The sequence below is a fragment of the Magnolia sinica genome, chromosome 1 (assembly GCF_029962835.1).
Source record: "Magnolia sinica isolate HGM2019 chromosome 1, MsV1, whole genome shotgun sequence".
Classification (NCBI taxonomy): domain Eukaryota; kingdom Viridiplantae; phylum Streptophyta; class Magnoliopsida; order Magnoliales; family Magnoliaceae; genus Magnolia; species Magnolia sinica.
In genome coordinates this window covers 102,273,825-102,345,609 of record NC_080573.1, presented here as the reverse complement: position 1 = coordinate 102,345,609, position 71,785 = coordinate 102,273,825, and the positions used below count along the sequence as shown (strand labels likewise).

Genomic DNA, 71,785 nt, shown 5'->3' with positions numbered 1-71,785 from the left:
CTTTTGCTCAACATAGTTCGTACATGTATATTATACCAAAATTGGCGTATCTAAGACAATACGGCAGTAATTAAGTCAGACATAAATTATTGGCTGACATTGAAAGCATTGATAACCATAACCTAGGCATTTATAGTCCGCACCTTTCGTCGGGATACTCGATTTGGACTCGGTTCAAACTCTACGTTGTCGAGAATAAAATGTCAGGTACCTAAATGACGAAATAAGTTAGCTAGTTTGATGAATAATCAACCTGGATCTCTACAATGAGATTAGGGTTAGGATTTCTTACCCAAAATCATAACCGAAAGATTTGGTAGCGCGACGAGGAGCCGATTTGATGCGTGGAATCGTGGGATAGAATTCTTGCAATGATCTCCCAAGATCTCCCTTTTCTCTTTCCTCTTTTCTCTTTTTTTTTCTCTCTTCTCTCCCTTAGGGTTTGGTAGAATTCGTATATGAGAGAGGTGGGGTGAAATAAGGGCTATTTATAAGCCTAAAAGTGATGCAAATGGCCCCAGGGCCACTATGTACATAGGTTATACCCTTTGGGTGACTGTTTTTGATAAACGGGGTTGATAGGGAGGTCCACTACCTATCTACGTCATAGGGTATGCTCTCTGATAATGGATCTATGCCAAGACATGATTTCGGTGCGATCAAATAAGCCAATCGACCATGAAAAACCCGTGTCAGATCAACGGTCACACTTACTCAATCGGGGCCACAGTTATACGGATATGTGTAAGAAAATTTTCTTTCCCCATAGGTGAAGTTTGGTAAAAAACTGACGCTCCGAAATCCTTAATTTCGCGTGTGAGTGAACAGCCCAATTCACTTAAGTTTCATTTCAGTTTATAAAGATATTCGTGTTTCTCACACACTTCACTCAGGGCTCAAGTTGTGCGTTTCTGGACATTATCTGGGCTTGATTCCCGTGTACTTGTCAAGCTCAGTAGGATGGACATAGTCCTATATTTTTGTGGTCATTGGACCCTCGACGTGCGGTCTAAGTCCGATACGGGGTTTCAATGTATTCCCGAGAGCGACAGGCTCTTGGAATTTCTCCTAGGTCTTTAAGTGATGTTAAGTCAGCGGTATTAATAGTTTTAGGCCTTCTCATTTGTGAAAAATGGGGGCCTGAGTTTAATTCACCGATTATTTAGTTTAGTACTTAACTAAATTTCGCCTAAATTACGACAGGATACGGTCCTTAGGTGGTTCTGCCTGAGGTGGTACTCGGGTCTTTGTACAAATTTTTTCGAGACGTTACAAAGGCATTTATAATCTCCCCATTTGTCAATTATGTGACAAAAACCTATACAACCCAACAACTTATAACTTTACATTACTTGTCATAAGATTTACAAATGTAAGACAACTTAATACATTTACAATGTACTACTTTGTATGCACTCTTCATTCCTCCCCCTAAATCTTTGCACCACAAATGTTACAAAAAAGAAACAACATAACATATGGTGGAAGTATTTTTCTTCTATTTTTTTCTTATTGATTGGTAAAGGATTCATATAAGCATGTATGATAAAGTTAAGCTCAAAAACATGTGAAGCCATACATCATACAGAGGAAATAGACAATGATCAATTTAACACATAAGGATCGCAAGCATGAAGATGAAGTATAATATAATCAAAATAACCATTCATACAGTAAAATCCAAAATGACATATGATATCATCTTTGGTCAAACAAAAAGAAGTACAAAACCGAGATGGTCAGACACAAAGAAAACTCTGTTAGACCCCTATGACTCAACTCCCCCTAACTAGAGGGTCCGATTCCTGAACCGAAGATATCGTCGCGGTGACATGTTAATACGGCCAAGATCTGATGTGTCGTCTGCCGTAAGGAATACATCATTTGCTCCAAGCGAGTCAGATGCTCCCCGTGTCGAGTCTGCTTCACCTTAACCTTTGCTCGCTCTACCCGAATAGTTGTCTATGCCGTAAGTGTCTCCTCGAAGCAATCCTGCTACTAGGTGGAGTGCCTAAAAGTGGCAGCATCTGGAGTGGTCTCCTGTGAGGGCTCCTGTGTTGGTGTAGCTCATGCGCTCGTCTACTCCTGACCCCCTTCCGCGGGTATATCCATGTCGTCGTCATGCTGTGCCGCCACCGGGGCAAGGAGGTGTATCTTCTTTATATTGTTAGTGGCGATCTTTGATGCCGGAACCGGTACGTCCAAAGTTGGTGAGAACCCACATTCCCAAGCCAGGAGATAGATGAGGTGCCCAAAAGGAAGATGTGTGGGCCGACTCCCCCACACAAGGTTTGTAAGTTGATGTAGGATGATAGTCGGGAGACAGCGGACTCCCATCCCTACACTATAGATAATGTCTACCATGAATGGGGTAAAATCCACTCAATTTGTCCCCCTTGGATAGACATTTGTGGAGAAAATGGAATGAAGAATGTGATATTGGCTAGACATGGTAGACGACCTCAAGGCATTATCGTGGATCCACTACTCATCCCTCCCGCTACTTAAGAATTTGGTCATCATGGCCCAAATTGCAAGGAAAGCGAGGTCATAATTAAGTTGTCGCTATCTAGACAAGGGAACATCGATTAATGTTACAATACGTGTCAATGAGATTTTGACTAGTGACTACCAACAGCTACCTCAATAGATGGGAGATGGATATTTAGGATCAACAAATCTCTTTGGTTGTTCTACATATACTTCTTCTTCAAGTAAACCATTTAAGAAAACACTTTTCACATCCATCTAAGAAAGCTAAAATTGTGGAGCATATGCAACGAACATAAGGATTCGAATAGACTCAAGTCACGCTACAAGGGGAAATGTTTCATCAAAATTAATTTCCTTAATCTAAGAGTAGCCTTGCGCAACTAGCCTTGCTTTGTTTCTAACAACATTGCCAGATTTATCGAATTTATTCTTGTATATCCATTTGGTTCCAATGATATTTGTGTGTCGTAACCTGGGAACTAGTTGTCACACGTTGTTTCTTTCAAATTGTTGAAGCTCTTTTTGTATAGCTTGTATCCAATATTCATCTTATAGAGCTTCAACAACATTCTTTAATCCGAGCTTTGAATGCTCAATGAATGCCTTTAACATAAGGATTGAATGATGAACTCCATAAGGAAAGAGAGCTTGGTAAAATGAATTTGAACTAGGGTTACACACACACACAAGTCTTTCTCTATTTCTCATGTTTTTGCAAAGAAACTCCTCTTTTGCATAAGTAGAGAAGATTTGTAACAGTAAAAAATGGGCAAAAAATTATCATATTCAATGTCATCGATTAGTCTTTGATGTCATCAAAGTGTCCCTTCGATGACATCGAAGGACCTTTGATGCCATCGAGAAAATCAAGAATTTTTCTATTAAGCTGTTGGATAGTTTAAAAGCATCCTGTCAATGTCATCAAGTGGTTTTCAATGCTATCAAAGTGTCCCTTCAATACCATCGAGAAAATTTAGATTTTTGAACTTGAAGTTGCTAGACATTTAGAGTTGTTTTCTCAATGTCATCGAATGGGCTTTGATGCCCTCGAAGAGGCCCTTCCATGCCATCAGAAAAATTCAGATTAATGACTTAAGATTATTGGACATTGTTGTTTGCCTGATTGATGCCATCGAACTATCTTCAATGCCATCGAAGACACTTTGATGGGTGGTCGATGAGATCGAAATTTTATTATTTTTGTGAAGTTATTTTAAATAGTTTTCCTCCCTGGACATCTTACTAGCACATATTGAATAGATTTTTCCTATGGGGTTTTGGCTAGATGGAAGGTCAAGTGTTATAGGATGGGTATAGGTCTTTGAAGAGGTCCTGGTACTTTACATTTTTTGTACTTTAGATGCCTTCGATCATCGAGTCTTCAATCTTAAGTATTCTTTAAGGCTCTCCAAACTCTATGACTCATCACTCACATTAATTGACAAAATATGGCACTTACACAAAGCATTTCTCAAAAGAATGAAGATGCACATATAAATTAAAGAAGGCAAAATGTTGTTGATTTTATTAATATTTGAAAATGATGTATGTTATAATTGACTAATTATGAGACAACTAAATGAATAAATGAAAAAGAAAAGATGAATACTCGATGTGCTTATCGGAACAGATGATTGAGGCGGGTGTAATCGACTAAATCGGAACTTAAATGATCACGGCCCCATAACTTAAGGTTGTAAAAAATTTACCTATACTCCTAAAGTACTATAGCGAGAACCGTTAAGAGTAGTTATGTAAAACTATGCTAAATTATGAAATTACACGTGGTGGTAGGCCCACGAGCTATGCGTGGAAGCTTGGTGGAGTTATAGAATGAAGCCTGTATCCCAATGAGTGATTATGACCAACTAAAATTTATGCATATTAAACACACAATTATTTACTTAAACTAATATGACAATTAAAACTAAGGCAATTAACTCTAAGGCTTCTAAGCCAATAAAGTGTCCAATCATATAGACTATAAATGATGTAACATGCTTAGCAACTAGTCTATAAAAAATAGTGTATATGTGTGTGTGGGATGTGCTAACTATCAAATCCTAACATACAAATAATAATGTATATATATAATTCATCAATCAATTACATAAGCATAATAAAATAAGTGTTCAGATGACAACTCAAACACAAGCATGTATAGTGGTTTAGTTTCCCCACTTCACTCTCGGCGGATGCACTCAACCCATAAGTGTACCGGACTTCACTATCGAAACTTTTAAATTAGGTTCACCTCTAACCTTTATAGCCCTACACAAAGACCTACCTATAGTATACTCCCTTCGCAGGCTCATACAAGAGACTTTAGTTGATTTTTAATCAGCTAACCAACAACCTTGGTCTTTGCCCAATGACTTATGTTTGCTCCTACCGTAGGCTCCCATGGAGACTAACATATATACACCCATGCCAAGTGAATTCAGCCCAACACAAGGGCCCAGGTCCTACACAAGAACCTATTTAAGTTTGGGTCAGAAACTCTTACCCTCAATCATACACAAAAAAATAGATTATAGACTCACTAAAAGATAACTCACTTATTGGATCGAGCGCCATTGATGCGCCAATCCTGAGTCGCTTCTTCAAAGATCTCCCTTGCTTGAATCCACTCCTCAAATGCTCCCCCGATCATTGATGCTGATGCATTGCAAAGACTTTAGTTTCAAGATCAAACACCTTGCAGGCGATGCTCCATTACGGTGACCAAGGTGATGTGAGGTTAAGTGAATCTCCTACATCTGATGGAAGGTTGTAATCCTAGAATATTTACTTTGAAGGGTCTTTTAGAGAGTTTAGACAGATATTTGACTATAGGCATATTGTTTAATCTCCAAAGAGGTGAGAGTTCATCCACATCTTAGAATAGGAGCACAAAATGCTTATTAGAGTGAAAGATCACAAGAATATTGGCATGAAACTCTTTGGATGGAGGTATAGGATGTGTGGTATAAGAGGAAAAACACATAGCCTCTATTTCCACCGAAAACCCCTCTCTTTACCCAAAGATCCGAATATAATATTTATAACAAAAGGCTCCAATGGATCTTTAACAGATAGGCTTGAGCAATCGAGCCTAGCCCTCGATCGATTGAGCTACGCCAAAAATAGTCCAGTGAACTCACTAGACTGTATTGGTCATGTTCGATCGATCGATCTCGATCGTTAGAGAGGAATTGAAGATCCCTTGATTGATTGAACTTGTGCCTAAGTGCTCGAACTAAGTTGATTTTTAAGCTAAATGCTCGCTTGGTATTTTTTGCCATGTTCAGTCAATCAACTCAATTGATCAAGCTTTGCCAGAGTACACCGCTTAGTCTGTTGATTTGGGCAATTTGATTATAGCAACTCGAGACCTCTTATAGTCTATCTTATCATATTCCAATTAAGCCTCTAAAGCTAAGAGATGATTACACAAGGTTTATCTATTAAGGTTAGGATTATCAAAAGTTTTAGTATTGTTTTGGGTCAAGGGTTATGGTCACCAAGGCACCTCATTTATCCGTTATTTGTTCCTTGATGCTCCACGTCCTCTTATGTCTTCGGTCTTTAACTTTCAATGGCTCAATTGACTACATGACACACAGACTCACGTGATTAACAAACAAGGTGCACAAATCAATGCACTAACCATATACTAGGGAATGATAAAATAAAAGATAAGTTGTTGTGTTTAGCATAGGGCCTCGAGCTTTTCTTTAATTGCTCCTTTTACGAGCTTGTTGAAGTGATGGACTTGCTGTCTTGAACATCATAAAGGATCTGGATGATTGGTTGTGAAAATGTCCTTGATTCTTCCAGGTCAGAGTAGCTATCACCTGCAGCCACATATACAAAAGATATACCCCTGCGTGTGTTGGCTGAAGTCCTCGTATTATGAACTCCCGTAATGGAAAGTTGCTGGTGTCCTTAAGTCACCTAGCTTTGACATCCGTAAAAAGTTGCTTTTGGTATGACTCTAGCATTTAATGCTAGATAGAGATCTCATTTGATGGGATTCTGACATTTAATGTTGGAAGAAAGAGATTTTCTTACTTTAATGAGACTCTTTCATGTGCGCATCTTTAACTCCTCTTAAAGTCGATATGCACCACACATGACACGACTGCCATGTGGCATCTTTTCGATCGTTTGATCTGGCCATGGCATGTAAACAATGATAGAGGGCGTGAGTAAAATTTTGTCCATCACTTAGTGCGTAGTGTCGATATGTGTCGTCATCTCATTGGTTAGAGCAGAGTGCTAGATATAGGTGTAAACAAGAATGTAAGCAAAAATGAAGGAAATTCAAAACTTAAGTGGGTCACACCATATAAACAATGAAAATAGAAATTTGCAGCATAAAAACTTTCTTGAGCCTATTGTGGTGTCTATATGTCATCCAACCCATTTATAAGGTGACTCATATAACTAGGACGAAGGGAAAATACAGGAGCATCTTGATCTAAAGCTTTCATGAGTGCCTCAAAAGCTCCCTTGAGTTACAGATCTCTTTCATTTTTTGGGACGCGGATTGTGTAGTGAAGAACTCCCCACATTGCATGGTATGGATACTCCTAGGGGTGACTGTGATGTATGTGTTTCATCCATGCGTTTATTTGTTTTTCCAACTCATCTTAGAGCATTAGCCCAAAATTGAAGCATATTGAAGGACCAAAGCTAAGTAGACCACATCACAAAATAGTGGGAATAATGACATCGACCATTGTTACCTTCCATGAGCCCACAGTGATGCTTATTTGTCATCCAACCTATGCATAAGATCACATAGGAGACCTAGATGAAGGAAAAACACAAGTTGATCCCATACTTCACTTATGTGGCCCCCGATAAGTTTTGGATGGTATCCATTCAATTTTCACTGCCGCACCAATTCCCTCAGCCATTACTAGAGTCAAATGACTTGTTTATTCACAAGTTGAGACGTTGGCTCCTCCCTCGTCTCTTGTGGGATAATTCCTTCCTAATTAGTTTTTATGGCATGTTTGGTTCACTTGGTTTGGCTTTTGGACTTTTCTTTTTCTATGGAGAAGGAAACTATCAATATATGAAAAGTAAATAACTAACCATTAGATTACCTTTCCTACCAATATATTTTATACAATTATATTGTATATAAAAATATTTACGTTGGAATATATATTGACCCGTGTGACCTTTGGACTTCCATGGATGTCATTTCACATGTCGATGATATCTTTTCATATTCCAATGAATGTCCTTTTTGTAGTCAAAAGAATGACTTTTCACATACCAAGACTCTTCATATTTTGAGGATGTATGTTCGTATTCTGAGGAGTGTCTCTTCACATTCTAAGACTGTCTTCTCACATTCTAAATACATAACTTTTCTTATTTCTAGAAGATTCTATTTTAAGTATGAAATTTTTTTAATTTCATAATGCTTTTTATTTAATCGGATGAGAAAGAGTGGTGTAATTAATTGATTACTTTGATGGGTTAGAATTAAATCATATATAACTTTATGGATATTGGTCCTTCTCTCCAACTCGACATTGCAGTTGATCTCCCATCTCCATTTACACATTATAGGGAGTCGAGGAAAGAATATTAGAGTTAGTTGATCTTAGTTGTTGTGCAATGTTGAGGTGTCATGTAGAGAAAATCTAGATGACTTAAAGCATACAAGCTATGGCTCATCACCATCAAGTTTCTTCATCCAATTCAATGGTGTAAGGTACAACATTTAATTTGTACACCATTTTTATTTTTATTGAATGCATCAAGTCAAAATCTTATTGATTTATATTATTGTAAAATCATTTAATAGCTAATATATAGTATCGGAGCATGGGTTTTGACTAATGTGTTTGATAAACCATTTATACAATATCTCCATGTGATGATTTGATCATCATCCCAACATATAATTAACTATACACATCAAGTTTATTCCTAGATTAAGTGCATATACTCATGGACTCTAATAATAATTAGCCCATTTTCAAGTTCAATGCAATTGTGTGATTTATTGGTAGAATCATATTGTTAAGTTTACTAAGTAATAACATAATACATTTGATGGGCTAAAATATGATGGTTCATCAGTCAATTAGAATCGATGGGCTCACATTTGATGACGTAATTCTACACTCTTGATATGCATATACATGTTCATGATAATTATCATATTTGTTTATACCTGTTTATTGCATACTTACATGGACCAAATGAGATGTTGCCATGTATCGGCACTACGCGCTAAATAATGGGCAAAATCCTGCTTGCGCCCTCATCATTGCTTACACTCAATCTAGAATGCCCAGATCAAACGATCTAAGAGATGCCACATTGTAGCCGTGCCATATGTGGTATAAATAACTTCAAGGGCATGTTTGGCCGGGCGCTGGATACGGTATTAAGTGGTAATAGGAGGGTTATCATGGGCCATCCCATCCCGTCTGCTATTTGGGATGGCGGGATGTATTTCATCCACCGTGTCCTCGTAAACACTGCCCGTCTCTGAGACGGATTCGGCCAATCCCGGAATGCGAGTTTTCACTGCTATGTGGGGCCCACCAAGATATCAATGAGATATCTGCTCCCTCCATCATTTTCACCAGCCCACGTTCAGCCATGAACCTATTTTGAGGCAGATATAAAACAGTGAGTGGGGCACACCACAAGAAGCAATGGAGATGCAAACCCATGGGACTTGCCATTTGTGACAGTCCAAACACGTTGCTGTATATCCCATGGGCTATTACAAACTGATGGGATCAACGGACAAACACTGACATCACCATCATTACCTTAAAATTAATTCCATCCCTCCTGATCCCATGGGTTTCGCCTGGCCAAACACGCCCCAAGAGTAGGAAGTAGAGATGTGCATATGAGGGAGAGCTTTAAATGCTTAATTCCATAAAAAAGTAGTCTCCGCAAAAAAAGTAAGAGTCTCATTAAAGAAAGACTCTCTCTTTCTCTCTTAGCATTAAATGTCAGAATCCCATCAAATGAGATCTCTATACAGCATTGAATGCTAGAGCCTTGCCAAAAGCAACTTTCTGCGGATGCTAAAGCCAAGTAATGGAAGGACTCTAACAACTTTCCAATGCAGAAGTCTAAAGACGTGAGAAATTCGGCAGACGTATGCAAGAGTCTCTCTCTTATACACATGGTGGCACACGACTGTTTACACTTACATGGGAGAATCAAGAAGATTTGCATATCAAAACATCTAGATCCTTCATGATGCTGAAGATTATGTAAGGCCATTGCCTCCCTAAAAATGTATATAAACAGTACTCCATGGAGAGCTCCAGGCCTCATAATAATACAATCAAGCCTACCTTTGTTTATCCATCTACTATAAACATTTATCTTTTAATTAATTTATTTTAAGTTTCAATCCCATTGATGCTTATAGCATGGGGCCCGTGGTTTTATTCTTAATTTATCTCACGACCCTTTATCCATGGCGTCCGCTGGAATCCCAAGGAAGATAGCTCGGTTCTGAACGGAAGGTTGCAGGGCTTTGTTGCTACGTACTAGGTGATTCCACTAGTCATCTCGCCACGAAGTCTGATCCACACCAAACGATGAAAATATAGTCGAATCACAGTCGTCTCACTATGTGCTTAGTTTTGATCTTGATCATGAATAAGCTATCACCTCACCAACCATCTCGCCATGAAGCCCGGTTTCAATTGAGCAACAAACATATTGTTAAAAATTTGCCCTCTAATGGTCGTCTTGCCACGATGCTTGATTCCAATCAAGTGATGAATAGACATCCATCTCGCACATCACGACTATCTGGCTATGAAGTAGCTCAGTTCCGATTGGGCAATGAACAAATTGCAATCCCCCAAGCCAATTGTGAGTGCCATTATTGTAAAAATCATTAATAAAAGAACACTTTCAACTAATATATTCTTTCTCCATTATTTTACTGTTGAACTATGGTAATAAATCACATTGAAAGAAAAAATTCTTAAAGTCATATCACATATTCCATAACTCTTCACCACCTAAAATCTGAGAGAAAAAGAGAGGGAGAGTTGGTCTAGACCACCCATCCACCAAGTAGGAAAGAGTGAAAGGAGAGGAAGCCCTGTCATCTTTAGATCAATCCAACCAAGCCCAAATCTCAACCACCTGAGCCATGGAAAGGTCAATCTAGTCCACTCCTACGATCCTTATGACAATTCGTTCATCCACTCACCTAACTCGTACCAAATTCCTTCATATTTGCATCGGTATTATACATCGTCACTTCATCTCCAACCCCCTGTTCCCCTAATCTACCCGAGTGTATGTTCCATGACTTGTCAATTTTCTAAATCCTGCCCACCAAAAGCTCAGATTGATTAAGATCGGGACGTTGTATTCACATCACCCTTGCATTCCATGCATTTGCATATCTTACATCCACCATACTGGATGATCTAAGTATGTGCTATGTGACTTGCCAGTTTCCTAGATCCTGCCTATAACAAACTCACCCCCTATAGCAAAGAGAAAAATACACATAGATTTACGTGCTTCAGCTGCCAACGTAGCAATCTTACGTACACGGGAGAAGAGGATGGGAGATATTATTACTCATGGTCACAATGGAGATTACAACAACAATATATAATTACAATGAATATAGGATGCTAATAATGGAGCAACTTATTTTAGCCCCCACTAGTTAGGAAGGTCTCAAAGAAGGAAGAACTATAAATGCAGAGAATTAAATCAATCCATAAATAAAAACAAATCCACCATAAATCTCTCTTCTCCACCAACACTCCTCCTCAAGTTGGTGTGAAAATATCAATATAGCCTAACTTGGACAATATCTCTTGAAAACTGGTAGCAGGTAGTCCCTTAGTGAAAATATCCGCTAACTGTTGGTCGTTGCGAACAAAAAGAGTACAAATAACATTGTCTTGTATGTTTTCTTGAATGAAGTGACAATCCACCTCAATATGTTTAGTCCGCTCGTCATAAACTGGATTTGAAGCAATGTGCATTGCAGCCTGATTGTCACAGAACATTTTTGTTGGTTGAGATGAACCAAAATCCAAATCCTGCAATAAGGCCCAGAGCCAAATAACTTCATTAGTGGTTGAAGCCATTGCTCGATATTATGCTCCTACAATTGATCGTGTAACAACATTTCATTTCTTACTTTTCCATGTTACCAAGTTACCTCCAACAAATAGGGGTGTGCATGGAGTCGAATCGAGTCGAGCGGGCCTCAACTTGACTCAGCTCGGCCACTAGCTGACCCCAGCTCGAAGTTGGCTAGGCTCAGTCCTCGAGCCTGACTAGCCAGCTCAGGCCAGTTCGAGCCGAGTTCGCCTGTGCAACATTTTCACAAACACATGGACTGCACCTTCAAAATCTCATTATATGTAAAAAATAGCAGTGGGTTTACAAGTATTTTATCAAACATCTTCTAAGCAGCATAAAAATCAAGAAAAAAAAAGGTATTTACTTCATATACATACCTTCCTTGTCACCAGCCACACTTCGTTGAGTCATTTCATCAAACACTTGGTGAGCAACATCAATATCAAAGTAACCGAGTCACCGAACTGGTTCGATTCGAGTTTGATTCAAGTTGGGTTCGATCCGAGTCGAGCTGGGGCCAACTCAAACTCGGCTCAAACTTATTTTTAAGCTCAAAAAATCAGCTTGACTCGGCTCGAACTCAGCTTCAAACCGAGTCGAATCGAGCTTTTTCAAGTCGAGTCGAACGAGCTAACCAAGCTAGCTCGGTTCGTGTACACCCCTACCAACAAATGTACAATACTCTATTGTAGATCTTCGATCAACTGGACACCCAGCCTAGTCAGCATTAGTATAAGTAGTAATGGAACTGTGTCCATTTTTATGCATCCATATACCTCTTCCTGGAGAACCCTTCAAATACTGCAAAATTCTATTGACAACATTCATGTGATTAACTCTTGGTGTATGCATAAATCTACTGAACAAACTAACTGCACATGAGATATCTGACCGAGTAATAGTTAAATAAAGTAGTCTACCAACTAGTCTTTGAAATTTACCAATATAAAAAAATAACAATTCACCATCATCACCAAGCTTACGCCACTATTAGTAGGAGGGTCTGACGGTATTACTCTCAATTTTCCAGTTTCCCGTAACAGGTCCAACACATATTTTCATTGATTAAGAAATATGCCCTTTTTTGAGTGGGCAATTTCTAATCCAAGAAAATACTTAAAAACTCCTAAGTCTTTGATAGAAAATTGCTTGTGTAAAAGAGTTATAAGCTTTGATATTTCATCTTGATTATCGCCCATGGTCACTATATCATCAACTTACACCAAAACAATAATGGTACTTAAAATATCTTTGTTAAGAAATATAGAAGGATCTGCAACACTACTCCTTTGTAGGCCAATCATGAGGACAGAAATGAGCTTAGCATACTAAGCTCGTGGTGACTGTTTAAGCCCATATATAACCTTCTTCAGTTTGCACACTAAACCAAGTTTGGATTCTTGTACATGACCAGGTGGTACACTATATAAACTTATTCTTTTATGTCACCATGCAGGAACACATTTTTTTACATCCATTTAGAATCATTTCTAATCTTGATTTACTGTCAAGGATATAAGAACTTAAAACGTGTTGTAACGCCTTAAGTTTTCGAAACCCAAGTATATGACTCAATTTCCAAAAACCCGAGTGTTAACCTTTAAAGATAACAAAATTCCACATATATTTATTTTTTTCTTATTTTCTTTTTTTAGAGTGAGCATTTAGGCAGAATCGGAACAAATCAAACATAAAGGAAATTGCATATACATTCAAATTATACGAGTGGCTGCCCATAGAGCTTATACAAACCAATGTCTCATACTAATAAATACAGGAATGAACAATTTAATACGTAAAACCAAATAAAATGCAACTAGTCTTGAGCTGCAAGATCACGTTGGTTCTCTTGAAAGATACGACCATGCATCCTCGACCATCGTACCCTGTACTTCATCAATCTAATCATGAATATCATTTAAGTCACCTGTACTACCTGTATGGTTATATATTCGATGAATGAGTAGCCAACTCAGTGTGAATTCCCCTCAAGATTACACAACACCGCATTAGTTAAGCATAGTTGTAAACAAAAAGGCATTTAAAATAATGCACGATGTAGTCTTATTAAATGCATGGATGCGTGAGTGCACATCAACTGGGGATGCTCATCCAGTTGGCTTTTGGGTGAAACCCATGTATGTGACCGATCACCAGTGAAAGTACATCCCATACATGCATAGTGCCAAACTCACCAAAAGTAGGTCGATAGTCGATGGTCTAGGAGCTAGCGAAATGGTACCACGACTAAGGGCATGTGCTACAATATCAAGAATTAGCCACCCGTCATCGCCTGTATACTATGAATGCATAATTAGCCTAACCATTATTATTCCATTTACAACCAGTTAGTTTAAGAAAGTTCAAAGGTTACTACAGAGGGCTCATTACCCAACGTAGGCCGACAGCTCGCGCATAGTGTCCCATTCTACCATCCCCGCTCATGAGACTCCCACATTATGATGTTTAATGGAAGCCCATCGACTAATGGCCATTCATAATTCAATATGTGGGATTTACTACCGTATTGTTATATGGGAATGAACCATCGAAGTCACACAGAAAATATCAAATCGTAGGACAAATACCAAATCGAAGCGATAAAAAGGTCACACGAGGTAAATGCTAAATTGAATCGGCAAAGAGGTCATGTAGGGTAATATTAAATCAGGGCGGTAAAGAAGTTATCCCCAAAGCCACATAGGCACAAAAACTTATAAATGGTAAATCCATGATAACATTCCACCACCAAAGGTAACCTCCAAGTCTAAGGTCCATTTCCAACACATTCCATCCCATTGCATCCTAAGTGTGGGTTCACATACATGAGTGGAGTTTTCCACTAGCAGATGTAGTGAATTGAATTCCATAATCAACTTACAAGCAATTCATGAGAAAGTGTATGGATACAACATGCAAGATATAGATATTGATAATGAAATTCATAACTGCCACAAGAGATCATGAATTAAAGGCATAAACTATCGATTGTAATTTAAATAGAAACTAACATGTAAGATTTAATAACTATTGCATGGTTTGCGAGCTATCAATTTTGGTTCAAATGTAAGATTTTCCTTAAGATATGATAACTAATGTAAGTGACCATAAGTTGTAAGATAACAATTGTAATTCAAATGAAAACTATTCCTTAGGTTAATTTGGAAATGGAAAACTTAAGGGGAAGAAGTTATCACCTTACGAGTCGAATCACCTACTAGTGTTGCTAGGAGGTACGCATGCCCTTAGGGTCAGATCCTATCATGAATAGTAAATTATACTTTAATATCCATGTTCTGTGCACTGTTTAAGGATAAGCTCATAACTTATGGTCTGAATTTCTTAGATTTAGGGTTTCATCCTAGAGCTTAGATTTAGGTTTAGATTTTTGAATTCAATTTTTAATTGATGTAATAACAATATTAATAATGTTACTAATTAAAAAGAGTAATCCAGTAATAGCTAATGATGTTATAATAACAACAAATATGATTGAATGAAATGACTTACCTAAATCGAGCCCGAGTTGAGCGAGTCGACTCAACCGATGTCTCTCTCTCTCTCTCTCTCATCCTTCCTCTCTTTTTCTTTCTTACCATTCCTTCTCTTCTCTTTCTGCTAGAAGATGTCCAGCAATGGACTCATCAAAACACGGCCTGACTCGACCTAGTGACTCGGTCGAGTCGACCAGGTGCAACATGGAAGCAAGGCATTCTAGGCTCTCTCTCTTTCTCTCTTTCTTTATTTCTTCTTCTTACTATTTTTCCTCCTAGACCTAATGTCCAGTGAGGTTGTTGAGCTAAACCAGACCCACCCGACTCGCACAACTCAACCCAACGAGTTTCAGCCGAGTCGAGTTAACTCGAGATGGTTCTCTCTCTATCTCTCATTTCTCTTTCCCCCCTTCTTTCTCTTCTTCTCACCTTCATGCTAGACCAAATAGGGTCGGGACTCGGCCTAGACTCAGATCCCACGTCCCATGAGTAGGGCAGTCGCACTAGCAGCTCGGTTCGAGCTGCTTGTGCGGCACGATGGTAATTGCTCGCTCCCCTCTCGAACTCTCCCTTCTCCTTTCATTTACTTCTTCTTCCTCTTTTCTTCCCGCTGAAACGTCCAGCAATGGTGTCGAGTCCGCAAGCTCAGTTGAGCTGAGTCGACGTGGTAACTACACCTACACTGCCTCCTCTCTCTTTCTTACTCTCATCCTCCCTCTAAGGCGACAAGCAGGGCCCTCAACCAAGTCTCCAAGCTTCGAAAAGATGCCCCAGACCCACTCGAATTTACCTTGACTTGATCTGCTGCAGCTTGAACGAGGAAGAAGAAGACCTGACTCTAATGGTGGATCACGAATTGGTGGGTATTTCTTCAAGCTGATTGTTTTGGATGGTGCATATAGGCTCAGAGGAGCTCGGAGAATGATCAGAGTGGAGCTCCGATGAGGCTTTTTTGGTGGGTTCCAAAGATGAAAGATTCTGATGGTTTTCGGGCACGACTGCCATAAACAGATGAGGAGCCCCTGTTGCTCAATCTTCTCGTGCTTATAACGAACCCTAGATCCCTCCTGATCTATTGGATTGAAACTAAGCGGTCCAGATTTGTTTTGGCTTAAACCGCCTCCAAATACGGCTGGTAAGGAAAAACTGTCCATTGTTTTTCCATTGTCGTGGTGAGAGAAACCCTAGCTGGGAGGGTTGCAATGTAACCAAGTGGACGGCTAAGATCGCAAGAATCTCCCTCACGGGGATAGCCAGCTTGGCAGTGCAACAGAATGCCATTTCTGGAAAAAGTTGTGTGTCGGACCTAATTTCAGTGGAGATCGTGTTCACACACGTGCATCCCAACATGCGAGATGGGTTAGGTCTGGTAGGGCCCAAGCCCTAAAAATGATGGACGGTTTAGATCTCTTATTTTAGCGATCATAGTGGGCCACGTATGTCGCAAACAGACGTTGTCTGTTCGAACCGGGTTCGGACAGTAAAGAGAAAGAGGAAGTTTTCTCTTCGGGACAGCTGGGTCAAATGATGTTTGATCGGCATGGTGCATTGCAGGTGCACACCCACTGTGGTGCATGCACATCAAATGTGGCGTCCACAGTGGTGCATGCACATCAAATGTGGGGTCCACAGTGGTGCCCTATGCAATCGACACCATCCATTCACCTTGGAGGTCCCAAGAAGGGCCTTTGAAAAAAATCAGGCAGATCTAAAGTTTAAGTGGGCCCCACAGCTTGGTTTGGGTCCTATTTATGGACTCACGTCAATCCAACAATCAGGTCATCCTGAATTCAAACGTCAATGGTTAAAAGGGTCCTAAGGATTCTAAGAATGTTCAAGTGTGATATAGGGGTTGATCTGAAACTCAGGTGGGCCATACTACCTGATTTTAGTGGCTTTACTACTGTTTACCAACGATTTAACGGTCAAATTGGTGTTAGGTGTTAATCTACATGACCCCACATGATTCTTAAGTCACTCAGTTCACAAATATCTCCATCCACCCATTTGATTAGGTTATTTTAATCAAATGCACATCTTTGTAGTTAACTGCAATGTCTGCTCTATGATAAAATGGGCAGATTGATTCAAAATCACTCATCCACAGTCCCAGTAGTCATAAGAGCCATCTAAGTGGGATTTGATGCTTGATTCAGTTCTTAGATTGTCTATTTAGTAAGATAAAGTGGCGGATCACGTTATGGGATGTTATGGGCATGATGGATGGTAGATCGAATGATATGAGTCATAGTATTACAATGAACAATTTGATTGGTCTATCCGAGTGATTAAAGTCCTAGAGTAGGTGTCTCTGAAGTTGTGATGGACCATTTTGAGAATCAATTAAATGGATAGTTTGATATGTGGGTGGGGATTTTTTTTTCGGTTAGATTTAGACTAGAATGAGGGTGAATGTTCAAGTAAGTTAGGTTAGCGTTCATACATGGTAACACCCGAGCACCGAAATGTATGAGGTGTTACACGTGTTCATCTTTGCAATGGGTGCAAATGTCTCTTTATAATCTTCTATATAATTTTAAGTAAATCCTCTAGCAACTAGTCTCACCTTATGTCGTTTTATGGTTCCATCGCTCTTATATTTTATTTTATATACCCAACAACACCCAACTATTTTCTTTCTTGGAGGCAATCTAACAATGTCCCACATTTTATTCTCATCAAGTGCCTGCAATTCTTCTTTCATAGCATCTTTCCAAATTAGATTGGAATTAACTTTTCGAAAAGTCTTTGGTTCTTAATCATTAGATACTGCACTCAAGAAAGCAGAATGAGACTAAGTAACATTATCATATGTCAAATAAGCCTGGATAGGATAAGAGATGGCATAGTAAGTAAAAAAAAAAATCTTTCTAGAGGATGAGTCTCTCTATTTGATATTCGTTGAGTTGGAGATGCTGCTATTTGAGGTACTGTTGTTTCAACTGTATGAGTTGCTTCATTTTCTGGAGGTATAGCTCGGGCAATGACATTAGCAATTACTGTTGGAAGCGGTACCAAATCATACACGTAATCCCCCTAGGACTGATTCCCGTAATCACTTTGTGCTTGGAAATAAGATTCAGATTCAACAAAGCGTACATCACGAGAAATAACAATATTTTGCGATGCCAAGTCGTAACATATGTACCATTTCTTTGTGGAAAAATACCCAAAAAATACACACTGATTCGATCGAGCATCCAACTTATCATGATGGATTGCTTGCTAGTGCACACAACAAACACAACCAAACACCCATAAATGAGATATGTTAGACCTTCAATTCTTCAAGACTTTCAATGGTGACTTAAATTTGATTACTCGACTAGGAAGTCGATTAATCAAATATGTTGCAGTGAAAACTCCATGGCACCAATCTCTTTTTAGAACATTCATTTGAAACATGAAAGCTCTTGCGGTTTCTAAAATGTGTTGGTTTTTTCTCTCTGCCACCCCATTTTGTTGTGGTGTTCCCACATAACTAGTTTGGTGAGTAATACCTTGGCTGTGAATATAAGGTCCTTTGGTATATTTTATACCATTGTCAGACCTGAAAACCTTAACTTTGGCACTAAATTGAGTAGTCACCATATTATAAAAATCTTTAAAATTAGATAACACCTCGGTTTTTTTAAAAAAAAATCTTAGCAAGTATAACCATATAGCATGAGATCGATCATCAATAAATAACACAAATTATTTATATCCATCATATGAATCAATTGGAGTAGGACCTCATAAATTAGAATGAATCAGTTCCTAAGACTCAACAGACGTATACAAAGAACTAACAAATGGTAAATGAGTTTGTTTAGAAATTTAACAGACATCATATACACTAGATTCAACCGAAATAGAAGGGAAAAGTCTCGCCAAAATATGATTAGAAGGATGTCCAAGCCGTTTATGTAAGACGTGACTTTCCACCAGGCCACTGGTATAATATGCCTTATTAGTGAGATTTAGCAAGTACAATCCATGTGAATAAGTTCCTTCACTAATCGTCTTCTTCGACTCTAGATCCTAAAAGATGACAGAAGTAGGAGAGAAAGTAGCGTCACAGTTCAAAGAATTAGTAAATTTTCCAACATAAAGGAGTTGGACTAGAAAAAATGGAACAACAAGGGCATCGGAAGTAAGACTGTTTGGAAAGAAGTTAATTTTGCCACCCCCTAATACAAGAACTGTAATCCCATTAGCAACGGAAACATCATGCTTATCAGACTTAAGAATAAAATTATGCACAGAAGGACTATTGGCCATATGATCAACGGCTCCAGAATCAATAATCTAATAATTAATTTTAGAAGATGAAGTGAGGTAAGCTTGCAAATTACCTGAAGCATGGGTAGAGGCAAAATGACCTTATTTAGAAGATATGGACTTACTGATTTGTTGAAGAAAATAACTTAACTGATTAATTGAGATTGATGTATTGGCTTTTGCAACATGATCTTTCTTCTTCTTGTCAAGGTTTGATCTGAGGTGATGATATAATTCCCAACGTCGATCCTTGGTATGCCCATTTTTACCATAATGATCACAGTGGTAAGGATCTTTTCAGCCCTTATTTCGATAAGTATTTTTTTCCCTTTTCAGTACCAGTTTTCTTCTATCATCTTTTTCAGCTAAAAGAGCATTCGATTCAACTTTCTTAGATGAAGATTTTTGCTCAGAATTCATAGCTTTCTTCTGAGTTTATTCACATTGAATAATAACACAAAAACTGGAAAAAGAATGAAGCGTAGTATCCAGAAGAATATTACTCATGCTATTTTCATATTCAGGCTTCAGGCTACTGAGCAATGAGAAAATTTTGTCTTCTTCATCTTTTTTCAGAAGATTTTTCACATTAGTAGTATGTGGGCGATACGTGTTCAATTTGTCCCGCGTCATTTTCAGATTCCCAAGATGTTTATTGAACATTTTTTCACCTTGCTGTGTTGCAACAATCTCAAGTTTAAGTTTAAAAAATGCAAGCGACATTATTTTGACTGCCATATAAATCTGCTATTAAATCCCACAACTCCTTTACAGATTCGAAGAAAGTAAAAATTCTAGCAATATGGAGTTCCATAGAATTAAGAATCTAAGATCTAACAAATTGATTGTAAGACCCGTGTCCTAATCCGTACCGTTCTGTTGGCTTCCGCGGTCCTTCCGGTCAAATTCCGGCAACCTTCGCACCGTATCCGGCGTTTGCGCACGATCCTAAGCCAGGCCCCGCGCACCGACATCGGCTCGATCCGAAAGTTGTATCATAGCGACCGCGTCGTCGCCGCGGTTCCAACGCCGTGACTTGCGCACCGAACCGATACCCAGGCTAGAAGATGTCGATCTGCGTTTATTCCGAAGAAACGCCGCGCGTTGCGAATATCGAAGGAATCTCTACGATATGTCCAATCATTCAATCAATCAATTAAGGTCAGGTACAAGTCAAGTCACACCTTACTCAAGTACAACAACCCATCCCTCTTTCTCCACAAAGTCAACTCTCTCTCTCTCTTTACCCATCCCTCTTTTACCCATTTTTCAAACCAACCCATGCTTCATTAATTACACCCATCACTCCATCACCTCATATCACTCCCATCCTCTCATTTTCTCTCTCATTTTCTCAAAATCTCCCAAGCAACTCAAGCATCCCACGTCCAAGCTTCCTCTCTCCCAAACCACAAGTGTGGCCCACCCTCTCATCTCTCATCCACACCATCAATCTTCCATCAACCTTCATCAAAAGGCAAGGCAAGGAGCATAGAAGGCTAAGGGAGCAAGGAGGAGGCTTAGAGGTGGGTGATCCACTGTTGAAATCTTGCTCTTTAGGGCCCACTTGTTGCGGGACCCATTTTGATGCATGTGTTGTATCAATGGAGGGCCCATAGTGGCGGGGTCCCTCCTCTCTATCTCACCGTATATTTCTCTCTCTCTCTGTCTTTCTTTGTGATGGTGTGGATCCCACCAATACGTGTTATATCTACCCCGTCCATCTACATTAGATGGTGTGGCCCACTCTATTGCAGGTGATGATCCACACCATCCACTGTTTGGATGGGCCCAATATATTTCTTTTCTCTATATGTTATATTTTATATAATATATATAATATTATACGTATTATATATATGATATAAAATATATATATTATTTGTATATATGTTGGTGGGCCACAACCACGTGGGACCCACCGCATTAATGTGTTTATGTATGCCGTCCAGACGTTGGCGAACAGTGAAGTGTGAACAGTGAAGTGTAAACTGACATGGAGTGTACTAACGAGCTAGCCAAGAGAAGGGAGTGGCAGGCGACTCATGCAGGCCCCACCTTGATGTATATACAAAATCCAAGCCGTCCATATCATTCCCCATCTCGTTTTAGGCGTTGAGCCGAAAAATGAAGCTGATCCCTTTTTTTGGCGGGCCATACCATAGGAAATAGTGTTCCTACCTTCGATTTACTCCCTGATGCTCTTGTATATCAAAAATAGCCCAATAGTGGACTCTATGGGTTTGTATCAAGCCACAGGAACCCATGGAAAAATAATTTTTTTTTTTTTAAATATCAAGCAGCAGGCGCTGACGCTGCTGCTGCTACAGACCCAGGCAGCTCCTGCGCCTGACGGACGAGCGGGCGAGCTGGCCATCACGGCCCCCGCTGTGGGCCCCACCTTGATGCGTTTCAAAAATCTACACCGTGCATTTGATGGGTCCCCACGGACCAGCCGTCCACCCCAAAAATCAGCCATAAACGGAACTCGGGCGGGCCATACCATCTAAAATCATGTGAAGACATACCTAAACATATAAAAACACTTGGTGGGGCCCACCTGAAATTTGGATGAAGTTGAAACTTGGTCTGAACGGTCAGTCAAGTGGGACGCACCCAATGAGTGGGCTGGATCTGTGGACCACATCGCGGTGGGCCCCTGACTGTGACCATATGGTCAGTTGGATGTCAAATAAACATTACAGCGGGCTCATTTGGACGGAAAATAAATATTACAGTGGGCGCTATCCAAGCCCATGTGACCTCGACCCATTTGCAAGAAAAATAAATATTACAGTGGGCCCTATCCAGGCCCACGTGACCTCCTCAACAGTTGGATGGCATATAAATGTCACTGTGGGCCCTACTCAAGGTCCACATGACCTTATGAATAAATTAGATGGCAAATAAATATCACTGAGGGCCCTACTCAAGGTCCACATGACCATATGAATAGATTGGATTGCAAACAAGTATCACAGTGGGTCCTACCTTGGTCCACATGACCTTATGAACAGTTGGTTGGAAAATAAACATTATGTTGGGCCCTAGGTTGCTTGGAAAATAAACATTACTGTGGGCCCCGGTCTGAATGACCTTATTAATGGGTTGGATGGGAAATAAACATTATGGTAGGCCCCACATGGGACCCACTTATGTATGTATTGTAAACCATACCCTCCACTAGAGTGGGCTCCATCATGATGCATGTGTTTCATCCAACTGTCCAACCGTTTTGGAGATAATTTAAGGCCCATTGTGGGGGCCCATCTTCATGTATTGGTGGTCCTTGTTGAGGCCCACCTTGAATTGTATTAGGCCCATATTATGAGGCCCATTTGATGTACTGGAGGCCCATGGGTCAAGGCCCAATAGGACGTACATAAGGCCCATTGTAGTGTGATTCCTCCATGATATATATATTGATTTTATAATGGGTTATACCTTGGGAGCAATGATGGTTTGATGTCCACATTGTGAGGATGATGTTGGTTAAATGTCTGCATTGTCACTCTCTCCCTAGGGCCCATTAATAGGCCCATACCTGTAGCATATAGTCCGTCTAGGCCCATATTCGTTTTGATCAGAACCCATCACCACGTAACATGCTTAGTATAGATTCATGATTCATGATCATACGCATCATATGTATGCCTGATGTGAGAAGTGATTGATCATAGCATATGCCTTCGGGCAGATCGTTTATGGGCTCCCGGATAGGCGGAGTCGCCCCACATGAGCGCTCGTTTCGCGCAGGATTGTTGTATGTTTGGTAGGGTGATTCATGCACTTGCATTTGTGTGATCATGATCATTATATGCCCTAGCAACATCAGGGCCATAGCCTCCACAGACATATCGTGGGTGGCTGGATTGGATACTGAAAATATTTGGTTCTAGTATACGGGCGCCATAGATGTCCCTGGGTGAAAGTTCCTAAACCCGATGGTACCAGAGGATGACTCCAACGTCGAGACCGAGTGGATATATGAGCGCATGAGGGCTGAATACTAGGAGGCCGTATCTCCCACTGTGTTGTAGTCGGTTGGAAAGGAGTGTGGCCTTACTCGCCCGAGGGTAGGGGGCAATACTAGGCTGAGTTTGACCAGCTCGTGAATGGGTCCGCTATCGACGTGCCGAATAGGTATTGGCAGACTATTGGCCAGGCGGATAGTGAGGTTTCTTACGCTCATTTGGACTGTGCGGCTTGGAGAGTGGCAGTGCCTCTTGGAGTGTACTAAACCCCGGTGATTATCCAGAATGAGAACTGTATTGATACATGATGAGGATTGACATGCTTGAGTTGCATCTCGCATCGCATGGCCGTGTTATAGCCGATAGCATTCATATCTTGTACCGCATAGCCTTGGTACGGCTGATTGCATTCATGTGCTCATTATCATGATTCCGCATTACTCTGACCTTGCATTTTGAGCACGCTTATATTGCGCACATACTTACATCACCCTCTAAGCTTTCTATAAGCTTATGCACGATTGATGCGTGCAGGTGACGCCAGGACGCAGTCGCAGCCATAGTCTCGCCGTAGTTGGAGCGTGCAGCCGAGCTTCTGGAGTTTTGTTTCTTTTACTATATTGTATTTTTCCTTTCAGACGCATTGTACTCAAAAGTTTTTGATCATAGTGAATTTTATGGTGGTGTTCTTGTAGTTATTGTTCGTGGGTTATGCTCGTTATGAATCAGACTGATGATTATAAATCCTCCTTGTAGTATCCCAGGATCGGAACCTGGTGAATGGGTGCCAGGATCCGAGAATGGGGTTCTACGGAGGCTGTCGGCGCTGGATTCGGCGATCGAGAATTTTGCGAGCCCGGTTTCCGAGTTCGGGGCGTGACATTGATCACTAGAGATCCAATCTTCATATCCTGTATCAATAGATGCAGGACAAACTTTCGTTCCATTGATGAAACCCAACTTTTTTTTGCCACCAAGAGATAGGGTTACAACCCTTGACCAGGGTATATAGTTAATACCATTCAAGAGGACTGACGAAAGCTTCCAACTAGAATTTGCATCTGATTCACCCATTGATAAAGGATAAATGATCAGAACAGAAAAAACAGAGAGACAAAGTATGCAATAAAATATATTTTGTAGAAAATGAAAAAAGGAAGCAACACGTTTCCTTATTTCTTAATGATGAATTAGATCACAACAAGATCTTCCGTTTTGATACCATATTGCAAATAAGAAAAAATATAGCAAAGAAGAAAATACACACATATTTACGTACTTCGACTGCTAGTGTAGCAATCCTACGTGCATGAGAGAAGATGATGGGAGATATTATTATTCATGGTCACAATGTAGATTACAACAACAATATATAATTACAATGAATATAAGATGCTAATAATAGAATAACTTATTTTAGCACCCATTGGTTAGAAAGGTCTCGAAGAAGCAAACACTATAACCGCAATTAATCAAATTAATTCTTAAATAGAAACAAATCTACCATAAATCTCTCTTCTCCACCATTACATTCATATAGGAAAACATGACCCAATTTAAATTTATTTGTCATAAAAATTCATCATTTAAATATGAATAAATTAAAAATACAATTTTATGTACTTTGTTTCAATGGAAATATCTTAGTCATAAAGAGCACAAATTACATGAGTAGTAGAAACAACATTACATAAAAACAAGTTCTTTACAATTCAAGGTCCTTAAAAGTAAATGGGAAACAAATTAATTTTTTTTAGATGTAGAAACTGTCTAAATAATATGAAATTTATATTATGTTGCTTTTCTTAAAAAAAGTTTTCAAAAAGCCACCAAATTAATTGACATGATTATCAATCCATTGCCTTTTGTTACATTTCTTTCAATGGTTGGTTGCATGGGTCTCATTGTGATGTTTATGTAAAATCCAGCCAACCACCAAGTTCATCACCCTATGCTAGGCCAAGAACATAAAAATCACCGCTGATTTAAGTGGACTAAGTAACTGGCAACAATGTATAGGGTGATGATCTCCTTGTAAATTGTTTCCGTTGGTATGGTCCAATTGAATCACATACGAGTCTAAATTTTAGACCGTAGGATTAACTTTGGGCATACCATTGGAGTGGATTTCATATAATAGTCACTGTGAGCCTTGTAAAAATCAAGGGTGGATATTTGTCTTCCAACCGTTTTCTTTGGTGTGGACCGCTTGAATCACAAGTCAACTATATTTTTTGGCCTTGGTTCCAAAGTGGGATTTTTCATCCAATGGTTGGAGTGAATTTTGCATACATGTCAAGGTGGGCCTCACCAAAAATTAAATACCAGCAAATCTCTTAAAAAAAGGGATAGTTGGGAGAGATACAGGCACTGATGTCTATTTAAGAGACAATCTGCCCATGAGATATTTATTCCAGTATCAGGCCTAGAGACAAAAAACCATACTAGCATGTGAATACAGTGAGGCATGCTAAATGAAATAGTTAGGAGGGAGATATCCACCCATGATTTTTATATGACTCACCATAATAATTAAATGGAATCCCATACATCCATTTGATTCCATACAAAGAGAATTAAGCTCGTGGCCCAAAAATGATACCCATCATGATTTACTATTGATGGAAACCGTTTGTTGCCCTATTTCCAATCATAAAGTCAACAAGAATAGCAGATGAGTTAATTTTAGCCTAACATAAGGTTACACACTTGATGGTCTACTTGAGCGTTGAGTTTACCTAATTGTTGTACTAAATCTTAAAATGATTCGGGAAAAGGAATGTACGGCGTGGATAAACAGATACATCACGGTGGGCCTGCCTAGGCGGGGTAGGAAGCAAACCGCGTGCGGCTGGTGTACCACACACCGCTGGCCCAGTGTAGGGAAGTGTCGTGCGAAGACCAGCGCTGACGTCCTCTCCTCCAAACGGTTCAAAGAAGATCGAAAGTTACATGGGCTTTGCGGTAATGTATTTATTATATTCACACGGTTTATACATTTCGCGAGATCATTTTAAAGGATGATATAAAAATTGATTCACCGTATTAAAATATTCGTAGGGTTCACCATATTGTTTATTTTCCATGTAATCCGTTCATAAAGTCATACAATGAAGAGGAAAACCAAATTTTATATTGATTTAAAACATTTGTAATTCCAAAAGGGTTTTAATGGTAGACGTTGAATCACCCATATTTTTGAAGTGTGGTCTACCTAATCTTTGTATCTGTCTTATTTTTAAGCTCAGGCCTTGTGACGGGCTCACCAAATGGACAGACGGTTTGGATATAACACATACCTCATGATTGGACCAACAGAACTTGGCGACGTCCACACATCAGCCAGGTCGGTGGTGTGTGGTACACCAGCCAATCTGCTTCCAAAACATACGGCCCATGAGAAGTATTCAACAGCATGCGTTAATCCACACGGCTTCATGTGGTGTGGTCCACTTGAGCTATGGATCTGCTTAAAATTCGAGATCATTCAATAAAATGAGCTGGAAAAATGGATGGACGGTGTGGATAAAACATATACATAACGGTGGGCCCCACAAAATCCGGTTACCATATGTCGGTGGCGGCAGGGTCACCGCGCAATCCGCGTCCGGTGGCTGCACGCTATTTCCGGTCCTTGTATAATTCAGAGAGAGAGACAGGGAGAGCGAGAGAGATTTTTTCTCCAGACACAGAGGGATAGAGAGGGAGGGAGAGAGAGATGGCATCTCAGCATCAAGAAGATCAATGGAGCAGCAATTTGGAGACGGGGAAGGCGGAGAAATCTGTGTGGTTGATGAAGTGCCCGCTCGTGGTGTCCCAGTCATGGCAGGCCCAGGCTCGGGCGCACACCTCTGACTCCTCTCACCTTCCCCCCCTCGCTAAGGTCGTCCTCTCCGTCGATCCCCTCCGCCCCGAAGACTCTTCTTCCGTTCAGGTTCTACCACCCTTCTCTCTCTCTCTACTGCCACTATCTTCTTGAAACCCTAATTCTACTATGTCTGGAATGTAAGATGATTCGATGTGGGGATTTCTCTTGGTACCTTATATCGACATGTAGCAATCACGGCTGATCTGGCCAGATTGGACAACCTGCCCTAACCCACCACCTGTGCCGTTCTCGAGTATTGATGAGTTGGGTTGACAGAGTCTTTGCGCTTCTTGGCTGAGTCTTTTGGGTTGGCTGAGGAATGGTAGGATTCGAGTTTAAGGATCGATTCGGCCTAGGTCATTTTGCTTGACAAGTTTTAGTAGTGAATTTTGGTAGAGTTTTGGCTATGATTTGAATTAAAGAGTAAGGACATAAAAGAAAGAAAAGGAAGGGAAATGGTGGAGGGATTGCGGCTGTGGCAGTGCCCCTTTTGATGTCATTGGATCATCAGGTCCAATAGAGTTTTGGCTTCAATTTGAATGAAAGAAGAAATAAAACAAAGAAAATGAGAAGGAAATGATGGAGAGATTGTGGATGTAGCAGTGGTGCCATTATCGATGTCATTGGATAATAAGATCATCTATTGTAGAACTGCTTGATGGTCCTTCGTGTGTATAGGAAGAAGAGGTGAATCCTCACAATGGATTTCACAATCCCCAATGGCAATGACAATTCCACAAAACAAGAAGAGAGAACAGGAGATTATCGGGGCTGAATTTTTAGCTACATAGTGCAAAGCTATGATTAAGAACTCAAAATTAATAATTATAAATAAAAACAATATTTTAATTTGTTACTCCCTGTCCACTTAGTCCTATGCTTTGTTATCACCGAAACAATTGAAAACCCAACTTCTAAAATTCTAGCATACTGAGTCTTTCTAAGATCTTCTAGCATACTGAGTCTTTCTAAAAACAATATGTAAGTTGAAACCATTCCTAACTCGAATTGCTAGCATACTGAGTCTTTCTAAAATTCATCACATCCCGAAAATAGGCTCATGGTAGACTTATTACAACTAAGATCTTCTAGATTCTTCCTAATTTCAGCTTTCCTTTCCATTAAATATTTTCGTCAAATGGTTTTAACTTGGTTCAGGAAATGGTTTTAGGTTAATTTGGTAAATGATTGAAATAGATTCATTTTTAAATTATTGATCAGAAGTGTTCTTGTCATCATGCACCTTTATGAAATGGGTTTTTTGAAAGGGAAAATTGACACCTTATGGATGTAACCTGATAGTCTCTAGATGTTTATTCTAGATAAGTTCGAGAACAAGGTCAGTCATTTGTTCAATAGAGTGATGCCCGTATCGCACCCTTGGATATGGAAACGTATTGGTATTGTATGGGAGATATTGCATGTATCATGGAATGGATTGCTAGCTGCGGGAAACATTGGGAAAATGAATGAATTTTTCACTGAAACTTTAGGAGATGATTAAAAGGACAAGATTACACAGAACTCATTAAAAAAAAAGAAAAGTATGCTCAATAAGTTGCCATTGTATGGAGCCTAAACAATGCGCTGTTTGCATAAGTGATGCAGTCATGAACCAAAATGAGTTCATATCATTCAAATATCATATAATATAAATAATAAAACACAAAAATACTACTTAAGACTAAAGAGAACAAAAGATATACCTTTGCCTCAAACCACATATAGTTACAAGCAATGATGACATGTGCGGCCGCATATGCAGTTCGCATATGTGCATATCCATATGCAAATTGCAGCGATTATATCACATATGCAAAAATATGCGATTGCATATTGGCCATGGCACATTAGTTTTTTTTTTTTTTTTATTTTTTGCAATTTTTTTATTTTTTATTTTTATTTTTTTGCCTATAAAAAGGCTTCTAAACCTCCTCCATTTGCAATATTCTCACCCCAAAACTCTCTTACTCTCTTCTTCTCCTACATTTCTTAATTCCAAGTGGTCTTAATCTCTCTCTCTCTCTCTCTCTCTCTCCGTCTCTTACATTTCCTACATCTAAGTGTTCTTAAATCTCTGTCTCTGTCTCTCTCTCTCTCTCTCTCTCTCTCTCTCTCCCCTACATTCCCTATCTCTTGGAAGTATGGGAGATCAATATTCAAGCGCTTTCAAGTTTCAAGGAAGATAGCTTGTTGATTTTCTACGATAATAAACGAATAGCTTGTTGATTTTGTTGTTACTTCTTACTTGTTAACTATATTGTTGAATGTTGATGACTTGATGTTTAATTCATTTTTTAATTAATTTTATTTTTCTCAAATGTATTTTAAATTTGTAAAATTAGTTATTTAGTAACTTAGAAAAGTTTTCCTTAATTTCTAATATATATATATATATATAGAGAGAGAGAGAGAGAGAGAGAGAGAGAGAGAGAGAGAGAGAGAGAGAGAGTTGTTCTTGCACCTTCCTCTCATTGCAGCCTGGAAAGGTTTGGCTTATTTGAGTTCCAACTTCAGATTCCCATTTTCGTGTGAGATCTCTAAGCATAAGAATTTCTTTTGGACTATTAGGTGGGATTTCACTAAAGGTTTTAAACCAAGTGAAAAAGGGAATGGTAATCTAATTTTGGTTCATTTGAAGATACCATTTTTCTTTGAGATCCTTTTTAATAGGGTCAGGAATATTTTGGAAGTACCATTTTGTTAATGGATGTTTGTGGAAATCCTTTATTAGATATTCAGTATCTATGGTAAAGGACTCGGGTTGATTTTGGTGGCAGGTATCTGAAATCATATTGACCTGCGGGAGGAAGTCACTTTCAGAGGGATTATAATCGTCTTCTTGTCGTTGATATCGAGGGTTGAAGACATGTTGGAATAGTTTTTGGAAGATTTTGATTTGGCAATGTTTGGAAGGAACTTGATTCAGGTTGAGTATATTTGGCAAAGAGAATATCAACAGATCCATCTTTATTCGTTTGAGTAATTTCTGGTTCTGTTGATTCTTTTGGAGGTTTATCTTAAGCATCTTCAAGATGCCAATTGGAAAGATTGACATGGTCCCAAATGATTCTTTTTGGTGTGATGACATTATGAGTAAGATTTGTCATCAGTAAGGTAGTTAAACCTTTGAGTTGGCCTTCATAAGCTGTTCTAGGTGTAATTGTTTTCATCAGTTTATAATATATATGATAAGTTATTGCAATATTTTCACTACCTGCTAACATATCAAAACCTTTTATATAAATTCCTAATCGAAGGAATTTAGACAAATGTTTGTCTGTCAGGAAGACAGAAATTTGGAATACAATTGAAAAAGGCTGGACCATCACTAAGACTGGCCTCAATCATTCTAATTAGAGAATCTTTAAAGTTTTTAAATCTCTTGTCTCGTAGAGTGATAAGAGCAGTAGCTTGTAAACCCAATCGAGTTAATGGTTTTACAGCAACTTGAACAAATCCAACATGGATAAAATTATATTTGTGAGAAGATTGAAGAAGTTCTCGAGTAGAGAATAGATTCATTTATTCACTTAAGTGAGAAATGAGTCTTGTTTGTTTTACAGTTTTGATGATGAAATCTGATTCAAGAGATTCATCATTTTGGAAAGAGCTTTCTCGATAAATTTCTTCAGTGAGAACTTTTAGAATATGCCAAATTTGAAGAGATTATTTTATATTAGAATAGCATATATCTTCTAAGTTTTTAATTGACATAATTTCAGCATCAGCTGCTGTAGCTATACTTGTTGATTCTATTGAAGATTTTGGAGAATCAAAATTACTTTGGGTGGAAAATCAGTTGGTTACTTTGGAAATAACACATTTGAAAGGTTTGACAGATTTTTGGCTGACAGAACTGTTAGATCTGTCTAATTTTTTGGCAGATCTTTCTGAAATAGATCTCCTTTCTGGATCCATATTTACTAAATTAAAATTAATAAGAGTGGCTTGTCAATAATAGAATTTTCCAATAAAGGCCTTACGCACCACTGGCTAACGGCAACAGGGTATTACGACAAGGGAGCCTCGGACTTCTTCTTAACTTTAATTTGTAAATAGAAAAACAGAAATTAAATTCACTGCAAAGAGATTTACCAAAAAAGTAAAGAAATCTAATAGATCTGACCTATAAAATAGAAATGCAACAAACAACTGTAATAAATAAGAAAACTGCTTACAAGGTGGCTTTGATACCAATTCTTCCAAGATCGGCTTGTAGGCAGCAACAAGAAATAAGAGAAAGGAAAGAGCAGACACTCGCTTGCTATTTAAGCTCTCTCTAGGACTAAACTTCTGAATTCGCTAGCCGAATTCTGTCTAAAATAAAACAAAACATCTCTTTAAATAGAGAGTTATAAACGCTATTACGAAGGACTATACAAAAACAGTGGGTACAATTTGTGGGTGAATAGTATCCAGTTTGGCAAATATTTAGCAACTGTGCGGTTTTACTGTATGGTTTTTACTATTTGCTACAGTAAAAGTGCGACAGTGTTGTGGCGTTTGTAATGATTGGATTCATCTGGTTTTGTGGTTTTGGCAGTGTTTCTTCTGTCGGTGCTTAGGCGGCTTCGACTTTAAACTGACCATTAGGACTTTGGACATTTTGGAATTGGGAAAGAGATTTTCTCCAATTCCAAAATGTCCAAAGTCCTAATAGTCAGTCCCATCCATTTTCCTATTGGGACTACATGGTAGCATGGAAATATGCTCTCCTTTTTTAAAATTCAAAAAACGGCCACTCATGGTTTTTAAATTTTTCTAGACCATATCCCAAAGAAATTCTGCCTTGGTTTCATACTCAATGGTGGATTCTATTTGGAGGCCACTCTTCAATCTTGCCAAATGAACTCCTCCCTCATTATGCCAAAATCGAAAAAATGCAAAATCCGGAGTTTCCAGGTCATTTTATTATGCAATACTTTGCCAAACATGGACTTCCATGGATTCTTAAATGGAAGTACGAGGTTCTACCCTCTGAATATCAAAATGCCAAAGTTCTTTTTCAATCCACTTACATCAAATGGCGGAATAAATTTGATTGCGCCATTGTTTTCGAAGCAACAAAAAAGCAGTCATTGGCCAAAAGAGAAATGCCAAAATCTTTCAAAGAAGTCCTCTCTTCAAAACCAGATGAAATTGCCAAACTAAAGCAAGAATTAGCAGAACTCAAATCTGCTTTTATTGCCCTTTAAGATCAAGTCTCTAGTTGACATGGATCTACGTATCTTGAATCTGAAGGATCATCTACAGCTGTTCCTGAAAATAATTAGGATGATGATGATGTTTTCTTCTAAAGCAACACTGCCAAAAGCCTCCGCCAAAATTCAAGCCAAAGTTACGCCAAATTCAAGTCGAAGCCGCCTAAGCACCGTCAGAAGAAGCACTGCCAAAACCATAAAGCCAGATAAATCCAATAATCACAAACGCCAAAACACTGTCGTACTTTTACTGTAGCATATAGTAAAAACTATACAGTAAAACCGCACAGTTGCCAAATAGTTGCCAAACTGGGTACTGTTCGCCCACAGATTGTACCCACCATTTTTATAGTCTTTTGTAATAGTGTTTGTAACTCCCTATTTAAAGAGATGTTTTCTTTTGTTTTAGACAGAATTCGACTAGCGAATTCAGAAGTTTAGTCTTAGAGAGAGCTTGAATAGCAAACTAGTGTCTGCTCTTTCCTTTCTTTTGTTTCTTGTTGCTGCCTACAAGCCGATCTTGGAAGAATTGGTATCAAAGCCACCTTGTAAGTAGTTTTCTTATGTATTACAGTTATTTATTGCATTTCTATTTTATAGGTCAGATTAATTAGATTTCTTTACTTTTTTGGTAAATCTCTTTGCAGTAGATTTAATTTCTGTTTTTATATTTACAAATTAAAGTTAAGAAGAGGTCCGAGGCTTCCTTGTCGTAATACCCTGTTGCCGTTAGCCAGTGGTGCGTAAAGCCTGTATTGGGGAATTCTATTATTGACAAGCCACTCTTATTAATTTTAATTTAGTAAATATGGATACAGGAAGGAGATCTATTTCAGAAAGATCTGCCAAAAAATTAGACAGATCTAACAGTTCTGTCAGACAAAAATCTGTTAACCAAAAATCTGCCAAACCTTCCAAAAGTGTTATTTCCAAAGTAACCAACTGGTTTTCTACCCAAAGTAATTTTGATTCTGCAAAATCTTCAATAGAATCAACAAGTATAGCTACAGCAGCTGATGCTGAAACTGTCAATTAAAAATTTAGAAGAGATACGCTATTCTGATATAGAACAATCTTTTCAAAATTGGCATATTCCAAAAGTTTTCACTGAAGAAATTTATCGAGAAGGCTCTTTCCAAAATGATGAATCTCTTAAATCAGATTTCATCATCAAAACTGTATAACAAACAAGACCCATTTCTCACTTAAATGAAGATATGGATCTATTTTCTACTCGAGAACTTCTTCAATCTTCTCACAAATATAATTTTATCCATGTTGGATTTGTTCAAGTTGCTGTAATATATATATATATATATGACATTTTTTGAATTTTTTGAAAAAATAAATAAATGCGGTTGCATATGCGATTGTGTGATCATATATGCTCGCATATGCACATAGGCATATGTGATCGCACATGATCGCATATGCGATTTGACAACATTGGTTACGAGGCATCTCAAAGTCATTATCAATGTTCCCACTAGGGTGGCCATAATACTGTTGCTCCATGTATCGACAAAACTATGCCTAGGTCATGAAGGAATGATGCAAAGCCATCTACTCTCTAACATATCGTTGGTAATCATCCTCTCCAAATTGGATCAGTATGCCAGTCAAGGTATGCTGAATCGGTTATGTAATGGTCGTAACAATTGTTATGTAACGGTATCGGTATGCGATACAGGGGCGTAACGGGTACCCCTAAAAATTTGGGCGTAGCGGCCCCCTTGCACAATAGTTAAAAAAAAACTTCTTCATAGGAAAAAGAAAACTTGTGTACCTGAGAATTAGGATGGGACTCTCCTCCTCCTCCCCTTCTTATTCTTCTTTAAGAAAACAATCATGCATACTTGGGATCATTAGGATGGGATTCTCCTTTTCCTCCTCCTATTCTCCTCTCCTCTGTGATCTCTCTCTCTCTCTCTCTCTCTCTCTCTCTCTCTCTTTGATGTAGGACAATTAATCACTTGCTCTAAAAGCTCTAACTGATAGAGCATGATAAATTAATTCCTTTATCTTATAGCCTAGGCCCCACATCCATGGGTTAAGTTCTCGACCAAACCCTCCTCGTGGGCCCCAAATCATATGGGTTCCGTCTCACATGAGTAGGGGTGTACACCGAGTTGAGCTGGCCTCAGCTCGGCCACTAGCTGACCCTAGCTCGAACTCGGCTTGGCTCGGTCCTCGAGCCTGACTGGCCAGCTCGGCTCGGTTAGCAGCTTGGGCTAGTTCGAGCTAAAATCGAGCCTCTGCGGCATTTTCACAAACACATGCATGATACTTTCAGTTTCTCACTGTATGTAAAACAACAACAAGTATTTCACCAAACACCTTATATGCAACATCAAAATCGAGGAAAAATGGTATTTGTTTCATATACATACCTTCCTCGCCACTAGCCGACACTTCGTTGAGTCATTTCATCAAACACTTGGTGAGCAACATCAATATCAAAGTAACCGAGTCACCGAACTAGTTCGATCCGAGTTTGATTCGAGTTGGGGTTTGATCCGAGTCGAGTTGAGCTCGGGCAAGCTCAAACTCGGTTCGAAAATTTTTTCGAGCTAAAAAAATCAGCTCGACTCGGCTCAAACTTAGCTTCGAACCGAGTTGAATCGAGCTTTTTCGAGTCAAGTTGAGCGAGTTAATCGAGCTAACTTGGTTCGTGTACACCCCTACACACGAGCCACCCGCCTCACATGGGCTGCCCACTCCGAGTGTGCCCCCGCATCCCACAGGCCACCCCACTCAAGCCCGATGTGAAAATGGTCCTGCATTACTCTCTCTCTCTCTCTCTCTCTCCCTCCCTCCCTCTCGCTCGCTCTCTCCCTCCCTCTTACTCTCTTTTGTCACTTCAAAAGAGAAGTAATAGAGCGGTGATTTTTGTCCTTATAGCCAAGCTTTTCAAAGAGATTTAATATTACACTTTGGAGGCGTATGACGCTTGATAAACTTGCACTCAGAAACTGTAGACGTGGCACATTAAATCGAACCAAACCGATAATACCTTGATAGACTCTTTACATCTTACACATGCATGCATTAGATTATATTTGTTCATCTGATTTTTTTTTTTCCCCTTTTGTGGTTAATTTCGGGAATGAATAGTGTCGGTTTGAAAAATTCACCAAAATTCACTTTTTAAAAAAAAGTGTGGATGGTTGGAAAACTTGTAGGCTTTTTAATCTACATGTGCATGTATTAGATCGGATTTGTTCATCTCATTTTCTATTTTTTTTCTTATTATTTTATTTTTGGTCAATTTCTAGAATGAGTAGTGTTGGTTTGAAAAATTCAGCAAAATATGATTTTTTTTTTTTGTTTGAGTGTGGGTGGTGGGAATACATGTAGACTCTTTACATCTATACATGCATGCATTAGATTAGATTTGTTCATCTGATTTTCTATAATTTTCTTATTTTTTATTTTCGTCTAACTTCTGGAATGAATACTGTCAGTTTGAAACATTCACCAAAATTCCCTTTTTTTTGTTTTGCATGTGGATGGTTGGAATATACACTAAATCATTGATATTAGATATTTAGGAAATTAAATATAGGAGTTTTACTGCCAATGTAAGTTTGTCAGGTAATTAAAATCATCAGATAGGTTGTGACAACATTCTTATCAAAGAGTGGCCGTTACAACGTCCTAAACATATTCAAAACAACAAAAGAATGTATTCTGAATCTTCTCAATATTTCAATTTTTCTGACCCTTTTTTTTTTGGATTTTTTCTTTTTAAAAAAATCACTGTGATCCATTTCCGACAATATCTCGTAATTACCTCGAGATGATCCATTTGCTTGATCATATTGACCTCCTCATCCAATTTGAGAGTTCCATCCCAAGCATCCCAAGATCCTTTCTTTCTTTCTTTCTTCTTCTTTTTGTTTTGTTTTGTTTTGTTTTGTTTTGTTTTTTTTTTTTGTTTTTTTTTTTCCTGCTTAAAAAAAAACTTGTCCCTCGTTTGCTTCCATGCGTGGTATTCAGAAAATTACCTCAAGAGAGGGTGTTCATGTTTACAGCACTTTCATGAGGATGAGCAGGAGCTTCTCATAGTCTCTTAGGACTTCTCATTGTATCTTGGGATGTTACTACTTACTAGGATAACTGAAAAATGTCCCCGTACCAAGAGGAAAGAACTTCATATGAAACAATGCAATCAATAGGGTAGGTAGAAGAAAAATATTTATTTTGGCTTTGCCGAAGTGTGAAAATTCATACTAAAGGTCCGGAGCCCTGGTCAAGGGTACAAGGCATTCCCTGATCGCGCCTACCCTTTGGGATTTAAATAGCAGTTTTGGAGTGCGACTTGCTTGGGGACTGAACCAGTAGGACTCTCCTTAACTCATCCATTTCGGTCATGCATCAGTCGGTTTTGGTGCCATTTTTGTTCTTGTATAAGTCTGATGACTCATTTTATTACGGATTGAAACCGGTATAATTTGGATGATACCATGTCATATTGGATGATTTTTAAAACAATCTACGTGCCTTCCGCTATGTGGCATTCCTGCCAAAAGAAAGGTGCATGCCTTCAAACCAGGTGAACCAACATTTGCACAGTAAATGCTGCTGCTTGGAAGAACCCGCAGGGTTCCTCCTAGAACCCACAAGCGCAATCGCCCTACCAAGTTTTTTACAGCTCACAGGAGGCTGCAGATTCTGCTGCCACTTGGCATCCTCTCTTTGTTGGTTAATAATAAGGTGGCATCTGTTTGTTATCAGTTGTTACATTTTTGATATCATGCTTGATCTACTTGAATAAAATAATTTCTTTTATGCTTCAGATTAGGGTCCATCCACTCTGCAACATACTTCTTTCACTAATGCATTTTTTAAATTATAATCAGTTCACTATGGAATTGGCTGGCAATGAGGGTGGCAATATGCCCAAGACTTACTCCCTGAATATGTTTAAAGACTTTGTTCCAATGTATGTTTTTGCGGAGACAAATCAAGGTGAGGATCTTGATGTATACTTCTTTAGCATGCATGTTTTAATATTTAGAAGTTCCTCGTTTTCCCTACCTTATCGATGTGAGTCCTTTATTGATTTTTTTTTGAAAGATAACTGATTATATTAAAGAAAGAAACAGAACTACAACAGAGCTAGAATCTGCTGAGGGAGCAGAAACTAACTACGCCCCTAAAAAGACTAAGTCTACATCTTTAAGAACATCAGTATGAGGGGCCCATTCATCGATGAGACATTTGACGTTAGAACCCACTAAGTGAGAGGGCTTTGATTCGTTACGGAAGCATCGGCTATTTCTTTCAGTCCACACAGACCACCATGTGGCAAGGATTGCCATCCGCCACAGCCGGGTTTTCAAGTTGCCTATTCTGATGCCGTGCCATGCTTTCAAGAGAAGGTCCATGTCTCTGGGAAAACACCAACTAACCTTGAAACATGAAAGGAGATCTGTCCAAATGGAGGATACAAACGGGCAATGGATAAGCAAATGCTCCACTGTTTCTTCCGCTTTCAAGCAGCAGATGCAAATGTTGGTTAGGATCATTCCTTTTCTTCTAAGATTGTCCACTGTTAGGATTTTCCTGTTCCCAGCCAACCAACCAAAGACCTAAAGCCGGGTACTTCCATATGTAGTGGGGGCCATGCGAAATAGCGTTGCTGGGATTAAGAAGAAGCTGATTGTATAATGATCTGACTGAAAAGGTTGAGGATCTATCAGCTTTCCTGATGAGATTGTCCGGGTTCATCTGATTTGGAGAGGCCTGCTGGATGAAGTTAAGCAACTTCAGAAATTCGTCGATTTCCCAATCCTCCAAGTTCCTACGGCATTGAATGTTCCATACCACTTTCTCTGCTTCAATAGAGTAATTTTTAGCGATAGAGTTGTCTTTCTTCACAGCCAACCGGAACATGTTGGGGAACTTGTCTTTCAAAGGTGTCTCCTAACCGGGTAAATGTCCAGAAACTGATACTATCTCCCTTGCTACTACAAAGCCAATCCTTTGGAGGACCTCTTCCTTCATACGAAGGATACCCTTCCAGATGGCGGAGGCCCTATACGAAGAAGAATTTTTAGTCCACTAGCCACCATCCGAGCTCCCATACTTCCATTTAATAATTTTGTTCCACAAACTGTCTTTTTCTATGCCAAGCCTCCAAATCCATTTTCCTAGAAGAGCATAATTCATCATTTTTAAGTCCTTTATACTAGCTCCACCATCCTTGATGTGTTTGCAAACCTGCTTCCATTCCATGAGATTGAAGCTCTTTTTGTCTTCCTTGCCGCGCCAAAGGAAGTTGCGCCTGAGAGTATCCATGGATTTTAGCACCGTAACCGGGCACCGGAACAAAGACATGAAGTATGTGGGCAGATTGGATAGCGCCGCCTTAATAAGAGTAAGCCGCCCTCCAATTGACAGGTATCAACATTTCCACGCTACAAGGTGGTGTTGAAATCTGTGAATGACCTTGTTCCAGTGATGCTTCTTGGGTAGACCGATGCACAGAGGGAGGCCTACATACGTTGTTGGAAAGGACGCCGAGGTGCAGCCCATAACGCTAGCAAGATCGCTGACTTCCTGGCTATCCAAATTGACCCCATAAATTTTGGACTTGAGCATATTCACCTTTAGGCCAGCAACCGCTTCAAAACATCTAATTGCGGTTCGCAGATTGTTCACCATTTCTATGCTTGCTTCAGAGAAGATAAGAATATCATCCGTGAACTGCACATGTGATATCGGATTTTGCATCCCTTTCACCTGCACACCTTCGAGTATTCCTTTCGCTTGACCTTTAAGGAGCATCTTGGACAGAGGCTTGCCGACGATTAGGAAGAGAAAAGGGGACAATGGGTCTCCTCGCTTAAGACCGCGGGAACTTTTGAAAAAACCTTTCGGAGACCCGTTTAGGAGAATGGAAAATTAAGCCAAGCCAATGCATTCCTTTATCCAATTCCTCCAAATGTCACCGAAACCCATTCGCTTTAGCATCTATAGAAGAAATTACCATTCAACATGATCGTACGCCTTCTCAATGTCCAGGCTGCAAAAAGTGTTTCTTCTTTGATCGATGGCTGGAGTCGAGGCACTCGTTAGCGATAAGAGCTCCGTCGATAATCTGTCTGCTCGGTATGAAAGCGCACTGATTTCGAGCAATAATCGACCTAATAACCTTCTGCAACCGGTTAGCGAGAACCTTAGCCAGAATTTTGTATGGGCTTCCAATGAGGCTGATTGGTCTGAATTCATTAAATGCTGATGCTCCTGAGAACTTGGGTATTAGTGCAATGAAAGTCGCCTCAATGTTGTTTGATAATCTCCCTCTGACATGAAATTCATTGATGAAGGCCATCACATCTTCTTGAAGGAGCTCCCAGAAAACTTGGTAAAACTGAATTGGATAGCCGTCTGGGCCAGGGGCTTTGTCACCTCCTAATGTGCTCACGACGTTCTTGACTTCTTCCAAGGAGAATGGAGATTCTAGGAATGTAGCATCTGCTTCACTGATATTTTGAAAGGATAGATTATCCAGCCGAGGTCTTGTCAAACCATCACTGTGAAGGAGCCTTTTGACACAAGAGATAGCTTCGCAGGTGATCGTATCTCTGTCGTCAGTTCGATAGCCGTCGACAACTATGCTGCTGATTCTGTTGGCCTTGGTGTGCATGCTGGCTACATTGTGAAAGTACTTGTATTCCTATCACCTTCCTTGATCCATTTGGATCAGGCTTTTTGTCTCCACGAAATTTCGCTTTCCAAAACTTTGGCTGAAGGGGATTGGATGAGTTGGATTCTCTTGGAAAGAGTCTCTTTCGTCATCGGATTGTCTTTAGCACGAGTATCAATTTGTTTCAGATCAACTAGGATCGAGTCCATCTCCGCTTCTCTTTTGTATCGTTCCTCCTAGTTCCACTGCTTGAGTTTTCCTTTCAGGAGCTTAAGCTTATGACATAAACTATAGCCAGCAAAACCGTGAGTCTGAAAGTCCCTCCACCATTCAACCACTATCGTCCTAAAGCCTGCAACATGGAACCAAGAAATATCAAATCTAAAAGGCTTTGGTCCCTAGTCTACCTCCTCCGCAGATAGGAACAAGGGCCAATGATCAGAGGTAGTCCTGGGGAGGACAGTCTGAGAAGAGGAAGGTAGGATGTCCAGCCAATCGGGAGAAAGGATGAATTAGTCCAATCTGGATAGGATCGGGGAGAGCCTCCCATTAGTCCAAGTGAATCGGGACCCGATCAAAGGAAGATTAACTAGATTGTTGCCGTCAATCCAGTTGGAGAAGGCTACCATATCAGACTTAATCTTGAGCCTGATCGACTTTTCTCCAACGAACCTGATAGTGTTGAAGTCCCCTGTGAAACAGACAGGGCCATTGAAGCTTGATCTGATATCAGACAGTTCATTCCAGAAATTGTCCCTTAAAGCCTAGTTGGTCGGGCCGTAGATCGAGTAGATGAGGAAAGAGACAGCCGTAGCGTTGTTTTTGAGGATAACTGTGACTGAGAAGGTCCCGACCCAACTCTTTTGGAGCGTCCACTGAGCTGATCTCCATGCCAGAAGAATACCCCCTGAACTGCCCATAGTGTCCTTTGCCACCCATTGAGCATCCCTGCAGTGTTCCACAACGTCTTCAACAGATGATCGTCAAAGTATTTCACTTTTGGTCTCCTGAAGGCATATGATCTGGGGGTTGCATCTACTACAAGAATTCTTGATAAGTCTTCTTTTTTGCTTCGACCCCACGCCCCGCACGTTCCAAGAGACCATCTTCATATGTGAACTGAGCTGCCTCGTGATCCCTTTCTACCTTCTTCGGTAATAGAACTGGTGTTTCCTCCTAAGCTCATAACTAGCTGTTGTAGTTCCCTGTTGCTTCCTGACCTTGGAGCTCATTTGTGAAGTGATCTCATGGGGTCCAGAGGTTTGCCGCGAGCTTTTACGCACTGAAAAAGGGCGAGAAAATTCTCTGGGCAGTCGCCAAATGACAGTCCGAGGAATCTCCCGACATGTCCCATAGCGTCAGGAATCCACTTCTTCCTGTGAATAGTCTTGACTAAGGTTGTTCTCTTCATCAATGAGCTTGTTGTTGAGAGTTCCGGGCGCAACAGAGCTCCCCACTCTGGTTTGGAGGGGCTTTGCAATGATGACCTCTTCACCTGATGTATCTTGGAATAGGGATAGAAGGTTAAGATCGGAACCCATACAGGAAGATGAGAAGTGGTCAGACTCGGGGGTTGCTATAGATGCTGGGGGCTCCAGATGCGAGGACAATTCTTCCTCGAGCGTCTGATCTTCGGCTGGATCTTCGAACGAGATGACTTGCGGGTGCAGATTCGTGCCTTCTTGCTGAGAGTGCCCTATTTGTCTGTTGCTAAACAAATACCGTGGACTCATCTGCTGTATCGTGTCTTCTGATGGCAACAAGATCTCAGGGACCCAGTTGTCCAGATGGCTGGATGAAGGCACTTTTCGATCGATGGTTTTCAGGTATGGGACAGGTGTAAGGTTCAGATCTAATATATTAGGTTCCGAGTTTGCCTTATGCTGGAAGTCCGGACCTGAACTTGACATCATAGTTGGATCGTTATCCGAAATCGCTAGCGCCCTCGGGTTTAACTCTGGGCCCGGCTTATAAGATGGTTCAGATCCGAGGCTCCTCAGAGCTCGAGAAGCCGAACCGCCACGCGTCGCTGTATTTACTGAGGGGCGTTGTCGAACTGCGGTAACCGAGGTCGACTTGTCAGCTGTAGCTACATGTGTTGCCTTCTCCTTCAACAGGTGGCCGTATTCTTCACCTCGCGGACGACGATTATCTGAGTTGCCGCCATGTAGTTCATGTGGACCCCACGTGCTGGCGAGATGGTCGTCTCGATGGAGCGTTTCAACTATCGAGCCACCACACGTCTCTCTCGAGCCTGTCCTGCTAACAGGGTTCCCATCACGAGGCCAAAGGGCGTTGGAAATGCTGCCACGTGGTTCTCTCGAGCCCAGCATGCTGACGAGATCCTCATTGCGAGGTCGGCGAACGACTGAGAGGCCGCCACGTGGTTGGATCTGAGCCGATGCACTGACGGAGCATTGATGGTCACCATCTATCTCGCTGTGGCGATTGGGTGCTCCATAGGTGTACTGGTCATCTACACCTTCTTCCTCCCTTCCTTCGTCGCTGAGAGTCGCTGGCGTCTGCGGAGGCTCTCTGCAGCGCCATAGGTCTCCCCATCGCGAGAGAGGGGAGTTCGGAGCTTCCACTTGGATCGGAAGTTCGATCTCCCTGTCGTCACCGCATATGGTGATATGTTTTGGAAGTTGCAATCCTTTCCTTCTTCTAACCTGGATTCTGATCACCCTCATCTCGACTCCCAGCTTCGTCTTCAGGTCAAGCTCTATTAAGGTTCCCAGGGTCGCTGCAACAACGATGAAAAATTCATCGTTCCAAAATTCCAGTGGGATTCCCCATATGAGAATCCAAGAGTCCTCCATGCCAAACGCGAAGAACTCGTTCCAACTTTTTATGCCCATGACAGGGCCATATTTGTGAATCACACCCGCCATGATCAGCGGATCGAAGTTCACTCCCGGACCGCCTTTCACCCATATTTCATTATAGCCTATTGGTCACATGGTATACATGGCTGGCCAGATTCTTGTACATTCATCAATCCAAGCTCTGATTTGAGGGATGGATGCTTCATTGCAAGCCATGATCACCATCGTGTCTTTCAGAGCATCTTTCACTTTGTGCAGTTCTTCTTTCTCTATTTGTATGGTGCATAGGATCTCCTTTCCTTAGGGGAAGTCATCTCCATCCGCGTGCTTGATCCTGCCGGTTTGTGAATATGTCGCATGGCTTGTATCGGATTCACGAGCGCATCCCGATATGAGGTGGTCATAGGGATGGTTATGTGGATTGCTGGATTTGAATCCGGTAGAGTCGGATTTCCCGATTTTGCTGAAGCCGCGTTCTTTCTAGAATTCCTATCTGGTCCAAACCTCACTCTTTGCATGAGCAGTTTCTTCTCCCCAAAACTCACTCCATGCAGCATCAAGACAGCTCGAGACAATTCATCCTTCGAGCTCATCCTGATGAGGGCAAAACCATGGTACTGTCCATTGCCTCTGTCTCTAGGCATAATCACATCCATCACTGCCCCTGCTCTCCCAAAAACCTTGGAGAGATTTATGGGGAGCCAGCCTTCAGGGTAACCCTTGACGAAGAGGGTTGGCAAGGTGTCATATTTGTTGCTCCCCTTTCTTCTATCCTGCTTCTTGCTCCCAATCTGAATCCATTCTTCAACGTGAGTCCTTTATTGATTGTTTTGAAAGAAGATGGAAATTGGAGAGCACGAACAAGAACGGACTCTTTTTGATTATCTGTTTATTCAATATTTTACACCAATGGCTGAAGTCCTTTGTTTTTTTATGTTTCTCAACTCAGGAAATGTCACGTCAAAGGAGAATTGTTTGCTTTCCTTAGTTTTTCTATGTTTTCCCTCAATCCAAACAGGCCCTAAAAGGATAATACAAGAAAGAGATGAAATAAACATCATGCATATACAGCCCTTAATGATATTTACAATGCATAGTTACACTCCCCCTTCAAGTTGGAGACTTGGAGCATGGATATCAATGACAGTCAATTGGAAAACATACTTGCAAATCTCTCCCAAGAGAGAGTGAGCACATTGATAAGTTGATCTAATATTTTGATGCATGTAGTACACATATTCCTAGCAACCACCTTATTCTATCCATGATCACTACCCCATGGATTCTTAGCCTTGAAGACTTGTTCTGACCACTGTGTCATTTAGATGGTTGCTCGAAGCTGTTCTGCTCTTTCTGACGACCAAGGAGAAAACTCCTGAGATGCTTTCTCCCTGGTACTCATACCAAACATTTGAGTTTTTTGCCCCACCTCAGCATCAATAGAAGATGTATTCATTGATGAAGTCCAGCGTCTCACTCCACAAATACCTTCAATGGCAAGAAAGTAATCAAAACATCAATAAACACCTACGAGCACCTAACACCAAAAATAGAATTCCACAAGCCACATGATCAACAGGGGGAGTTTCTTCATTTAACTTCTGTGAGAAAACCACAAAACTGGAGTTATCTTTCTCTGTTGTTGAAAACTAATGGACGGAGTTGCACATGGTCATTGTTACCTTCAAATAGAGTGAAGCAACATTGTAAAGCTTAACTAAAGCCTGTTTTGATGGCGTCCTTTTACCTTTTTTTAATCATTTCCTTTGACACAGCTGTCACCATCTGAAAAATAAGTCTCAGCTCTTCTGGCAAAAATGAATTAGAATGGTTTTGTGGTCATCCAAAAACAGGCCGTAATGGATCTGATTGGAGTTGGAGCCATAAACATGAGGACTTTTCCTCATGATAGCGTGCAAAATCCTCAATGAGTCAAATCAAGGCAAAGCTAACCATGCTTATATTGTACCGAATTTTAATCACATGAGAATTTGAAAGGCTAACTGCAGATGGTGATTACAAAAGCTGACAATGCAGATCTCCCATTTTCGTGATTGTACAATTCGTGTTATAGGATTTCTATTAAACATGGTTAGGTCTGAAAATATCATCTTCACTGGTATTGGCATTAGCCCAAGATATATTTTAATATGATTTAGGGTTGTTACCCAAGATCAACGATGGCAGGCTTGTCACCTCCATCCGTGCTCAAGACTCACTGTAAGGCTTGCTTACCAGCACAGGTTAGAGACAACATACAGTGTCCCATACTACTGTGCCTGGCCCATGAGTTGTAACGAGTAGCACATTAAAACATATTTATAAATGGCTATGAATGGTGGCTTTTCATCAATGGTTTTATAGGATTTCTATTAAACATGGTCAACAACTATGAAAGAAAGTTTTTGTGCTTTGTAGGAAAAGTTTCAATGGAAGGAAAAGTGGAACATAAGTTTGACATGAAGCCCCACAATGAAAATATTGAGGAGTATGGCAAATTGTGTCGTGAGCGGACAAACAAATCTATGATTAAAAGTAGACAAGTGCAGGTATACATTTCACACTCTACTTCATGCGCGCACACCCCCCCTTCTTTTCAATTCAACCTTCAGTTAGAAAGAAAATTCTCACCTGCCCAAAAAAAAAAACCTGCAATTGTTTTTTTTTTTGTTCTTTATTTTCCTTTCTATATTTCTTATTTATTTCGTTGACTCTCCTTTCAAGGTGATCGACAATGATCGCGGAGCGCACATGAGGCCTATGCCTGGAATGGTTGGCTTACTCCCATCCAATTCTAAGGTATTTGTTTCTACAGTTCTACCCTTTTCATCTTGTAGATGGATTGCGTTGAAATTAGTTGTTTCATTGTTCGTTGAAGGTTTCTCTTGCTGATAGATTTATGATCCTGCACTTAACTTAGCCTGAACTATATTGTTGAGTGGATTATCTTTCTTTTTTTCCCATTCTCCCGTTTTACCTTTCTTCTACCATTCTTGTTTCCTGTGCACTAGTGAGGTCAAATTTATAAGATGTTACCAGAATCATGCAAGACAAGATGCATGGAAGAACACAATTAATGTCGATCATCTCATATACTGAGCTTTTTTGCTATATTTGCATCAGGATAAGAAGAAAACCACACCGATGAAGGGATCGGACATGAAAAGAACAAGAAGGGACCGTGGAGAATTGTTGGATATTATGTTTAAGCTCTTTGAAAGGCAACCAAATTGGGCATTGAAGCAACTGGTGCAAGAGACGGATCAACCTGCAGTATGTTCTTCAATCACTTACCTCTTTCTTGAAAGATTTTAATTTTCAAATGCATTATGCCTTTCATTTCATTTAAGACCACAATGAAAAGTACTTTATGAGAATGTGGAGCAACAAAAATGTTGGTTGTGTTAGAAACTTAATTCCAACTTCTCCTTCTTTATTATTAACTAGATATATTCTTGATGAGATTATACTAATGACTATTTTACCTTTAATTAATATGTTACCCCTGAAACAGGTAACCTTACATTAGGGACCAAAATATATTTCATATGAGAAGGTCTCAAGTCCAACTAGTTGGGCCAACCAGTTTGGTGTTTGGTCCACCCAGCTAGCAACTTCACCACGAGGATTTACATATGCAAACATCAGTCACATCTGCTCATTGAGTGGACTACACTTCTATTTCTCTATTTAACAATGGCTAGACCATTATTTTCTATGGTGGCCCACCTCATGAGTTGATATGGCTGATTTTTTCACAAGGTGATCCTCATGCTGTAGTAAATCAATTGCAAGCGTTGGATATCATTGTCATTCAGTAGGTTGGAATTTACCGACTGGGTGGACCATAACTTTTGGTCCAACCAGTTGGACTTGAGACCACCTCTAAAATAGATCGACATCATAAAAGTAACAACAATTCTAATACCTCTCTCATAGTAAACAAACAATAACTCTTATTCCTCCCATTAAAGCTCAGATATCTTGAATGTTGAAATTTGCTACTGAGTTGACAATGTTGATATCTCAGTAGTATTTTGCCATTATGTCTGCAATTTGAGCTTTGTGCATTACGTCTCTGCAACTGATATATTCTCTTTGCATGTTCAGGACTATTTGCCAATTCTTTCAACTAGAACTGAAACCAGTTTAATTTGTTCCATTTGGAATAGACAATACGATGACATTTGCAGTGCATTTGATTGCTAAAATGCATGGTGGTAGCTGCTGTTCTTTTTTTTTGAAGGGTAATAGATCTTTTTATTTGGAATCTGTTGCCACTTCTCTTCACACTTCGTGCAACTAAAGCCTTAATCATGAGAACTATGAAGATGGTGACGACGATGACGACAACGGAACTATGAAGATGGTGACGACGACGACAACGGCGGAAGATCGGCGGCTGGCGCAAAGGAACGATGTACCCGCCGAAGCAATACCGGATATGGCCATCTTGGAATCGAAAAAAAGGAACAATAGAGAACAATAAAGAGACCGGGAAAGGGAAAAAGATAGAAGAATGGATTCAGATCAGCAGTAAGAAAAACAAGCAGCGAGACAGAGGAAAAGGAAATAACAAATACGCTACACTTCCAACCCTCTTCGTTAGGGGCTATCCTGAAGGCTGGCTCCCCATAAATCTATCCAGGGTTTTTGGGAGAGTAGGGGCAGTGATGGATGTCATTATGCCTAGAGATAAAACCAACGGTCAATATCATGGGTTCACCCTCATCAGGATGAGTTCGAAGGATGAACTGTCTAGGACCGTTTTGATGCCGCATGGACAGAGCTTCGGGGGAAAGAAACTGCTCATCCTGAGAGCAAGATTTGGGCCTGAGAAGAACCCTAGAAAGAATACGGCCTCATCAACACCGGGACCATAGCCTCTTCTCGCGTCAAGTACTTCAAAACACACAAATATCCCAGTGACTTCCTCATACCGGAACGCGCTGGTGAATCCGCCGGAAACCAATCGACATCCCGACCAATTGGAAGGAGCAAGCACACAAAAGATGACGGATGCCCTGAAGGAAGGTAAACTGACCCCATACTCTATACGAATTGGCAAGGAAGATCTGTACAGAGCGAAAGAGGCTTTGTAGGATACGGTGGTGATCATGGCCTGCAACCACGCATCCATCCCACAGATTAGGGCGTGAATTGATGAATGCACAAGGATCAGTCCTGCCATGTACATCATTCAACCAATCAGCTACAATGAACTATGGGTGATAGGCGGACCGGGCGTCAACCTCGAACCTCTAATCATGGCAAGTGCGATACACAGAGACGGCCCTGTTTTGGGTGTCAAAACTTGGAATGAATTCTCCATATTTGGCATGGAGGATATTTGGATACTCATATGGGGAATTCCTCTGGAACTTTGGAACGACGAATTCTTCCTTGCTGCTGCTGCGTCCTTGGGAATTCTCATCGAACTCGACCCGAAGATGAAGCTAGGGGTGGAGATGGCGGTGATCAGAATTAGGGTCAGAAGAAGAAAAGGGTTGCTCTCCCAAAACACATCACAGTTTGCACGGACGACAGGGAGATTGAGCTCCCGATACAGTTGGAAGATCCAAACTCCCCTACTACGATGGGGAGACTTATGGCACTGCAGAGAAGCTCTGCAGTCGACGGCGACATACTATGTCAATGGAAGGGAGCATGAAGGTGTAGGAGGATGGTATACCAGCGAAGTACCGTATCCTGCCTCCAGCGAGACAGCTGGAGCCCATCATACCTGTGTCAGTGCGTTGGTCTCGAGAGAGCCACGTGGCGCACTCGCAGCGACTCTCCGTCCTCATGATGGTGACCCTGTCAGCTCGCTGGGATCGGTGGAGACACGTGGCACTTCCTCTGCGTCTCTCTGTCCTCGTAATGACGACTATGCCAGTGTGCGGGACTCGAGAGAGCCACGTGGCGAGTTTTCAAAATGATCGCCGCCCTCGATATGTTGACCCCTTCAATCCGCGGAGGGAGAAGTCAACACGTAGCGCCCCAGTTGATAATAGTGCCTCGGTTAACGCAGAACGTCAGTGTCTCTTTGTCGAATTTGAGATGCGTGGCGGTTCGGCTCTGAGCGTCTCACCGTTACACAGGTCCGAAGCTAGTTATTACTCGGGTCCGGATTTCGACCCGAGGGGGGTAACAGGTTTGGGCATCGAATCACGCGAGACGTCAGGTTCGGACGCCGAACCTCAACAGATGGCAGGCTCGGAAAATGCCTTAATCAATTTGAACCTTACACCCGTCCTAAATCTAAATATCAACTGTAGAGATGCAGAGTCATCTTGTCGCCTTGATACCTATGCCCCAAATCTCTTACTGCCATCAAGAGATACGATACAGAAAACGAGTTCGAGCCTATCGTTGAACAACAGACAGATGAAACTCTTACAACAAGACTGCATGACCCTCCATCTTCAAGTTGTTCCTTTCAACGACCCAGCAGAAGACTAGCCATTCGAGGAGTTGTCGTCACAGTTTGATTCCTCAAGATCCACAGAGACCGCCCAACCCGATCACCTTATCCCATGCGTGTTTAGATTTGAACTTTCTATCTCTTTTCCAAGATGCATCAGGTGAAGAAGTCATCATTGTGGAACCTCTCCAATCCAGAGCGGGGACCTATGTTGCATCAGGAACTCTTGATAACAAGCTGCTGGACGAAACTCAGAGAGCAACCCTAGTAGACAAAATACACAAGAAGAAGTGGATGCGAGACGCGATGGGGCACGTGGGGAGACTCCTCGGGCTGTCATTTGGCGACTGCCTGGAAGACTTCCTCGCCCTATTCCGCTGCGTCGAAGCTTGTGGCAGACCACTCGGCCCCATGAAATCCCCACAGAAACGAGCTATAAGGTCAGGCAGTAGCAGGGAACAACAACGGCTAGCAACAAGTTTAGGGAAGAAAGTCGGTACTATTAGTGAAGAAAGACAAAAGGGAGTTTGGGGCAGTTCTGTTCCTATATGAAAATAGTTTTTTGGGATGTGCGGGGTGTTGTGTCTAAGCAAAAGCGAAGACTTAATAAGAATTCTTGTGGTAGATGCAACCCCCAGATCATCTGTCTTCAGGAAACCAAAGTGAGGAACTTCGATGACCGATTGCTGAAGACAATATGGAAGGCTTCTGATGCTCGATGGGTGGCGTAAGATTCGACGGGCAGCTCAGGGGGTATTCCACTAGCTTGGAGATCCTCGCAATGGACGCTTCAGCAGAGTTGGATTGGTACCTTTTCGGTTACAACAATCCTCAGAAACAACGTAACGGCCTCCTCTTTCCTCATCTGTTCGGTTTACGGACCCACCAACAAGGCAATTAGGAAACTTTTCTGGGACGAATTGACTGTGGTCAAACTTCGCTTCGATGGCCCAGCGTGCTTCGCCGGGGACTTCAATACCACTAGGTTTGCTGGAGAGAAGTCGAATGGGCTTAAGGTTAAACTCGATATGAGAGATTTTTCCGATTGGATTGACGGCAACGCTCTGGTAGACCTGCCTCTGATTGGGTACAAATATACCTGAACCAATGGGAGGCTCTCCCCGATCATGTCTAGATTGGATCGATTCATTCTCTCCCCTGAATGGCTGGAGTTATTCCCTTCATCTTCTCAGGCTGTTCTTCCCAGGACTACCTTCGACCACTGGCCCCTCCTATCTGCGGAGGAGGTAGACTGGGGACCAAAGCCTTTTAGATTTGATATCTCTTGGTTAAATGTTGCAGGCTTTAGAAAGATGGTGTCTGATTGGTGGAGGGACTTTTAGACCCTCGGTTTTGCTGGCAATAGATTATGTTAAAAGCTCAGGCTCCTAAAAAGGAAGCTCAAACAATGGAACTAGGTGGAACGCAACAACAGAGAAGCGGAGATGGATTCGATCCTGGATGACCTTCGTCAAATTGACGTGCGTGCCGAAGAATCCCCGATGACGATGGAGACCCTATCTAAGCGAATCCAGCTCGTCCAATCCCTATCAGCCAAAGTTCTGGAAAATGAAATCTCGTGGAGACAAAAAGCTCGATCCAAATGGATCAAGGAAGGAGATAGAAACACGGAGTACTTCCACAGTATTGCTAGCATGCATGCCAGAGTCAACAGAATCAGCAATATTATATTTAACGACTCTCGGATTGAAGATGGAGATTCGATCTGCCGCGAAGCCTTTTCCCACTTCCAATGGCTCCTTCAAAGCGATGGCTGGTCAAGGCCTAGGCTGGATAATCTGCATTTTCCGCATATCAGTGAAGCCGACACTACCTTCTTGGAAACTCCTTTCTCCTTGGATGAAGTCAAAAAGGCAGTGAGTGCATTAGGTGGGGATAAAGCCTCCGCTCCTGATGGCTACCGAATCCAATTCTACCAAGTCTTCTAGGACCTGCTGTAGGAATACATCATGGCTTTCATCAACGAATTTCACGCTAGAGGGATATTAGCAAAAAATATTGGGGCAACTTTCATAGCACTAATACCCAAGTTCTCTGGAGCTTCAGCGTTCAACGAATTTAGACCTATCAGTCTCATCGGAAGCCCTTACAAAATTCTGGCTAAGGTCCTTGCCTCCCGGCTGCAGAAAGTCATAGGATCGATTATCGGACCCAACCAATGTGCTTTCATCCCGGGCAGATAGATAATCAACTGCGCTCTCATAGCAAACGAATGCCTCGACTCCAGCCATTGATCCAAGCAGAAACACATAGTCCGTAGTCTGGACATTGAAAAGGTTTATGATCACGTCGAATGGGATTTCCTTCTATACACGTTGAAGCGTATGGGTTTCGACGAGACTTGGAGGAAATGGATAAGCGGATGCATCGGTTCGGCGCTATTTTCCATTCTCCTAAATGGGTCCCCAAAAGGTTTTTTCAAAAGCTCCCGTGGCCTGAGGCAAGGCGACCCGCTATCCGCGCCCTGTCCAAGATGCTTCACAACGGCCAAGCTGAAGGTATCCTCAGGGGCATTTAGGTGAAAGGGATGTCAGATCCGATTTCGCATATTCAATACGCGGATGACATTCTGATATTTTCCGAAACAAGCACAGAGATGGTGAATAACTTGCGAACTGGTATCAGATGCTTTGAAGCGGTTGTTGGCCTTAAGGTGAATATGCTCAAATCCAAAATATATGGGGTGAACATGGACAGTCAGGAAGTCAGCGAGTTTGCAGCTCTTATGGGCTGCACCTCGGCATCTCTCCCGACTACGTATGTCGGCCTTCCTCTATGTATTGGTCTGCCCAAAAAGCACCACTGGGACAAGGTCATCCAAAGATTCCAGCATCACTTGGTAGCGTGGAAATGTCGATACCTGTCTATTGGAGGATGGCTGACTCTTATCAAAGCAGCCTTATCCAACTTGCCCACTTACTTCATGTCCTTGTTTCAGTGCCTGATCGCAGTGCTAAACTCCATTGACACTCTAAGATCCAGTTTTCTATGGCGTGGTAGGGGGGAGAAGAAGGGTTTCCATCTCATGGAATGGAAGCAGGTCTGTCAGCACATCAAAGATGGAGGAGCTGGTATAAAAGATTTAAAAATCATGAACTGTGCCCTCCTGGGGAAATGGATTTGGAGGCTAGGCACAGAAAGAGACAGTCTGTGGAACAAACTAATTAAATGCAAGTATGGGAGCTTGGATGGTGGTTGGTGGACTAGAGACTCGTCTTCGTTCAGGGCCTCTGCCATTTGGAAGGGTATTCTTAGAATGAAAAATACTGTCCTCCAAGGGATTGGTTTTGAGGTAGGCAAAGGAGATAACATCTCCTTCTGGAAAGACTTATGGCTGGGCGACACCTCGTTGAAAGAAAGGTTTCCCAATATGTTTTGTTTGGCTGCGAAGAAAGACTGTTCCATCACTGATTGTTACTCAACAGTAGCTGACAAAGTTGTTTCGAATATTTTATACCGGAGGAATTTGGAGGATTGGGAAATCGAAGAACTTGTCAGATTACTCGACTTCATTCAATAGGTGACTCCAAATCAGATGAGCCGGGACAAACTCATTTGGAAATTAGACAGCTCCTCCACGTTCTCAGTCAGATCGTTATACAAGCAGCTCCTAGACAGTCCCAGCAATGCAGCAATGCACAACCCCCACTTTATATGGAAATATCTTGTCCCGCAGAAGCTGCAAGTCTTTGGCTGGCTGGCTGGGAACAGCAAATTCCTAACAGTGGACATCCTTAGAAGAAAAGGGATGACATTAACTAACGTTTTCATTTGCTGTCTGAAAGCTGAAGAAACAGCAGATCACCTGCTCATCCATTGCCCGTTTGTCACGCACATATGGTCGGACCTTCTATCCTGGTTTAAGGTCAACTGGTGCTTCCCAAAAGATGTGGACCTTCTAGTGAAAGCCTGACATGGCATCAGAATAGGCAAGCCGAGAACCCGGCTATGGCGGATGGCAATCCTTGCCATATGGTGGTCTGTGTGGATTGAAAGGAATAGCCGATGCTTCAGAAATGAATTAAAGTCCCCTGATAAAGTCGCCTCCAACGCCAAATGTCTGATTGTGGAATGGGCCTCTAATATAGATGTTCTTAAAGATGCAGATTTTGTTTTTTTAGGGATTTAGTTAGCTTCTGCCCCCTCAGCAGTTGCTAGCTCGGTTTTAGTTTTGTTTGTAGTTCTGCTTTTCTTTTAATATAATCAGTTATCTTTCAAAAAAAAAAAAGATCTTTTTATTTTTATTTTTAGTTTTTAATTTTTTATTGAAAAGCTGCTAAGGCAAAATCAAAACAGGCAGAAGAATACAACCCAATATTGCAGCTCACCATGGATGAAACTTGACAAGCATTTACATTCTTAACCCCAAATGCATCTCTCTTGGCTTTCCACATTAATTCTCCTCACGAACGTTGTTTATTGAGAAAGTATCACCTATTACATGACGAAACAGCTAACAATACTAGGCGCCAAATGTCTGACTTTTCCTTAGGTAGAGCCGTGCCATGCCAACCCAAAATAGATCGACTACCGATTGTGGCATTACCCAATCAACACCAAAAGATGCTAAAAATGGGCACCAAACTTGCCACACAAAAGAGCATGGATGAAGAGGTGATCTATTGATTCTTCATCGCTCATACACAAGAGACAAATATTAGTGGGAACAACAGACTTTTTCTGAAGATTGTCTATGGTTAAGATTCTCTATTTCCTGACCAACCAAGCACAAGACACCACATTTGGAGGGGCACCATAGAGCTAAAAAGCATGAACGAATTCTTGTCTTCTCGAATCCGATGGAATCCGAAGCACCTCGTAGAAGGACCGAATTGAGAACTTCCCGGAGGATTAAGTATTCCATACCAAAGAGTCCTTAGAGACCGGGGAGGGGTGAATGTTGTGAAGCCACTCCAATAATTTGGCAAAATCTACTGCGTCCTCATCATATAAAGCCCTATGGCAAGGAGGATACCAAACACCACTTTCATCCTGTTTAGCTTTGAAAATGGCAGCTGCTGTCCTAAAGTGGTGGCTTTTAGAATTTGTTGAAGCCTTGCTTGTCAGTTGATGTTGCTATTGCTGAATATGGTACTATGTTGTTTACTTTTTAAGGGATGAGATTCACTCCTAAATGTATTCAGATCCTGACATAGATCTATTGTAACTATTTTCATTGGGATATCCCAGCCCATATGCATCTGGTAACAATTGAAGTTTATTCATTTTATTCACTACACCTTAACCTGTCATTCATCATAGCTTTTGGGTACGTGTAGATTCTTTCATGGCACTAAAATCCATGTTTCTGGCTTTGGCTTAAAATGACTAATCTCTACAAATGTGATTTTAGATCCCAGGGCAGCAAAAATGCTTACATACCCAGTAGAATCTTGAAAAAGATCAACTTTCATTATGTTTAAGTCTTAGATTTATTTTCAGTTGATGTGGATGTTGAAAATTGCAGTTCTCCATCTTGCAACATCCCAAGAAACTGCTACCATATTTTATGAGCTGTGCGAAAACTCAAGAACCTTCTAATCTAAAAATTAGCAATCACCAAAAAGAATTCCATATTCAGGAAAGTTATCTGTGAACTATCTAAGGCGTATTATGAACTGTATGATAGGTTAAGCACTAGAGGTAGAGAAAGATACCTATAAACTAAACTCATAAAAGTGAGGGAGAGGAAAAGTAGAACTAGGTGGATTAAGGGTGAGGGCCAGAGGGTCTTGGTGAAAGATGGTGAGACTAGGCAGGGAATGAGAGGCTACTTTTTGAATGAAGATGCGAGCATATGAATAGAAACGGAAGAGGCTCTCGATTCTCGATCCGAAGAGTGTGGGAGGACATGCATTATTGTAGAATTCGAGTAGGAGAAGGTAGCCTTGACAAAAGGATGAGCAAAAGAAAAACTGTCGGGAGTGATGATATACCCATGGAAGTGTGGAAGATGCTGGGTGGAATTGGATTAGTTAACTGGCCTTTCTATGAAAATTTTGTAAACAGAAAGTGCAAGATGAGTGGAGGATAAGCTTTGTGAAACCCATTTATAAGAACAAAGGAAATACGCAAAGCCACTCCAATGAATGGGGGATCAAACTTACGAGTCACACTATGAAACTTTGGGCGTGGACCAAAGATTAAGACATGAAACAAGGATATTGAAAATTCAGTTTGGCTTTGTGCCAGGGAGATGAGCAGTTGAAGTTAATTTTCGACTTTGATACTGATGAAAAGGTATAGAGATAAGGGAGATACTCTACACATGGTTTTTACAGTTTTAGGCCATGTTTGGAGACCATGGATTCCATGCTATATAATGGAAAAGGAAAGGGTTTTCCTTTGTTGTGATGGTTTCTGTTGTTTTGGATAGCAAAGAAAATGGTAGATTCCACCAAGAAATCATTACACTTTTCCATTATTTGGATTCTTGGCACTAGAAACTAGGTGAGTATTGCGAAATAAATGACATTTCCACTTTCCATCCAAACAATAACTCCAATTTGGATTCAATGTTTCGATAGTTCTCATGGAAATCATCATTGATAATTATTATATTTTCCTTTCTTTTCCCTTGGATTCTATCCAAACATGCCCGTAGAGAAGGCATGTGACAGTACCTAGGGACATTATGTGGTGGATGATGAGTAGGAAAGGGGTCCCGAGAAGATAATATTGACATCGTTAAAGATGTGCATGAGGATTGAGGATGCCATTACAAGAGTGACAAGTGACAATAGTCTGAGGTGGGGACTAATGAGTTCCCAATAGAAGCGGGTCTTCTTCAGGGTTGACATTAAGCATTTTTTTCTCTTGTTATAGATGAATTAATTGTAATTTAAAGGTGTGGATGGAGCAAATGTTAAATTGGAGGTTTGGAGGAAGGTTCTTAAGTCTAGAGACTTAAAAATTAGCAGAACCAAGATATTATTTGGAATCCAACTTTAGTAGGTATAGAGAGGTTTTAGTTAAAATCATTGGTCACAAGATACCTCAAAGAAATACGTTTCGTTATGCATCTTTATTATTCAAAAGGATGAAGAAATTGGGAAGGATGTTTTCAATATAATTAAGAGTTTGGTGGGTGCAGTGGAGAGAAGTGTCTTTGGAGCATTGGGTGATCACATGCCTATGAAATTTAAGGCAAATTTCGTAAGACAACCATTCGACCATCCAAGGTATATGGGGGCAGAGTAGTCAGAAGGCAACATGAGTGGAGAATGAGTGTGGCATAGATGAGGATGTTGAGATGATGTGTGGGAGACTAGGAAGGATAAAATTAAGAATGAAGTTTCCACATACGTAAGATTAGCTCCGATAACTGATAAATGGATGAAGAGTTAAGATTGTGATGCTTTGGTCATGTGCAATGAAGACCAAAGACAACCGCTTTAAGGAGGGAGTGTTGATTACGGTTGAAGTGGATTAGAAAATGAGAGGAAGATTTAAAGGGAAGTGCTACTAAAAAAAAGAAAAAGAGGATGTGGATTGGATATGAAGGTTTGTCTTACCAAGGAAGGGCCATAGATAGGATTGATTGGAAAAATAGGATTTGTAAAGCTAACCAGTAATAGCTGGGAGAATGATACGATGATGATGATGATGATGATGATGTTGTTGTTGTTTAGATAGTCACGTATTACTGGTCTATTGAATGTCTCTGATGAAATTTGAGCTTTTGTTCTTAAAATTATTTTAAGAGAGCTAGTTTGTTTGTGTATATGCTTCCTAGAATCAATGAGGAAACACAGTTTATTGCAGTCCTCTCTGGTCTCTTGACCAATAAAATGAAATTGTTACATGATATATGTAACTTTTATAGAAGGCTATTCTGCTAGAAAGGAAGTGCAAAGTTCATTTCCAAACAGAAACTTTTATTGTCATAAAGGAAGTGCAGATTTCGTTTCGAGAAAATACTAATAATCTGCTGGAGGCATGTCCAGAAAGATACAAGTTCAACAACAAATTGAAGATGGAATATCACCAGTTGATGATAGGCCATTTGAAGACATTTTGTGTTTTCCTTAAATTAAATGTTAGCCTTGATTCTTACATGTAAGGACAAGATACAAAGTGTTTTCCATTTGCCAGATCTCATTGAAACTTGTGAACTGTTTTTGTCTTTTACCATGCCGCATTTAATGAGGGTTGTCTCAATCCTACATACGAGTCCCTGGAATTTCTTTGTGAAGCTTTCTTCCTTTCTCATGTTTGAGAAATACCCAATAGTTTTTTTCTTTGGACTTAGGCATACATGAGGACTTCATGGCGATAATCAATATTTTTAGTATTGATGATATCGGCCGATATATCCCACATGTGCAATACGAAATGCATAGGTAGTGTCTATTTTTTTTTCGAAAAAGGGGGAAAATCGAAAAAAAAAATCTACAAGTGATTAAAAAACTATGCCTAATTACTATAAGTGATTAGATTGGGTTCTTTGACCTGTTTCATTGTAGTTTGAGTGTTTTAGACTACTAGACCATCTATAAATTAAGTTATATATTTAATTACTTATATTATATTTACATAAAATTTAACAAAACAAACAACATGTTACATTAAGAGAATTAATTAATAAAAACTTCGAACATAAATTTTTTATTGATATATGATAACTTGATAACTTGAGTAACTTATAAGTTACAAGTTACAACTTAATTTAAAAATACAATTTACCAAAAAAGCACAACTTGCAAAGTTACAAGTTTCAACTTATTGACTTATAAATTTAATATATTAAAAATAAACATAATATATGATGTTTGGATACATGGATTCAACAATCATTTTTTAAAAACCGTTGGACATATATGCGATTGCTTATGGAGTATGCCATTACATACTAATCACGCAAAAAAGTATGCCATCTCATACTATCCTGGATCGCATATGCCATGATGGCATATGCGATCCTTCTGAAAAAATGGCATATGCAATCGAATATTCGCATATAGCATATGCGAATAGTGTTTTAAATATTGATGATATCGGCCGCGATATATCTTGTATCCCACTTGTGCGATACGAAATGCATAGGTAGTGCCAATATATCCCACATATTCAATCCAGTGAGCATATTCAATTTTTGATCCATTTTTTAACTGTAAATCATGTTAAATCAATGTCAAATGGTTACAAATCTATGATTTTTCATGTTTTCCATGAAAAATCATGGATTTGGAGCTTCGATTTTGCGATTTGGGGGAGAAGGGGCAAGTTGTGGAAAATTGGAAAAAATCGAAAATTCTCAATTTCTCTCAAATCAGTTGCAATCTTTGTATCCAAACACAAAATCAAACATGTAACTTGATCTAGTGATTCTTTTTTTTGCTTTTGAATGCATTGCTTGTGTTTCCATGTCTTCTTACATTTAAAAATTATATGAATAGACTTTAAATATACTTGCATCAGTCCAGTTGGACAATGCATGTAGAGCTGTACACGAGTCGAGCCGAGTCGAGCTTGGCACAGCTCAACTCGGCTCGGCCACTAGCTGACCCTAGCTCGAACTCGGCTCCGCTCAGTCCTCGAGCCTGACTAGCCAGCTCGGCTCAATTTGGTCAGTAGCTCGGGCCAGTTTGAGCTGACTTTGAGCCAAGATCGAGCCGAGTTCGCCCGTGCAACATTTTGACAAACACATGAACTGCACCTTCAAATGCTTACTGTATGTAAAACAACAACAATAATTTTACAGGAATTTCTTCAAACACCTTGTAGGCAACATCTAAATCAAGAAAAAAAGTATTTGTTTCATATACATACCTTCCTTGCCATCAGCTGACACTTCGTTGAGTCATTTCATCGAACACTTGGCGAGCAACATCAATATCAAAGTAACCGAGTCACCGAACTGGTTCGATCCGAGTTGAGTCGATCTCGGTTCGAAATTTTTTCGAGCTCAAAAAATCAGCTCGACTCGGCTCGAACTCAGTCTCGAATAGGGTCGAATCGAGCTTTTTCGAGTTGAGTCGAGTGAGCTAACCAAGCTAACTCAGTTCGTGTACTAACCTAAATGCATGTATTAGGACTCCACACAAAGGAAACCCCTATTATGTGCACTTGTTTTGTAATGTTTTGATTTCAAAGTGTGTATTGATGTCTTTCTCAACAATCCTTGTAGTTTCCTTGAAAAATTCAACCAATTTCCTAAAGTCCCCATGTTTCCCAACAACAGCGATAGATTACGCGATACAACCAATATATCCCATGTGATAACCGATATTTATCTGTATCCCAAGGGCGCGATACATTACATGATAACGATATTTAAAACATTGCATGGGAACGCATATTCGCATATGCAATCACACATGACAACAATGAACAACACTATACCCAGCCTCGTAGAGATGGAGATGATGATTTTAAGCCACCGCGCAACTCTATGTTGGCTTGAGCCGAAGCCACGCATTATTCGCAGGTATATTTCTAGTTTTGTACATTTATTGCTTTTGAATGTATTGTTTGTGTTTCCATGCATGTCTTCTTACATTTATAAATTATATGAATTGACTTTGAATATTCTTGCATCATTTTTTAAAAAAAAGATAACAGGGATATATTAAAGCAAAAAAGAAAGAAACAAGGAGGGGAGCTGCTGAGATAGCAGAAAAAAGAAGAAAAACTAAAAACCTAGGAACACGAGATCATAGTCCTTAAGACCATTAACATTAGCCATCCATTCTATGATCAGCCTTTTGGCCCTAGAGCTCACAAATTGAACCGAGGACTGATTGTCATTGAAACATCTGTTATTCCTTTCCTCCCAGACTGACCACCATATGGCAAGAATCGCCATTCTCTATATCTGAGTTCTATTTTTGCCCAGTTTGAACCCGTGCCAAGATGCCAGCAGGTCGGAGGAGGAAAGCGGGAGACACCAACTGATTCTGAAGCAGTTGGAGAATTCCGACCAAATCTGGAAAACAAATGGATAGTGGACCAAGAGGTGATCAATCGTTTCTTCATGCTTCATACAACAAAGGCATATATTGATGAGCTGCATACCCCTCTTTCTCAGATTATCAACTGTAAGAATTTGATTTTTCCCAACCAACCAACCAAAGCATAAGAATTTGGGTGGAGCTGGGAACTTCCAAATAAACGAGGATGAGGGGATCGCTGGATCGAGAGGAGGGGATAAGATGGGGTAGAAGGATTTAACTGAGAACACGCTGGTCTTTTCCAGAGTCCAGATAAGCTTATCTGGCGTGGCCTGATTGGGCAGTGTCTTGGAGATGCAATCTAGGAGCTCAACAAATTCAGTTACCTCCTAATCGTGGAGGTTTCTAGTACACTTCACGTCCCATACTATGTTGTTATTAGAAACAGTAAAGCAACTTGTGACAGGAATATTCTTATCTGGAGCCAGATGATAAATGTTCGGGAATCTGACGAACAGGGGCTCCTCCCCCACCCACTGATCTTCCCAGAACTGAATAGATGAGCCATTGCCAACCTCGAATCTGATATTGTTGATCATTGCTTGCTTAGACCTCAGAATCCCTTTCCAAATAGATGAAGCTATATAAGAAGAGGAGTCTTTGGTCCACCATCCACCCGAAGACCTGCCATATTTACCTTTGATGAGAGTGTTCCAGAGAACGCCTTCCTCCGTGCCCAATCTCTAAGTCCATTTTTCGAGGAGAGCCTGATTCATTGTCTTCAAATTTTTGATGCTGGCGCCCCCTTCCTAGAAGTGTTTGCAAACCTCTTGCCAATCGAGAAGGTGCAGCTTCTTCTGGTTATCCTTCCCGCACCAAAGAAAATCGCGTCTAAGCTTGTCAATGTGTTGATGGACCGCCACAGGACATCTGAACAGGGACATATAGTAAATGGGGAGGTTCAAGAGGGCTGCCTTAATGAGAGTAAGTCTGCCTCCCAGCGATAAATATTGGCACTTCCACCTAGTGAGGCATTTCTGGAATTTTTCTACTATTTTATCCCACATCAGTTTCGGGGGAGGGCTGATGAGCAAGGGAAGCCCTACGAATGTGGATGGGAAAGAAGCAGACAGACAGCCGAGCGAGCCAGCGTAGGAGGATAATTCTGACTTCGATACATTGACGCCGAAGATTTTAGACTTGCCAGATTTATATGCAATCCAGACACTACCTCAAAGCACTGTAAAGATGTATGCAGATTATCAATAAGAATAGGGTCTGCTTCGGCGAGGATGAGGGTGCCATCAGCAAACTGAATGTGGGTGATTGGGGGGGACACTCTTGGCATCGCTATGCCTCTGAGGATACCTTCATTTTGATCTCTAAGCAACATTTGCGAGGGCCTCGCCCACCAGAAGGAAGAGGAGAGGGGACAGAGGGTCTCCTTGGCGAATGCCCCTCGAACCATGGAAGAACCCTTTTGGGGTGCCGTTGAGAAGGATTGAGAAGCGGGCTGATTACTCTTTTATCCATCCTCTCCATCTTGCACCAAAGCCCATACGGAGCATCATGTATTGGAGAAATCCCCAATCCATGTGGTCGTATGCCTTTTCGATATCCAGCTTGCAGAAAATGCTTTTCTTACCAGATTTGTGACACGAATGGAGGCATTCGTTAGCAATAAGGGCGTAGTGAACTATCTGTCTCCCCCTGATGAGCGCATATTGATACTTCGATATTAGCTTCCCCATCACGTTAGATAATCTGGTCAATAGAATTTTAGCCAGAATTTTGTATGGGCCCCCAATCAGGTTGATGGGTTTGAACTCAGAGAAGGAACCCGCACCTGCTACTTTAGGAATTAGAGCAATGAAAGAAGCACCAATTCCTTTAGATAACCTCCCCTTGTTATGAAATTCGTGTCGGAATTCCATAACGTCTTAGCGAATAATATCCCAGAAAGATTGGAAGAAAATCAACGAAAAGCCATCGGGGCCAGGAGATTTGTCTCCCCCCAGCGATGCGATGGCCTGTTTAGCTTCTTCTTCTGTAAACCTGGCCTCCAGGAGGTCCGCCTCCGATCCTTCAAGGGTGTTGAAAAGAATGCCATCTAATCGGGGTTTGTTCCACTCTTCCGAAGTCATGGGAGATTTAAAATGAAGGACAACTTGTTCTGCAATCTCTTGTTTATTGTCAATGCGAGTACCATCCACCGAGATGCTAAAAATGGCTTTTGCACGGGCGCGCATATTGGCTATGCTGTGGAAATATCTGGTATTCTTGTCACCTTCTGAGATCCATCTGGCCCTCGATTTCAGCTTCTAAGAAACCTCGTCTTCTAGAGCCTTGGCCGAAATCAATTGAATAATTTGAATGCGCCTGCCCAGCACTTCTGGGGACATGGAAGATCCTTTGTCTTCAGAGTGGATGCATCGGAGTTCCCCATACAGAGCTTCCATTTCGATCTCACGCTTGTGAAGCTCTCCTTCCTTCCATTCCTTAAGCTTCTCCTTGAGCAATCTGAGCTTGCAGAGAAGTCGATGGCCAGCAAAACCTTCGACCTGGAACTCGGGCCACCACTCCACAATCTTCTGATGAAAACTTTTAATCTTGAGCCAGGATGAGTTGAATCTAGAGGGTTTTGGACCCCAATTATCTTCTTCCATCAACAGCAGGATTGGGCAATAGTCGGAGGTGGTTTTGGGAATAGCCAGCTGAGACACGGTTGGGAAGGCCTCCAGCCAATCAGTGGACAGGAGAAATCTGTCTAGTTTGGATTGGATAGGGTTGCTGCGCCCATTAGTCCAGGTGTATTTTGCCCCTGACATCGGGAGATCGACCAGCTCCTGAGATTGAATCCATTCTGAGAAGGCCTTCATGGCCGAGGAAGCTCTTCTTCTGCGAGAATGATCCACTACAAATCTAACTACATTGAAATCACCCACAAAGCAACACGAACCTGAGAAAGACTGTCTAGTATAGGTCAGCTCATCTCAAAAATCTGATCTGTTAGAATCCACATTAGGGCCATAAACAATAAAGATGAGACAACAGAAATTAGAAGACTTATCTTTAAGGATGACGGATGCCGAGAAACTCCTTGTAGCAAAAGACTGGAGATCCCATCTAGAGGACTTCCAGGCTATAAGAATGCCTCCCGAAGAGCCTGAGGCATCTGAAGTGAACAACTTAGTGTCCTTAGCTTTCCAAAGGGAGTTCAGGAGACCGTCTTTGAACAAAGGGACTTTAGTTTCCTGAAGGTAGATGACGTCCAGGTTTTTCCTACAAATGGATTCCTTGATCAAACGCCTTTTCTGCTTGGAGCCCACCCTCCTCACATTCCAAGAGATGATTCTCATTAGGGCACGGAGCTTCCCTGGTTCCCCTTACGTTCTCGCCCTTTACTGGACGCCGTTACTAGGCTTGGGCTAGGTTGGAGGCTTTGGAGTTCTCGATTACTGATGGACCTGGTAAACTGTTTGGTGGGAGTTCTCGATTCTGAGAGAGGTCTTCCCCTATTTTCGATACACTGAAATAGGGCGATATAATCCTCTGTTCTATCCCCGAACGATAACCCCAAAGATCTTCCGACGTGTCCAACTGCGTCTCTGATCCATTTCTTGCTTTGGATCGAGTCGAACAGTTCCTCTCTGATTTTGTCTACACTTGGATTCATCTGACTGACTCCCTGTTGGTGAAGACGGTAGTCCGCACGCATCTGCAGAGGCTCTGCTTCTATCATGTCACCAGGAATAGCTTCTTGAAAAAGGGTTATAGGGCCCAGATCAGTCCAGTCCCGAGAAGGAGGTATGGACGTGATTAGGGATGTAGGGAGAGACGGGTAAGTTTGGGATTCAGAGAATCGGCTATCTGATTCTTCATCTCTAGAGATATCTTTGCCCATGGCTGAGGGTAATTGGGATATAGCAAAAGTAGGGGTTAGAGATTGTTGCGGATCCATCCACTGCACCACTGGGGAGGCTGTTTTGTTGAGAAGAGCGAGAATGCTGTTGGGGATGGGTGGAGGGTGAGACGGGGGAATAGGTGGTGGGTGAGGCTGGGGGATTGTTTTGGGAATTTGAATGGAGTATCGGGTGTCGGGTTTGGATACATCTACTAAGTTAAAGGAGTTAGCAGAGCGATTGATCCGGGTTGGGAAAGGACCCGATACCGCGGACCCGATATCTATCAGCGAGGTTAGCCTAGGGCTGGACGTAGTAGGGGCCACATGTAGAGAATTACAACCCTCCTCGGGATAGCAAGTGGACACGTGTTTACATCATAATGATCTCTCTGCTATGGGACTGGGACGCCTCAGAAAGAGGTACGAAGGAGGGTGACGTGGTTGCATTTGCATCGCCCAAGTATTCGACTCTGCCGTAACATTGATGAGGGGGCCCTTCGCTCGAGGCACCTTACCTGCATGCAAGCTACATGGTTGGTCCTCTGACCCCCGCGTCAGCTGATCCTTGGACTTAGGATGCGACGTAGAAGACTCGGCGATGAGGCCACGGGCCCCCCCCCCCCCCCCCCCCCCCGTGCTGGATGCAAGCACGTTCTCCAATGGCGGCAGAGGTGTTGGCAGGAGTCACGAATGGTGTACCGCTGGTGCATTGAAGGCGTGCTCCTTTGCTTGTTGTCTTCTCCGGTCCAGGGACTGATGGTGGAGGAACCAGTTCCTTTGCTCTCCAAAAGTCGTCCCATCTAGGATACACAGCTCCTGGTATCTCTTGTTGCACCGGGAGTTTGATTTGCCTGTTGTCGACTTTCATCAGCAAATGGGACGGCAATGGGGTCCCCTTCTTGCTTCTCACCCGAGCCCTAATGACTCTCAGCTCCTCACCGAGCTTCGTTTTGGAATCCATTTCTAGCAAGGATCCAAGGCATGAAGCTGCCGAAATAAAAAATTCCTCGAACCAACATTCCAAAGGAATGTCCCTAATGAGGACCCACACATTGTCCATCCCCAAGATGGAGTATTCTTCCCACGACATAACCTTAACGACCGGACCATAAGAATGAAGATGGCCTGCCATTGTAAGCATCTCAAGGTTAGGCCAGGGCACACCCTAACCCAAAGATCGTTGTAACCCAATGGCTTGATGTTGTAGTTGCCGGGGAGGAAGCCTGTACAGTCTTTGATCTACTCCTTAACTTGCGATAATGGGGCACCTTCTTTGGTTACTATAACCACTGTCTCCGCCAGATCTGCCCTAGCATGATCAAATCTTTCTTGATTGACAGTGATACTGGGCTCCGTCTGATCTTCCTTGCCTTCGTCTTGAGCAGACCTGGGAGTGACGCTGTCTTCCACATCTTTTCTAGGGGGGTTATTTGGTATCTCTCTTGAGGGTGGCTTCTTTTGAAGAAGAGCATCTCTGAAAGAATGTCCTTCAAATCTCATGGAGAGAGAAGTGGGATTTATATTGATATCAATATGAGATTCCGAGGAGGAGGCCTTCCTCATTTGGTCTCTGATATTAGGGCCGAACTTGGCCATCATTTTAGTTAGACATTGCAGAGATTAGGACCCCATACAAAGGAAACCTATCATGTGCACTTGTATTTTGTGATGTTTTGATTTCTAAGTGTGTATTGGTGTCTTGTTTAACAATACTTGAATTTTCATTGAAAAATTCTACCAATTTCTCAATGTTTCCCCATGTTTCCCAACAACAGCAATACATACGTGATACAACTGATATATCCCACGCGATAACCGATATGTATCCGTATCCCAAGGGTGCGATACATTATGCCATAACGATACGGAAAACATTTGTGATAATAATGTCATGGAGTAATGACAAACTTGATGGAACTGTGTGGAGGAGAACCATCATGGTGATAATAATGTCATGGAGTTCTGCAGAACCAGCATGCGGAGGAGACAAACACGTGTAAGCCTTGGAGAATTTGTGTGGCGACTTTGACAAACACATAGACAGAACTGCAATCAGAACATCCAACTTAACCAAACAAAATCATCTGTAGGTGTCATAAGGTCTGTGGTCTAGGTAAGAATAGTCAACGCTTAGATTTCACAATTTCTTATACTCACCAGACATCTCATATGCAACGATCATTTGTGATTTCTACAAGTCAACGACATGGCTATGTGGAACCATGTGGGGACTTGTGCATGTACTGGGACTTGTGTTTGGCATTTTAAACCAGTTCAATGAAAGAAAATATAGTGTTGAACTTACCTGGACCTCTGTCCATGATACTGGTAGGCTATAATAAACTCTGCAAATGGAACTGATTGATTGAATTTTGTTTTATTCATTTGCTTGCTGCAACAATCTTTGATGGTGAGATAAATATGATTATGAATAGCGTATTTTTGCATGTTGTAAGCCTTGGAGACAAACACTTAACTAAACTGCATGAAGAGAATCCAACTTAACCAAGAAAACTCATCTGTAGATGTTGTAAAGTTTGTGGTCTAGGTAAGAATCAGTCAATGCTTATATCTCACAAACTCTCATACCTATGATCAATAGAAAGAGCATCAGATTGCAACAGCCTTTTGGAAGAGAACCATCTCATATGCACCGATCATTTGTGAATTTTCTGGTCTTTCCCACAAATCAATGACATAGCTATATGGAACCATGTGGGAACTTGTGCATGTAATTGGATTTGTGTTGGGCTTTTTTTCCCCCTCTTTTTTGAGAAGTTACAAAATTTTATTAGGAAGGGAGGAAGAGGAATGGATTCCTCGCAAAGAAGTACAGACAAGAAAAACAAAGAAGAAGCGACATGAATAGATGCAAAGGATTGAAGAGACGAAGCCCAAGAAATGGCTTCCAACTTAGTTGACGCAGGACAATTAACCATTTGCTCTAAAAGCTTGAACTGTTAGAGCATGGCAAATTAATCCCTTTATCTCATAGCCCAGGCCCCACATCTCATGGGTTAGGACCTCAGACAAACCCCCCTCGTGGGCCCGAAATCACATGGGTACCGCCTCACACGAGCCGCCCACCCCGAGTGCGCACCTGCATCCCACAGGCAACCCCACTCGAGCCAGGTGTGAAAATGCCTCTGTAATATTAGTTTTCTTGAAGACCTCATCCTGAGATCTATGAAAATTCTGGAAGCTTCTCTGATTGCTCTTGTTCCAAATTGACCATAAAGCATCCAGAAAAGATTAAATCCAAAGATTCTCCCTTTGGGGCCAATCTCACCCTCATGGCATGATGAGAAGAGGGCTTCAATGGATCCTGGCATCACCCAACTACACTGGAATAGTTCAAGGAAGTGGCCCCAGATTGCTCTTGAGAAGATGCAATGGTTGATCAGGTGGCCCACGGATTCTGCATTTTGTAGACACATGATGGAGACATTAGGAAATGATCATTTGCCTCTTTTGAAGATTTTCCATGATAAGCACCCTGTTCTTTACCACCAACCAAGCAAAAGCCATCACCCTAGGAGGACCTTTAAAGTGCCAAACCTCATCCGTCGGATCCCCCACTACCATCCTCGCTGGAACATGGATGGCATCATAGAATGTGTTTGGAAATTTCAATCAGCTGTATGAAAGACTACAGCATCAAACTTACCCAGACTTCTGTCCATGACTCCCGTAGGTCTAAAATGAACTCTACAAATGAAACTGAAAGTTTGTTTCATTCATTTGCTTGCTGTTAAGGATCTTTGATGGTGAGGAAAATATGACTATGGCCGTGTATTGTAACTTGTTTTGTATCCTCTCTATTTGGAATGAGTGAATAATTGTCTTGTAAAGAGAAAAGCCTCTCAGGTACGTGCTGTTGCATCATTTGACATTGTGATCACTAATTTTTCTGCATGCTGTTTTTTGTTTCCCCTCTCTTTTTGCAGCAATTCCTCAAAGAGATACTTAACGAACTATGCGTTTACAACAAGAGGGGAGCTAATCAGGGAACCTATGAGCTTAAGCCAGAATATAAGAAGTCTGGCGAAGAAGCTGATGCTGAGTAAAAAGATCATAATCCATTTGCCACTGCTGCCCCCAAAAGAGGTCTGCCTCGAGGAAGCAGATTTCTGGTAACGTCACCAGGGATATCCCTGCTGATTTGGTCACAAGGCAACCTGCTTCCCTGGCTCAAACACCTGTTTCGTCTGCCCATGTGGTTTATTGCGATGGAATAGTAGTAATCATGCCGATACAGTATAGTTTTCAATTCAACAAAATTGACTGAATGATAAGGAGAGGCGTGTCTTTTCTGTCAGTTTGTACTCCATCTGCATGAGCCATGCATGCTGGCTTCTGTATAGCCAGATGCCATTACCTTCTTAACTCCACTTGTAGCTAATCTTCAATGGAGAGACATGGCAAGGCCCCCACCACCAATGTAGATGCTGTAGAAATACAAAAAGAAAATGAATCTTCTTAATGGATTAAGCAATTGAACATTGAACCTAGAGATCATATGCCATAAAGGCTGGACTACCAATGTTCATCTTTCATAATTCACAAGCTTGTGCTCTCATCTGTCCTACATGTTTGGCGTCCATGCTAATCTGGATGGTCTAAGTTGTGGGCCCTATTGGGGATGTGACGGAGCGTAGAAATCACATTGACCACAGTCATAATCATCTAATTGGTGGGCATCTAATAGATGGCTAAAAAAATTGATCAGCAGTCCTGAAATTCAACAGCAGCTGATCAGACAGTTATGATCAATTGATCAGTGTTATTTTTTAGGATTTTGTTCTAACCACAGTCGGGGGCCACAGTTTTTGCAGTCTGGATTGGTGTCTAATGCCATGCATGTTTGCTATGTTGTAATGTCTTGTGGCAGCTGCATGCTGTTGCATAACTGCCAAGCTACCACCAGTTCACCCTTCAAAGTGTACCATTTGATGCATATTACCACTGCATCGAATAGATTTAAAGTAATTTTTGCCTGAATACATCCTGATGTGAGATATGTACAGACTCCAGCTGTTGCATTTGGGCCTTTTTCAATGATAGAAACTGTTTATTCCATAGGGCTCACCTTGATTGGGTTTTTTTTTTTTTTTTTTTTTAAATTATTTTTTTTAAAGAAAAAAGAAAAAGCAACCTTATTGAAATTAACCCAAGCCACACCCCCTTTTCACAATAATTTCTGTTGAAATTATATTATATTTTTCTTGGGTAATGCTGGAAACCAAAGTTGTGCAGGCACAAAAAAGAAATAAGGGAGTAGCATACGAGTAGTTGCAGGTGATCATTCCTCTTTTAAAATAGCAATCCTTTTCTAAGGGTAATGGGTACCTAGGGTGTAAGTGCATGTTTCTATAACTTTATGTGACTAATAAAATACTATGACTGCATGCTTACCAATGGACAACTCAGATTTTACTTGTTCGAACTTTATGCGCACGAGGGCATTCTTGGCATTTTGATTTATTTATAATGTCAATAGCAGGTTCATCTTCTCTTCCTTGCATTTAGCCTCCACTCACCTCTCTCTCTCTCTCTCTCTCTCTCTCTCACACACACACACACACACACACACACACACACACATTCTCTCTATTTCCAGATCTCTCTCTATCCCTTCCTCTCTTCATGTGCATTGCACATGCCATGCCCACTAGTAGATCTAAAATAATGCTTTAACAACTAATGAATCTACAAAATCCCATGCGAGAAATTTTTTTTAAGACTTTCGACTTTCTTATTTTCAAATAGTTAAGAATCTTAAAAATTGTGAGATTTGCAGGCTCTAAAATCACTCCTCAAACGTCTCTCTACACGATTGTTAAAAATGTACTAGCTTGACATATAGACAACTTCAGAGCCTGTATTAGGTGCCACCCACCATATAGATCATCTTTCAAAGAAATATAGGACGGCCAACTATTCGGTTGGCTACACATTAACAAAAATAATGGGTGGTCTAAAAAGAAGAAAAACCTGGGGAGAAATGTTGTGAAAGAGGGTAAATTGTCCATATCAAGCGCTTGTCCGGTAGATGCTCTTGAAAATGATTCGGTAGCTACTCTTGAAAATGATTTTAAAGCAAAGCTCTTTGGAAAGCAGATTTGAAATTTTTTTAGAAATCTAATTTTATATGTAAATGTTGTTTGGATGACGCTATCTAATTTGTTTATTTTTCTTACTATATTGTTTGGATTGTCGTTGAGAAGAATAGTTTTATAAAATAATGTAGCATGATGCATTATTATTATAAATTACTCTTGTAAATCACATCTCCTCTCTTTTTCCGACTTTGATGTTTACACTCCACGCTATGTTAATTTTTTATTTTTTTTTACAAGCATCTCTCTTGTTTATTATCTTAATTGAATTTAAGGGGTTCCCTACCTCGATGAGGAGTCTCAAACACGAGATCTCTGGCTCTGATACCACTTTGATATAGGAGAATTAACTAATTGCTCTAAAAGCTTGGATTGATAAAGCATGACGAATCAATCCCTTTATCTCATAGATCAGACCTTACATCCCATGGATTAGGTCTTTGGTCGAACCTCCTTGTGGGCCCCCCATCACATGGGTTCCACCTCACAGGAGCTACCCACCTCACATGAGTGGAGCCCACCTCTCATGAGCCGCACACCCTAATTGTTCCCCTGCATCCCATAGGCCGCCCACTCGAGCTCGATGGGTTTGAGTACCCACTGTGGTGTGTGGGTGTGAGTGTGTGTAAAAAAAATTTGAATTTGAGGTATTTTTAAACTATATAAAATTCATTTAAACTAGACCACTAAAATCAATGCATAACCAGTGTTTTTACTAAGCGTATGTGTGTGCCCCACACATATGCTGATATAGACTTCTTTGGAAAGAAAAAGCTAAATGTAAATTTTCAAGGTTAGGAGAGGCGTGGTTTGACAATTAATCTTTTATGATTTTCATGAAAAGCTACCATCCAAACCAAATGACGTAATTGCTGTTGGCTTCTATACTTTATCATTTCATCTAATTTTCATGTGGGATTCTCCGTCTCAACATGCCCCATGGCATGTTTGGATTGTAAAAATCCAAAACATGGTTACAAGAAACTTCAGTAAAATCTAATGGATACTCACAGCTTCGGACATGAATCCAATCCGCACTTTTTGATTTTCATGGAAATGTTAAAAGGTTATTATTTGAACAGTAAAAGTTCTGTGTAAGTATGAGAGATGAGAGATGGATCCCTTCTTAACTTAGCCAAAGGTACACTCGGCCTGTTTGGAATGTTGGCTTAAGTGATATGGAATTGCATTTTATCCCATGTAAATTCCATCCAAGGCTTGGAAATGACCAGAAGGGTTGAATTAATCCAGATATCAAATCATCTAAATACCAAAAGTCAATACTGCATAATTTCAAAATCTACGACATCTATGAGCCCCACATTGATAAAAACTGAATTGTCCAATTGTTGAGGGGGTAGAATATGGCCAGAAAATGACACTAGCTGAAAGATTCTTACCCTCAGTTTGATGGCTAAGATAGCATGGTCACGATCCAAATTCAGAAAAAGTGATGTTTGGGACCCTCATTTTAAATAGATCCAAACTGAGACACGTATGTGGACAGGACACCACCATTTCGAAAATGATGGACCATCATTATTG

At 40.9% G+C, this 71,785-nt stretch overlaps 1 protein-coding gene across 1 annotated transcript; it reads left to right on the top strand.

Annotated features, from left to right (window-relative positions):
- Positions 1-26,972: 26,972 nt before the first annotated feature.
- Positions 26,973-68,624, top strand: LOC131252701 (transcription initiation factor IIF subunit beta-like). Its single transcript, XM_058253381.1, has 6 exons — positions 26,973-27,263; positions 37,264-37,372; positions 45,299-45,429; positions 45,605-45,679; positions 46,004-46,153; positions 68,069-68,624. Exons 1-6 carry the CDS (start codon positions 27,048-27,050, stop codon positions 68,186-68,188), a joined length of 801 nt encoding a protein of 266 aa, XP_058109364.1. The 5' UTR covers positions 26,973-27,047; the 3' UTR covers positions 68,189-68,624.
- Positions 68,625-71,785: the final 3,161 nt, after the last annotated feature.

Excerpts from the sequence above, each read along its gene's own strand:
- LOC131252701 (XM_058253381.1), top strand. The coding sequence starts at position 27,048 with ATGGCATCTCAGCATCAAGAAGATCAATGGAGCAGCAATTTGGAGACG. Across the intron at positions 27,264-37,263 it reads AAGACTCTTCTTCCGTTCAG|TTCACTATGGAATTGGCTGG; the intron begins GTTCTACCACCC and ends AATTATAATCAG. Across the intron at positions 45,680-46,003 it reads TACTCCCATCCAATTCTAAG|GATAAGAAGAAAACCACACC; the intron begins GTATTTGTTTCT and ends TATTTGCATCAG.